The following is a 72,089-nucleotide window of genomic DNA, read 5'->3' on the forward strand; positions in this document are numbered from 1 at the left end:
ATTCGTAATAACATGAACATTATTTTAATAATATTAAGTTAAGAAATGTAATTGATCTAACACAATTATTTCATATTGATTAAATTTGTTTTCAGAAATCGTGCATTGGAATTTTTACCTTTTAATTTTCTTAGTTAGTTTTCTTAGTTAAAATCTAGTTTCATTAAACCATTTTTCAAAACAAAAGATTTTCCTTCACCAAAGTGTTTTTAATTTCATTTCATAAATATTTTTTTACACAATCCCTGTAGGTACGATAACTCAACTTACTTAATTATGCATTTTTAATTGCATTTGTGAAATTGTTAATTTTGCATTTTGGTTTATTTTTCTCTTTAATTTTAACTTAATGAAATTTCTATGATTATTTCAGGTGTTTATGAGTATTGATCGAATTATTGATTTACTCCCTGTAGATTTTGAGATTGAAAGAACTTTTTCACAACAAAGAAGACAAACAACTTAAAGAAAGACTGAAGAGATGAACTTCAAAAACCAGAATCAAGGAAACGAAGCAAATCAAGTTCAAAATCCTATCCTTATTGCTGATGATAGGTATAGAGATCTAAGACAATATGCAGTGCCAGTGTTTTATGAGCTTAATCCACGTATTAGGAGACCTGAAATTGAGGCACAACAATTTGAGTTGATGTCAGTTATGTTTCAAATGCTTCAGATAGTGAGCCAATTTAGTGGAATGCCTACTAAAGATGATCACCTTCACTTAAGACTATTTATGGAAGTGAGTGATTCTTTCAAGCTGGCTGAAGTACCCGAAGATGCATTACGATTAAAGCTGTTCCTGTATTCACAAGGGACGAGCTCGACCCTAGTTGAACTCATTGCCACCAAATGCTATTTCCACATGGCAAGAGTTAGTGTAACGATTCCTTATGAAGTATTTCCCACCTAGCAAGAATGCTAAGTTAAGGAATGAGATCACTATCTTCCAATAGATGGATGATGAGTCCTTGTATAAGGCATGGGAAAGGTTTAAAGAACCATTATGAAGATACCCTCATCATGGAATCCCTCATTGCATCTAATTAGAGACATTCTATAATGGTCTCAATGCTCATACGAGGATGGTAGTGGACGCTTCTGCTAACAACACTCTTCTTTCTAAGTTTTACAATGAGGTTTATGAAATCATCGAGAGGATTTCCCAGTAACAATTATCAATGGCCAACCAATCAAGCAGTGTTAGAAAGATGAGTTGCTGGAGTACATGAAGTGGATGCTCTCACTTCACATGCATCTCAGGTATCTTCAATATCCTCAATGCTTAAAAACTTTACTACTAATGGGTTTAATAATTTTGTAACTTAGCCACCGAATCAATTTGAAAATGTAGCCTATGTTTATTGTGGGAAAGGGCACTTGTTCAAAGAATGACAATCAAACCTAGAATCTGTGTATTACATGGGTAACTAGAACCAAAGCCGAGGAAAGCAAAGACTGCAAACCAATTTCAATAACCCATCTTGGAGAAACCACCCTAATTTTTCTAGGAGTAACCAAAAAGTTGGGTCTAGTAACACTTATACACAACCCAGACTGACCAAGCCATCTGTATTTACCCAACAAGTTTAGAAATAGCCTCAAGTTAAACCATCCAATGGCTTGGAAAACTTGTTAAAGGCATATAGCAAAAAAATGATGCCTTAATCCAAAGCAAGAAGCCACATTAAAAAACCTGGAGAATTAAGTAGATCAACTCATTATTGAACTTAGAAATCGACCATAAGATGCTTGCCTAGTGATACAGAAAATCCAAGAAATCTGGGGAAAAGCATTGTAAAACATTGAAATTGAGGAGTGGAAAGACATTAGAGCCCAATACTGTTGAAGTTGAAGAGGAGCAAGCTAATGTTCGAGATAAAGCGAAAGTTCAACCAAGTTTGGAAATCCTAGCTTGACCATAACCAGAATTTGCAAAACCTGATAAGGTAACTTCTGACCTAGTCAATTATGATAAACTAATAACTTCGTTAGATGCAAAATTGCCAAAAAAGACGAATCGACCAGTTCAAGTAAAGAATCCTCCACCACATTACCCTTAAAGATTTCAAAAGCAGCAGTAGGAAGCTCAATTCAAGAAATTCCTATACTTACTTAAGGAACTTTATATCAACATTCTGTTGGTAGAAGCATTTGAGAAGATGGCAAACTACGTTAAATTCATGAAGGATGTCTTGTCTAAAAAATAGAGACTTGTAGAATTTGAGACAGTAGCCCTGACGAAGGAATGCAGTGCATATGTGCAAGATAAATTACCCCTAAAGACGAAGGGCCCTAGGTGTTTTATCATACCTTGCAACATTGGAGCAACTTGTTGTGGTAAGGTATTATGTGATTTGGGTGTAAGCATCAACTTGATGCCCGTGTCTATTGATAAATCGTAATTTATACATATTTTTATCCCATGCTTAGCACATTTATAGATGATTTCTCCTTACATTTGGTGAATTCGATGCTCCTAATTCTTTAATTTCATGTTTTATACTTAGGTGAGCATAGGAGAGTAAAAAGAGCGAGAAATGGGCCGAAAACGGAGAAAATGGACCCACATGGGAAATCAACACGGCCTGGACTTCCTCATACGGGCGTGTCCATTTGTCAGGATCGAAGCACGACTTAAACTAGTAGACTACACGCCTGTGCCTATTCAACAGCCTTGACCACGGGCTAGAGCAATCGCACACGGGCGTGTCACACGAATGTGTCCCTGCCGAGCCCAAGTCTAGTCCTATTCGGAAAAGGCCACTTTTGAGGGCTCTTAGGCATTCTAAAGTCGATTTAAACACCCGAAGAAGCACTTATAAGAGACATACGGAGTAGGAGGCAAAGAATTACTCAAGGGAAGCCGATTGATCCATCTCAGAAGCCGGATCCATTGTCAAGACTGAAGATCTCCCTTCAATTTCCATTCAGGGGTTTTTGGGTTTTCTTTATGTTTTGTTATCTTTATTCTTTTGAGATGTTTTCTTTCATAATTATGAACTAAACCCCTTAAATACCTAAGGGGAATGAAACCTAGGACAGATCTTGTTATTATTATCTGAATTGTATGATAAATACTTGACTTGTTCTTAATTATGTGTTCTTAATTCTTGTTTTAATATTCCAGGATATTGATTCAAGTTAATGCTCTTATTCAGAGGAGGAAAATACCCTTTCTAAGAGTAAATTTGTCGTAATTAAGTGGAGTTGATTGCACGCCTAGAGATAGGGTGATAAGATTTTGCCGGATTAGGGTGAAACTTAATAAGGGGATCTGTAGATTGAGTTAATGCAACACTAGGGCATTAATTAGAAAGAGATTTCAATTAATCAACCTAGGGTTAGATGTTATTAGTCTTGAGAGAGATAATAGTATAACTTAGGGATTTCTATGGATCAAGTCAAATGAATAAATAGTCTGATTCAGAGTCAAATAACAAGTGAATTCTAGGTGGATTTTTCCTTGGGTATTGTCTTAATCAATCGAGTTTTCTCAAAAGCTTTTCCCCAATTTTCTCTCTGTGAATCCTTAGTTTAGTTAATTAGTTTAGATAAACAAACCCCTTAATTTTTAGGCTAGATAATACAAAGGAAGTAATTACTAGTACTCTTGGGTCCTTTGGGTTCGACAATCCGGTCTTGCTAAAGCTATACTACTGTTCGATAGGTACACTTGCCTTCATCGTGATAATAGTTAGTTTCAAGAACGATTAATTATAAATTTTTAAAACCTGTCACGAATATCACGTATCATCTATATTTAGGAAGTTGGGGATAGGTGAAGTTAGACCTACTATAGTTACACTTCAGTTAGCAGATCGATGCTTAGCACACCTAGAAGGAAAAATCGAGGATGTATTGGTACATGTAGACAAATTTATTTTTCCTGCTAACTTTGTTATTTTAGACTTTGAAGCAAACAAAGAGGTGTCAATCATCCTAGGAATGCCTTTCCTAGCAACTGGGAGGACCCTAATTGATGTCAAAAGGGTGAACTTACCATGCGTGTTGTGGACAATCAGGTAGCATTTAATGTTTTTATATTTATGCAATTTCCTAACATAGTTGATGATTGTTCTACAGTATCCAAGTTAGAGGAATTGGTCATGAAAAAGGAACTCTACTCTGTTAATGACCCATTGGAGCAAATTTTGACATCAAACCCTCCAATTGATGAAGAGGGGGAGGAATACTTAGCTTTGCTAGAAGCTAATCAAAGAGGATTTAATCTATAATCTTGCTTTGGATATTTGGAGTTAGACAGTGGAGATTAAGCCCAACCAAAAAGGTCAATTAAAGAGTTATATAATTAGAATTGAAGGTACTTCCCTCACATTTAAGATATGTTTATTTAGGTAACAGTTCTACCTTGCCTGTGATTGTTTCAACGGAGTTGACTGAAGAGCAAGAAGAGAAACTAATCCTAGTATTGAAACAATTCAAGAAGGCTATTGGATTGACCATAGCCAATATTTGTGGCATTATTCTGTCTGTAGGCATGCACCAGATCATCTTGGAAGATGGCAAGAAAAGTATGATTGATGGACAATAGAGACTGAACACCAACATGATGGACTTGGTAAAAAAAGAAATCATTAAGTGCTTAGGTGCTGGTATAATTTATCCTATCTCAGACAGTTCATGGGCAAGTCTGGTCTAGTGTATGCCAAAGAAAGGAGGTATCACGGTTGTTGAGAATGAGAATGAGAATAATGAGCTAATACCAACCAGAACAGTTACAGGATGGATAATTTCTATTGGTTACCGAAAGTTGAACAAGGCAATCAGGAAAAACCACTTTTCTTTATCATTTTTGGATCAAATACTGGATAGATTTGCGGGACTAGACTTCTACTGTTTCCTTGATGGATACTTAGGGTATAATCAAATCACAGTAGCTCCAGAGGATCAACACAAAACAACATTCACATGTCCATATGTTACATTTGCATTTAGACGCATGCCATTTGGTTTATGTAATGCATCTGATACATTTCAAAGATGCATGATGTCTATTTTTACTGACATGGTTGAAAAATATTTGGAAGTCTTTATGGATGATTTTTTAGTATTCGAAGATACATATGATGATTGCTTAGTCAATCTAGCTAAGGTACTAAGGTGATGCGAAAAAACAAACCTCATACTTATTTGGAAGAAGTGTCATTTCATGGTACGAGAAGGTATTGTTCTAGGGCATCAGATAACTAGACATAGAATCGAGGGAGATAAAGCAAAGGTAGATGTTGTTGAGAAACTCCCACCTCTAACATCTGTAAAGGGTGTTAGGAGCTTTTTGGGCCATGCTGGTTTCTATCAGAGATTTATCAAAGACTTCTCCAAAATTGCTAAACCATTATGTAAATTATTGGAGAAGGACATGATGTTCAAATTTGATGAGAAGTGTTTAAGAGCTTTTAATGGTTTGAAGAGTTAGTTAGTTTCAGCATAATCATCATCACAACAGACTGAGATTTGTCGTTTAAATTGATATGTGACGTAAGTGAATTCGTGATAGGAGTTGTGATGGGCCAACGAAGGAAAAATGCTTTTCATCCCATATATTATGTGAGTCAGAATTTGGCAGGAGCTCAACTGAATTACACAGTAACAGAGAAAGAATTACTTACTATTTTATTTGCTTTTGACAAGTTTTGGTCTTATCTTGTAGGTACCAAAGTGATTGTCTATACAAATCACTCGACAATTAAATACTTACTTGCCAAGAAAGACACTAAGCTGAGATTGATTCGATGGGTACTTCTAGTCCAAGAGTTGGGTCTAAAAATTCAAGATCGAAAGGGAATAGAAAACCAAGTAGCAGATCACTTGTCCAAATTGAAGTCACAAGAAGGGACTTCTCCAATTATACCCATTCAGGAGACATTCCTAGATGAATACATACTTAAGGTAAAGCATGTCTATACTACCCCTTAGTTTGCTATTTTTGCTAACTATTTGGCTTGTGGTTTGATGCCTCTTGATAAGAATTATCAACAAAAGAAAAAGTTTCTTCACGATGTGAAGAACTATTTTTGGGAAGAATCATACTTGTTTAAAAAGTATGCAGATCAAATGATCAGGAGATGCGTGGCAGAAGATGAAGTACATAAGATTTTATATCATTGTCACACAGCTCTGAATGGGGGACACTTCAGAGGTACATGTACTGTAGCCAAAGTATTGCAAGCAGGATTCTTTTGGCCAACTCTATTCAAAGATGTGTATACTTATGTAAAGAGTTGTGATCGATGCTAGAGGGTTGGAAACATCACCAGTAGAAATGAGATGCCCCGAAAAAACATCATTGAGGTAGAACTATTCGATGTTTTGGGTATTGACTTTCTCGGTCCATTTCCCCTGTCTTTTGGTCGCAAGTACATATTAGCAGTAGTGAATTCCATATCAAAGTGGGTTGAAGTTGAGGTATATCCAATGAACGATACCAAGGTTGTAATGGAATTTTTGCAGAAGCATGTGTTCACAAGGTTTGGAACCCCGAAAACTATCATTAGTGATGAAGGGACCTATTTTATGAAAAAATGGTTAAAATGGTTACTCGATAAACATTGAATGAAGCACAAGGTGGCCACAGCTTACCATCTATAGACAAATGGGCAAGCTAAGCTGGCGAACAAAGAAATAAAAGGGATACTCAATAAGGTAGTTTGTCCAAACTGATGAGATTGGGCAAAAGGCTAGACGATGTTTTATGGGCCTATAGGATAGCATACAAAACACCTTTATAGAAGTCACCTTATAGGTTAATTTTTGGGAAAGCATGCCATTTGCCCTTGTAGTTAGAACATAATGCTTACTGGGCTCTCCAACAGCTCAACTTGGATCTTAAGCTTGCTAAAGGGAAATATATGCTTCAACTCAATGAGTTAGAAGAGTTTCGAATGTTCATATATGATAATGCCAAACTATTCAAAGAATGTAAGAGCCCGTTTTCAGTAAAATCGAAAAAATAGTTTCGGGGCCACAAATTTGAAGTTAAAAAATTTATTTTATTATTATTTTATGGTATATAGCATGATAGTATACCTTATAAAAATTTCGTTAAGAAATTTTATTGTTTACATGTTCAATTTGATAAAAAGGACTAAATTGCGTAAAGTGAAATAGTTGAGTTCTATTAGCTAAATGTATTAAATAGCTATAGAACTTTAAAGTAGAGGTCCCTATATGGTAATTAGCCCATTAATAAGTTTTTGGATGATAATGACTTGGCATTTTGTGTAATTATTAAATGTTTTAAAGGTTGATTTTGGAAATTAGTGAATAAAGGTTAATTAAAATAAAACTAAAATTTTCATCATCTTCCATTATCTATTTTGCAACTGAAAATTCAATGGAGGAAGCCATTTTTAATGCTTCATTCGACCATCTCCATTTCTTCATTAGGTATGAAATTTTAAGTCATTTTTGATAATTTCTATGTTTTCAGGATTGTTGTAACTTAATCTAACTAGCCCGGGGACTAATTTGTGAAACTGTTACAGTATTTGAGTATTTCCATTGATTAACATGTTAGGGTTTTAAAGTTTAATGGTATAAAATAAATCGCTGTTGTTAGATAAACAAATTTTGTAAAAGGAATTTTTGATGAAATTATGAATTAGAGATTAAATTGAAAAATGTGATAAATTGTGTAGTAAAATTGTGAATTTGTGAAATATATGGGCTACTATAAATATGTTAATAATTTGGCTAGGCTTGGGTAGGGATAAAATTGAATGAATTTCATTTTCCGAGCCTAGGGACTAAATTACAAAGAATAAAAAGTATAGGAGCAAAATGGTAATTTTGCCAAAAATCTGTGTTGAACTAAATTGAATATGAATTATAGTGAATTGAGTTAAATTTATTTGTTTAGATTTGGTTAGACCTCGTACAGAGTTAGATCAAGGCAAAGAGAAAATTTCAGATTAGTCGCCTCCGTATCTACGAACACTTATTGAGGTAAGTTCGTGTAATTAAATTATGTAATTATATGCTTTAATTGAATTATATGTATGTAATTTGCATTATTGTCATAGATGTATACCGATCGCAAATTCGATGACGTTCGACGATTATCGGGCCCCATTTGAACTTTAGGAAGTTGTAGGATACAAATGACATGTTAGGGTTACCGATTTCATCTCGTATGAGCTTAACGAAACTCAGCTCGTATGAGCTTTCTGTTATTCAGCTTGAGCTCGAAGGAGCTTACCATTTACAGCTTGTAAGAGTGTACGGATTCAAAGCTCATATGAGCATACATGTACAAGAATTGACGGATTACAGTTCAGTACACCTCGTGTGTACTACCCGCGTATCCAACAATATTCTAAATGATTCAACGGGCACAGTTATATTACAAGATTATATGAGTTCGATATGAACTATTACAGGGATTTACATGAAACACATGAAAGTGATGTTATATGGTACATTGATATATGAAATGAATAATACATGTATATAAAATGTGATTACTTGTTGAATTCATCCATGTGTATTAGATTATATATGTGATTTACATGGCTAATATGTTGGTGAACATGTGTTTAGGCTTTTGGACAAATTGGTTGGGATATGCTATGTTTACTTACCCAATTGTGGTTAAATGATAATTTAAATTCTATGTTATACGAACTTACTAAGCTTAAATGCTTACTTTGTGTTATTTTCTGTGTTTTATAGTTATTCGGAAGCTCGTTCGGGTTAGAAGCTTTTTGGAGCTATATCACACTATCCATCGACTCTTTTGGTACTTTTAGTTGGTTACATTTTGGTTATAATGGCATGCATAGGTTATTTGGGCTAATATTGTCCATATGTTTGGTTGTTAGAAATGGCCACTTGATTTGGTTGAGTTTTTGGTATCTTAATGATATAATGGATTATTTTGGTATGTATATAAGTTGCCTTATCTGATAGATGACTTTCTTGATTTGTGATGGAATAATGAAAGGTGAATAAGTAGTATAATTGGTACCAAATGGTATGTTTTGGATGGTAAGTGAATTGGCATGAAATGATCCAAAATGGCTTGGTATATTATTGGCTTATTTGAGTTAATGGTGTATATGATTATACATGTTTGTATATTGTCATTTGAGGTGCCTAAGGGCATATTGGTTGCATGTGAATATACTACATGTTTAAGGCTTAATTTTACTTGTTTTGGATGCTTGATTATAGCTTGTGTATGTGTGCATTTTTTGGTGTAGGTGAATGCAAATTTGAGTGAGAAAAATGGCTTGTAAAATGACCTATTTTTGTCCACACGGGCGTGTGTCTCAACTATATGTGACACATAGTCAGGTGACACAACCATCTGTCCCCTTTAGCTTTGAAGGGGCTGCAAGTTAGGCTGTTACACGGCCTAGCACTCGACCTGGCACATTGGCGTGTAAGGTTTCTTCAAAGGGTACACAGCCTGGCACACGGGCTTTGTAACACCCTTAACCCGGATCTGTCGTTGGAATAGGGATATGGATCATTATCAAACTTATCAATTAAACAATCATACATTTCATATTCATTTCTCATATCCAAACAAAAATCATTCAATTTAACTTATATAGTCCTTGACACGAGCCCTCGAGGCCCAAAATAAGCATTAAAAGTGATTCCAAACTAAACTAAATACTTAAGAAATTTTTATAAAAACATGGAAAAATTATTAAAGTGCAGGGGACACACGCCCATGTGGCCAAGACACACGGCCAAGAGACACGCCCGTGTCTTAGGCCCTGTGGGCATTCAAAATGGGATCACATGGTCGTGTCCTAGTCCGTGTCCTACCCCGTGTAACTCACTGACTTGGGTCACACCGCCAACCACACGCCCGTGTGACTAGCCCGTGTAACTCATTGACTCGCTTCATTAAAAATTACATGGGACACACGGCCGTGCCACCTGACCGTGTGTCACACACGGCTGAGACACACGCTCGTGTGGACAAAATAGGCTATGTTCCAAGCCACATTTCTTACCCAAAATTTTACAACAACCTACACATACCAAAAAACATATAACCATATCATCAATAGGCATTTAGACCAGCGAAAAACCAAGTCTAAGTCATGCAATTTCATTACCAACAATCATAAGCTCTTAAGCATCACAACTAATCATTCAAAATCATACCAATATCACTCCCAAAAGTTACCTAAATGGTCAAATACATATTTACACTTTTTTTCCTAACACACAACCTATATGCCATTTCTCAATCTCAACCATATGATACTCAAAATTTCCAAATCACAATCAAGGCATTCCCATGGCAATCAAAACAACATACAAAATAAGGCTAACCATACATATATACATACCAACATATGCCAAATCAAGCCAAATCAAGTGGCTAGTTACATAACAAAACATATAGACTTCCATTAACCAAATAACCTATACATGCCATATAACCAAAATGCATTAAGTCCAAAAGTACCAAAACAACTGCTGGATAGTGTGATGAGATCTCTGACAACTTCCAATCCGAGCGAGCTTCCGAATCACTATAAAACACGGAAAAGTAAACAAAGTAATCAATTAATGTTAGTAAGTTCATATAGCATAAAAATCAGCTTACCATTTAATCACAACTTAAGAAATTAAACATAGCATAGTGCAACTTAATTTGATCCACAAGCCTAACACATATTCATCCACAAAGTTAGACATGAAATAAAAAATCTCATAGATTCGATTCTCACATGATTCACATACATACTTGTACTAATTCTTATTGAATTCACATACTCTCGTAACATCACTATGCTTATTAAACCATTTGGAATAATATCGGGTACTCAGGTATCTCGCACACTAGGTGCCAAGACATGGTCGAAACCATCTTTATCTCATATCTCATATAAATGCTCACTCTCGAGCTATCTCTGGGTCTGCTCACACAAGTTAATGGTCAAGACGTAGCTACATGGTACTTCTCACACAAGTTGATAAGTAACCGCAACACATGTCGAAAAACTCAGCCACCAGTATAACGTACAAGACCAACACCTATAACTAAGTAACCCCTAATGACATGTCATTTGTATCCTATCTATTCCTAAAGTTAAACCAAGATCCATACCATTGCCGATATCTCGTCAAGAATTTCCTTAGTGTCGTATCATCACAAATATATTAATTAAGCATGTAAACACATAAAATTTAAAGTTTATTAATATACGAACTTACCTCGAACTCGTATGAAGGAAAATGATCGTTTAGTCCAAAACTTTATCTTTTTCCCGATCTAATTCTGTACATTGCTTTTCTTAATCTATATAATAAAATTTAACTATTTTAATTCATATTTTACTTAATTCAATCAAAATTTCATGCTATGTCAAAATTACCATTTTGCCCCTATGCTTTTAACTCCTTTATAATTTAGTCCTACTCTCATAAAAATGCAAATTCATGCAATTTAGTCCACACCCATGATAGCCGAATTCTATATATGTTCATAGCAACCCACACATTTCATTATTCCACACATTTCACCACATAATTTTCACATTTTACAAATAAATCCCTATTTGACATTTTCAACCAAAATCACTTTACAAAACTTATTTATCTAATAACAACCATTCATTTTCTATCATGAAAGATCAAAACACATGTACATTCATCAATGGTAAAACCCTAATACTTTAACAGTTTCACAAATTAGTCCTTGGGCTTGTAACACCTCTTACCCATGCTCGACGCCGGGACAGGATACGAGGTATTATCGAACTTAAACATGAGTAAACATTTAAAACTGAGCCATAAAATTTCGTTCAAATCAAATTCATTCATACATATGCAAATTGTCCTTTATATGGGCTTACGAGGCCCAAAACATAAATCGGGGGTAGTTCAGGACTAAACCAAAAACTTTAGAAAACTTTGGAAAAACTTAGAAAATTTTCATGAAACAGGGTCACACGCCCACACGGCCGTATGGCTTAGGACACGCCCGTGTCCTCAGCCCATGTAACTCTCTGTTTATGACATCACCAACACAATTAGGGTTACACGGCCAAGGCACACGCCCATGTGCTTAGGCCGTGTGGCGAATTAAATTCCAATAATTAAGTGCAGACTTCACACGGCCTGGGCACATACCCATGTCCTGAGGCCCTGCCTTTCACATGGTTGAGACAGATGGCCGTGTCTCTGCCCGTGTGTTTATTACTGGGCATTCTGTTTTACCTAATTAGGGTGCAGGGGACACAAGGCCAGACCACACGCCTATGAGGCAGATCGTGTGTCACACACGGTCTAGACACACGCCTGTGTGCCTACCCATGTGGACAACTTTGAGGCTAATTTCCAAGCCTTTTGTCACCCTCAATAACACATGCACACTTATACATCTCAATGAAATCCTACATGGCATAAATGAGCACTTAAACATTCATAAATATGGCTCATACATAACAACTTCTTATCAATTTATACTTGCTTAAGACTTCATATTTTATTTAGACCAAGATTACCAAATCACATGCAATATGAAACATCAATTTAACTCCATTTCATATATTCATGCCTTAGTTGTTATTATGTCACTTACTCACATTTCCATCATTAAGCATTCATGATCATATCCACAATTCATCCATTCCAAATGAATTTAACCACAAAATGAGTGACCTTAGCATAAACATGCATATATGAACAGGATTACATCCCCATAATTAATGTGAGCCATATCTCATGGCCATATACAAAATGACTCATCAAATTATTATAAGCCAACACATTTGGCTACACAAATATGACATATAACAAAACGACAAAGTCCCTATACATGTCATACTTAAAATACTTAAATTCACTATACCCAAAAGATTAGTTTGATAGTGTGAATCGAACTCTGACGTCCTTCGATCCTCGAGCTAGCTTGGCGATACTATAAGAAAAATGGAAAAGAAAAGGGAGTAAGTATAAAGCTTAGTAAGTTTTCATGTAAATAATTAACAACATTAACCATACATTATTATACACATAACATAATAATATTTATTAGAATGTCATCAAGTATCAGAGGTACATTTCAAGTCGTGGCATTTGCATAATGTACAATAATATTCATGATCATAATTCATTCATTTACATTTTACCGAGGTCTCATCGATTCATAATCTCAATATTTATGAGCTTTGTGTACGTACCTGTACCCTTTCAACATTATCATACCTTGTCATCTATTTGATATAATCTTTGGATTACCCGTTGAACCACTTGGAATTATTAAAGGATACTTGGGAATTCTCATAAACATAGTAAGATGCCAATGCCATATCCCAGATATGATCTTACATGGGATCACAAATCGAAGCTGATAGGCCAGCTATGGTCTTACACGATGTCTCATATCGATGCCAATGCCATATCCCAGATATGGTCTTACATGGGATTACATGTCGATGCCAATGTCATGTCCCAGACATGGTCTTACATGGGATCTCATAACGATGCCAATGCCATGTCCCAGACATGGTCTTACATGGCCTAATGTCATGACATTTGTATCCTAACTATTCCTAAGGTTCAACAGAGGTTTCGAGATATCAAACTTCGTCGAATCGTCATCGAGTCATCATTAATTAAATCCATAAAGCCAATTACACAATTCATGCAATATTAAGGCATTAAAAACATAATAATGTAATGTTGCATTATTTGCACACAAACTTACCTCAGTACTCAAAATATGGCTACTATTCGATTTAGTCCACAACCTTATTCTTTCCTTGGTTTAGGTCCGGACTCCATTTTTCTTGATCTATAATAGCAAATTTCACTTATTTAATTATCACATTGTTCAAAATAGTCCATTAATCACACTTTTGAAAAATTAAAACTTTGCCCCTAAACTTTTACATAATTACAAATTAGCCCTTAGGCTCGTAAAATGAAATGTGTTAATTTTTTTTGCTTCCCAAGCCTAGCCGAACTTATATCATACTTATATTAGCTGACAGTTTCTTCCAAATCAGATTTTTAACCACCTATTTTACAACTTTTTCAAAAATGTCCTTTTTAGGTGTTTTCATGAAAAACCACTTAGTAAAAGAAGTTTATCATGCATCAAACTTTCATATTCCTCTATTAAACGCCAAAATACATGCATGTCACACATAGGTAATTTTTTGAACATGAACCCTAACTCAAAATAATGGTAGAAATAGCTAGTTCATGCTTCAAGGATCTAAAAAATATAAAGAACATTAAAAACGGGGTTAGGGAGTACTTACAATCAAGCTTGAAAGTTGAAGAAAAAACTTAGATATGACTCTTTAACATTTCGGCACACATATGAAGAAGATGAACACAATTTTGACTTATTTTTCCCTTTTTATTCTTTTATTAACCAAATGACAAAAATACCCTTAAGGCCTTTCTTTCAAATTTTTCGTATTCATGCCCATTTTTGTCCATAAAAATAGAAATTGGGAAAATTACTATTTAAGGACCTCTAATTAATAATCCATGGCAATTTCATGCTGAAACCTCCTAGAAGTCGCATTTTGCAACTTTTGCAATTTAGTCCTAAATGTCAAATTGGACACTTTATCAATGGAATTTCTTAATGAAACTTTCACACAAGCATGCAATCATATCATAGACCTCATAAGAATCATTAAATAATTATTTCTATTTTAGATTTATGGTCTTGAAACCACTGTTCCGGCTAGGCCCTAATCTAGGATGTTATAGGGCTAGCTAGATTAAGCTACAACGACTCCAAAAACATAGAAATCATTAAAAACGAGACAAAAATGCACTTACAAGCACTAGGATATGTTGGCTGAATGCTTGGATGGTCTTTAATGGCTTCTTAGTTGCTATTTTTGGTTGAAGAATGAAGAAGAAATATCATACCTTTCTTTTTCTTACTTTAATTTTAATTTATTTTATTAATTACTAAATTAACCTTATCATTAAACCATTAAAATCACTTAATTAATGTCCATATTTGTCCACTCATATTAATAACAATATAATTACCACATAAATCCTTTAAGTATTTAATTTCATAGTCATTTAGTGCCTTTAACTTATAGTACTCTAATTTTGCAACTTTTTTGATTTAGTCATTTTTACTAAATTAAGCATGCAAGCTTCGAAATTTCTTAACAAAATTTTTATACGACCTTGCTAACATACTGTAGAAATTAAAATAATAATAAAATAAATATTTTCACATTGAATTTGTGGTCCTGAAACTACTGTTCAAATTTCACTGAAAATGGCTGTTACAGGCGTGTCGCTTGGCTGTGTGACCTAAGTCAGTGAGTTACACGGGCACGAACAAGGGTTGGGACATAGTCGTGTGTCCCTATTTTGAATGCGCACATGGCCTAAGACACGGGCGTGTCTCTTGGCCGTGTGAGTCACACGGCCTGGCCACATGACTGTGTGACCCCTGCAGTTTTGAAAATTTTATAAGTTCTTGAAAAATTCTCTGAATTTCTGATTTAGTCCTGAATTGTTTCTAAGGCGTATTTTGGGCTTCGAGGGCTCATATTTGGGACAATATGTATGATTATGATTGGTTTCTGACATGAATGTTATATGTTATGAAATGTTTGAATTTTTTGTCCGTCTAAATTGTAAACTTTGATAATACTCTGTAACCCTGTTCTAGCGATGGATTCGGGTTAGGGGTGTTACAAGAAAAGATTTAAAATATGACATGACAAGCACATTCGAGTTCTAGAATTTGAAGCAGGTCAGCAAGTCTTGTTATTCAATTCCAGATTAAGATTCTTTCCAGGTAAGTTAAAATCACGTTGGTCCTGTCCATTTACGACTCACCAAATTTTTCTATATGGAGATGTCAAACTTCAAGATAATGGAGTTAATTTCTGAGTTAATGCTCAACGTTTGAAACATTATTTGGGGAATAAAATTGAGCGGGTAAAGTCTTGTTTATTTTATCAGATACTTAACGTTTTCTCGTTTTCTGTTAATAAAAAAACTTAGGTTATATATATCTATCTATATATATATATTGGTTTAGTATGTGAAAATAAATTCTGTTTAGGAGATTGGAACTTAAGAGAGACTGTTTGTGACCCCTTCAATCTTTCTTGAGAATTGATTTTAACATAATATTCCAAGAAATTATGTCCTAAGTACAAAAATAAATTTTTTTATTTTTCAAATAAAAGGGTCAATTTTGATCCCAGTTTTAATTGCAATTCAATTTTCAAATTTTCTTTAAGTTTAGGGACTTAATTGAATTATTTTAAAAAATTAGTTTTTTGTAAATATCAAAATTAACTGTCTCTTTTGTAAATATTTTAAAATCAGTTAAAATAAATGATTTAATTTTTTAACAAATAAGTATGATAATAATTAATATATAATTATATCTTATAATATATATATTAATTATTATCAACTTTGTTTATTGTTAGAATTGGTTTGAATTTTATCATATTTTAATTAAAATATTTTATTTTAGTAAATAAAGTAATAGTAATTAATATATAAATATAAATTATATTATTTATTAATTGTTATTAACTTATTGTGACATTAGGACTTACAGTAATTTAGTATTATTTTGTTCTTAGAATTTTAGTTGAACTCCTTCTATCTATCACTTTAAATACCATCACATAAATCATCATTCATCAAACCAATTTTCCCATCCACCTTTCCCACCGTTGGCCTTAGCATCCAAACCCACCTAGTGCCTAACCACTACCAGTATCACCGACAACATACCTCCAGCCTAGTGGCGCTCGCACCAGCTCCCGCACGCTGTTGCTGCCACCTGCCCTGCCTGCTGATCCAGCCGACGCACCTGCCTGCTGCATCCGCCCAAGCAGCTGCTTCATTCTGCTGCTCCCTTGCACCGCATGCAAGCCTGGAATCCTGCGCACCAACTAGCAGCCTGCTTCCAAGCACATCCACCAGTTGACATAGCAGCAGCTCACGCTTGGCCCTCACGCACGCACCCGTTTCCACCGCCCAAACAGTTGCGTTAGTTGCTGCCCTTGTGCCGTGCGCACCTCAGCCATAAAAATCAAGGCCCTTCTCACTCTTACACCATATCATCATTAAAATTTGTCGCTACCATTATCACGATCACCTTCTATTTGAAATATTTTGCTCCCAATTTAATTTTTTTTAAGTTCTTATTTTTCTTTACGCAAAGGTGGCAAGAAATTTCTTTCTCTTAAATTTTAATTTAATTATTTACCCTTTCAAATTTCATGAATTGTTAAATTAGTTATATTTTTGAGAAAATATTTGATTCATCTTATTTTCAAGTTGAATTATGCCTCGTAAAAGAACTCGTGCCTCTATTCAAGTTGAAGGATCACAAAACAAATTTCACTGTGAAGAAGCACAAGCGAGATACAATAGCATCTTCAAAAATCAGCAAATGCTCCCAAAAAAAGGCTTTACACTGAAAGAAAACAATTGTATCGATTTCATGGCGTGCATTCGACAAATTGCTAAACCCCTCAATTGGGAGTTGTTTTGTGAGAAAAGACCTTGTGCAGATGAAGAGATAGTTCATGAATTTTATGTGAATTTGACCTCAAGCTAATTAACGGAAGTTGCTGTTTGAGGAATCAAGGTACCAATAAGCTCAAATGCTATTAAGAATTCTTTTAATTACCTGATTTTGAATACAACGGATATTCTTTTTTAATGAGAAATATTGAGGTTGAAAAATTGCAAGAAATTCTTGAGGAACTTACAATTCTAGGTTCTAAGTGGACTGTGTCAAAGTATGGAAATCACACTTGTCGTAGAGAATATTTGACACCATTAGCAAAGGTATGGTTTTATTTCATTCAATTCAGCCTTATGCCTATTTCATATGGACCACAATTTCATTAGAGCGAATGTTCTTGTTATACTCGATTTTAACAGCAAAGACCATTGATATGGGAAAAATCATTCTGAGGGAAATGTGAAATTGTACCGCTAGACCTTCTGGCCCAACATACTTTCCCTCTACGATAGCAATTTTGTGCTTGAAAGCTAAAATTCTTGCAAATGTAAAGAAGATAGGTTATAGCCAGGGCACAATCTCAGATTGGAACCTCCCGAATAGCTAAAGATTTTGTTTTACAGCAATGAGTTGAATTAAGCGAGGATCCCGAAGAAGAAGAAGAAGATCCCGCAGAGATCAAACCAATGCAGTCAGCTAAAATCCCTGATAAGGCAGAGCCAATTGAACCAATAACCGAACCTAACATGGCAACCTCAACATTCAGAACTCAATCGCCTCACCTAGATCTTCGTGATGAATTGTCAAAGTTGATGGACCTAATGCAAAGTATGTAGTGGCAGCAACAAGCTTACTGGATATTTTCAAAAATATGAGATGACTTAATGAGAAGCGCTTTTATGAAAATATTCAATGACCCGTTTATTTTTGTTCTTGAGTTTTTGGATTTTATATTTGAACCATGGAGTCCAATATCGAAGAGGGAACGAAGTAGTTATGCAAAAAAAAAAAAAGACGATGGAGCACAAGATGAGTCGGATTCTAAGGGATCTGTAAATTAATAAAAAGGAGGGACCTTTACTTTATTTTATTTTCTTTCTCAGAATGTTCAATATTTTCAGGATTAGGTTCTATTAGGTTTTTTATTTCTCACATAATAAAATAAGAGGTGGAAATCAAAAATAAAAATGAACAAGTTGCAAAATAAGAAGTGTGGCAATAGATATGTACATGTCTAGGATTGGATCCAGAGAGAGCTTGGTACTTAAGCAGTCAAATTGACTCACATCCTCTTTTCTAGAATCCTACCTGGTGCATAGTATATATTGACTTCTAACAAAGAGGACATTGTTCATCTTAAGTAGGGGGACCGAAAAATTGAAATTATTTCCTCTAAGAATAATTTTTTCTTTTAATTATGGTTAGGTTATATTTTGTTCAAAAATTTGAAATTTTGTTAAGTATGCTAAACTTCAGTAAGAATAAAGTTCTATTATTTCAATAATTGTTATGTTAGCTGAATTATGACATAAATGTATTCTTAATAAAGTATGTAAATCATACCATAAAATTTTTAGTTCCTTAGGAAAGCTAGGCATGCAAGAAAGTTTAAGTCTCTAGAATTGACTTAGTAATTTCTTAAAGTGAAATCCTAGGAAGCATGGAATGTTGAAAATGATTTAGACAAACTTTTTTTTGGACCGTTTGAGCCTTTCAAGCTAACCTTGATGAACTTTTATCCTTTGAAACCCAACTTTGAGACTATATGACCTAATTTTATTTGAACCCTTGCAATATTTAGCCATCACTTCTCTCATAATTATCTTTAAATTGTCCCAAACACTAGACTCAGTCTATTCAGAATATTCTTTGAAAATAAGGTTGGGGGAGTTCAAAAGAAGTATCAAGTGCTAGAAAAAATTGTAGTATATACAATAAAATGCTTGTGTTAAAAAAAAGAAGAAAGATCATATCTACTCGAAAGAAATAGATATACAAAAGAGCATGTAAAAGAAAAATGAGTTGGTGTATTGAAGGTAATTATTCCGAAAGGTTCGATGCAAGCTGAGGCTAGGGTTTTTAGCCTAAATTTATCTATCTTTTACCTACCCCTAGCCCAGCCATGTTATAGCCTATTTAAAAGACCTATTGATTTAAATCTCTGTGCTACCTACATTAGTGGGGAGAAATTGCTATATTCAACATATGAAGACATAAGTTAAACTTAATGATTGCAGCTTAATCTTAAATAAGGGAATAAAATCAAATTGGTAGGGATTTAACATGTCTTTATTGAGAAAGCATTTAGTCTGTTTTTTTCTATCATAATAATAATTGAGATTAATTTGAACGATATGTATACTTAAGTGGCATAAATCTCAAAATTTTTGTTCTTGAGCATAAGTATACTAAATTCATAATTATGGGAAGAATGTTTTCTGAAAGAGTTTTTCAAAGGTGTTTCCAAGAAATTTTTTACAATTTGTGCATTACTCGGGATGAGCAATGAATTAAGTTTGGGAGTATGGAAAGACAAAAATATATAGACTTTTTTAGCACCTTTTGAGCTCTAATTCATGCAGTTTCGTAGTAAATTTTGTCAAAATTCATACTTTAATTATAAAATAATTAATTTTCACTTAAATTATTAACATATTGAATTTTAATTATTTTTATAATAAATTTTTATAAATTTTTCTTATTTTCGATAGTTTTGCACAGAAAGGTGAAAATTGGCTTAGTAGATACCTCAAAAAGCCTAAATCGTTAGAGGAATTTTTGCATTGAGTGAACAAAGGGAAAGATTAAGTATTTTTCCAGCCAAGGTTGGTCCAAATGATGATAATTTATATACATTATATTTAATTTTTATCCAAGTTTAATTGGGTTAAAAACTAATATAAAGCCTGAAGGAGAAATTGGCCTAGTGTGCTAAGCATTGAAGGCTGATCCAATAAAGAAATTTGCAGCCCAAAACTAACCTAATAAGCTAACCCAATCAGCTTATTTAGGTGATTTAATTAATTGCAAAATATCCCTTAGGTTTCTTTAAATATCCATTCAAACCCTCCACTTTTTGTGGTTTTAAAAAATGCCTCAAGCTAAATTTAACAAAGTTTGAAACATTCAAACTTTGCATCAATGTGTGGCCGACCAAGGGGGATATGTGGCTGCTGATTTTTTTCTATTTTTAGCAGCCAATCCCACCTATAAATACTATCATCTCCTATTCATTCAACACACCTCTCATTCACACTACTTTCTCTCTTTTGCTCATTTTCTCCTTTCCAAAACCTCTATTTATTTCCCATTTTTCCCTTCTATTTCCCTTTGTCGATTTCCCTCTTGGGAAAGAGCTTTCAACCACCTTGGGTATTAGTATTCAAGTGATTATAGAAGCCTTGAATCAACAGAACGAGTGGGGAAGGAGAGAAGCAAACTAGTCTGACTTCGGAGAAACACTAGATTTGATTCTAGTTTCCTATCATTTAAATTTTGTTGTTGTTGTTATGAACATGTCTACCAATATTTCTTATGTTTCTATTCTTAATTTAATTAACATGGCTTAAATTTAATTCGTGTTAGGTTGATTGCATTTCGTCTACTTAAATTATTAAAGTCATGTTTGTGTTGTTATAGGTCTTGGTAAATTGTTTGATTAAGTAAAACCATGATTATGTTATACTTGCATTATAATTGTAAGGTAACTAATGATTTAATTATTAATTGTATTGAAATTTTAATTAATTGACACAATACCTAATTAGTGCATGTTTAATCTTTTAAGGTAGTTGAGGTTTAAATTAGCGACGGTATTAAAGGGTACATTAGCCTTGCATAACTTGCAAGATTATTGTGATTAAATTGTTTCAATGTAGGAATATATTGTTACTTCACTTAATGTTTTACTTGCTTATTAAAATTGATTAATTGTTTGAATTGGCATAGTAATATGTTCAAGAGATTAGTTAATTTGGTAAGTTGGTATGTTCTCTAAGTTAACAAATTATCAAGTTGCCGTGAATTTATTCGTAACAACATGAACATTGTTTTAATAATATTAAGTTAAGAAATATAATTGATCTAACAAAATTATGTCATATTGATTAAACTTATTTTTCAGAAATCGTGCATTGGAATTTTTACCTTTTAATTTTCTTAGTTAATTTTCTTAGTTAAAATCTAGTTTTATTAAACCCTTTTCCAAAAAAAAAAAAAGAAAAAGATTTTCCTTCACCAAAGTGTTTTTAATTGCATTTCATAAATATTTTCTTACACAATCCCTGTGGGTACGATACCTTGACATGTACTTGTCACTTTATTACTTGTTGTGATTGTGTACACTTGCACATTTCCATCGTTCCAAGCCCCTTTAGTCTGTTGTTTGGGTTTCACTTCCTGTTAGATGGTTTCCTATTTCCACCATTCTTATAATTTTCATTGTTTCCATTTCCATCACCATTACTCTTTTATTTGGGATTGGAAGACTTAGACTTGTTTTTCCCCAGACCTAGCTTGACAAAAAATTCTAGCTTGGCCATGACTACAGTAAGCTCAGTGATACCTTGTTGACGTAACTCTTGCTTCACCTAAGGCTTCAACCTGTATTCAAACTAGTAGAAAGCTTCTTTATCACTCAAGTTATTGATTTGAAGTATCAACTCATTGAACTTTCGAACATACTCCCGAACAGTGTCTTGTGGCGTAAGCGAACGCAACTTAACCTTAGCCTCCTTTTGGGCATACTATAGGAAAAAATGCTTTTACATCTCTTTCTGAAACTCCTTCAAGTCCCAATTGCAATCCCACCTCGTCTCTCCTCTGTATACCTACAACGCCACCATAAAAGAGTGACATTAGGAAAATAGACAGCAACAATGTTTATCTTACTACATATTCCTTAATGCATATCAAATGGAAGTATTGTTCCATCCATAGGAGAAATTATCCACATCTTTTTCTAACCTCGTCCCTTCGAGCTCTTTCAAATTAGGAGCATCCATTTTATGTTGGTTTGGCCCCGAAGCCAACATCCCATTACCCAGAACAACTTTATATATAATGAGCTCTCCCTTGAGCTACGCCACCTATTCCTTCAAAGCCATTACAATAAATTTGAGAGCATTATTCTTCTCTATTAGCTTCTCGGTCTGATCATCTAATCTGTTATAATTTGGTGTAGTAGATTAAACTAGTTTTCGTATTTGAGGAGCTTGAATATAAGCATTTTTATTATGTTCTAGTTGAGTATTTAGAATTCCATTTACATTTAATAAAAAGTGTAAATTGAGTCTTTTATTAACCTTAGGACCGAATGAGGCATAAGGGTAAGCTAATATATTTTTTGAGTGTGCAGGAGACCATTAGATGGCGTACCAACTCAATACTGGTTGCTGTGTTACAACACGGGGAGTTTGATGTTGCAACATAAGAAGCAGAGTACAAGAATTCTAAGGTTACCTTCAATGTCGCGACATAGCCAAGAGATGTCACGACATAGCCAAGAGATGTCACGACATAGCCAAGAGATGTTACGACACACCCCTCAAGCTACCCTGAATCTGAGAATTCTACCTTCGATGTCGCGACACAGGCACTAGGGTGTTGCAACGTCAGTTATGTATGAGAAATACTTACGAGCTAGAGCCGTTTTGGTTTGCACAATCAACATGTTTAATACGAGAGCAGCAGCTGACCTTGGGTTAGGGGCGACGACAACTCTAAATCTATATATAGGCTCATTTAACACTTGTTATGGACAACTTTTCATAGTTTATAATTTTCTTTGTAATTTCGGTTTCAGTTTTTCCTTAGGCTTTAAGTTATTTTCAGTTTTTCTATTTGCATTTTTTGGGATATTTGATTTGTGGAACTTGATCAACTCTTTGTGTATTTTGTACTTTAATTAATGCAATTCAGGATTATCTTAAACCTTTGTCTCTTGACTTGTTATTAATGTTTATCTTTCATAGCAAGTTTACTATGTTTTTTAGATCCATGAGGAACTAATCCTCTTATGGGGGATTAGCGAGTGGAAGTGTGATTAATTGTTGTTATGTAGGGTTTTCTTAGCGAATCAATGTTTGGGAAATGAAGTACTTAAACCCTAGGCTTGACAACCCTAGAAATTTATCAAGGTGGGAATTAACCCAAAATTGGTATGACCTATCCATGAACACTTTAGCCCTGAAGCAGTCTGGATCGAGGTTGAGAGATAAGTGGTTCTTGTCGACTCATTAATCTAGTGGAAAATTGAGAGATCCTGCTAGGGCAACAACTAGTTTATTGAATAGGGAACCCGAAGCGACAATTAGTTATGATTACCGAAGCGAACTAATTAACCATGCTCAGAGCTGATTCAGTTTCTATATCACATTTCCCAAAGTTTTTTTTCCTTTATATTATTTATTCTTTTTTTATTAAAATACCAAATATCTTTCTTTTTTTTATTCATAATATAATTTATTTAAAGTACTAATTAACTTTATTTTTACTTTGGTTAGGATTAATTCAGTGTTCGCTTCCCTTGGGTACGATCCTCGGAGTACTCACCTAATTTGTTGCAACTATATTACAACCTGACCTGTATGCTTTCGGACACCGCTTATTAATATATTTTGTGTAGGATTCTTACTCTGGACGTTGGTATGCCTGGAGACTGTTAAGTTGTTGGCACTGTTGCCGGGGAGGCAACGCCACTAGTTTGATTGTAATTGTTGCATTATAATAAATTATTAGGATTTTTTTTCAATTATAGATACGATTTTATTATTTTATTGTTGCTAACATCTTTTATTCCTTTTATGGTTTACTATATGACTCATAGTAGGGGAACAGCTATAGAGCTAGCCACTGACCCAGAAAGAATAATTCGTAGGAATCATCAATAGCAACAACGGCAGCAACAACAGATGCAGAACCAATTTACCACTGTGAGACAACCCACTATTCAATGAAATTAACAATAATAACCCAGAACACCTACCTACCACAACCACAGCTACTTGCAAATATACATATGGCACGCAACGAAAGAACTTTAAAAGAATACACGTTACCAAGTTTGGATATGGTTCAAGAAAGTATAACAGGGTTGGCCATCATGACTAACAATTTTGAGATTAAACCAATAATGATCCAATTGGTCTAGAACAATTTGCAGTTTAGAGGCATAATGACGGAGGAACCAAATAAGCATCTAAAATGATTTCTTCAACTTTGTGATACTTTAAATATAATTGGGTCACTGATGACACTATTCATCTTCAACTATTCCCCATCTCCTTAATAGATAACGTTTTTTCTTGGTTAGACTCATAGGCACCAGGATCTATCACAACATGGGATGAACTTGCAGGAAAAATCTTGTAGAAGTTCTTCTTCATAAGCAAATTGGTCCAACTAAGGAAGAAGATCGCAACTTTTAAAAAATTAGAAGGGGAAAGTTTTCATGAAGCTTGGGAGCATTTTAAAACACTAATTTAGAGATGCCCACAACATGGATTACTCGAGTGGCTAAGACTGCAAATGTTCTACAACGGGTTAGATGCAAACTCATGATCGAGACTAGATGGAGCTATAGGAGGAGCTTTAATGAATAAGACATATGAGGACAGTATGAAATGATAGAAAACATGGTGATGAACTCTTACCAGTGGCCAACTGAAAGCTAAACATATGGGCAGAAATTATCTACGATAAAAGTTGTCCAAAAAGATGATAGATACCAACAAATAGTGGATAGACTCAACTGTTTAGAGTCCACGTCTGATGTTTCGTCCATATATAGAGGAGACAAAACAACTCTTCCATTATATCAATTATCACACCAAGGGCATGAACTGTGTCAGGAATAGGGGTGGAAACCCTTATTCAAATACGTATAAGCTAGGATGGAGAGACCATTAGAACCTAAGATGGGGTGAAAACCAGGAAGGAGGTGATAATTCTAGCCAAGTTTAAAATGCTAATTATTAACCTCCTTATTTACAAAAGCCTTAGAAAAGGGCCAACTCGAATAAACATACTGTATTTGGTTAACATTTGGATCGGATTGAAGGGGAAATGCACTTAATGATGACAAATGTGAAACATGTGCAATCTGAGTGCACCAATTCCACGAACGCATTGACTAAACTAGAAGACCTGATGAGCAAATTAATGAGCATGGTGGGAGATATCAAAAGAAAAATTGGTAGGGGAATCCCAAGCAACACAGAAAAGAATCCTCAAAGAGAGGGAAATGAGTATGTGAAGGCAATAGCACTCCATTTAGGTAAAATACTGGGTAGGTAAGAAAAATAAGCTCATGAGTAAAACAAAGAGGATTGTGAAGATTTTCAAAAGAAACCTAAGAATTCGAGAAGGAAACAGAACTGGAAGAAGTAGTTGAGCTGAAGAAAGAGCCAGTTAAGGAACATGTAAGTGCAAAAGTACCATTCCCTTCACGGTTGGACAAAAAAACAAAGACGGGATGAGGATGAATTTGTAAGTTTTCTAAATTTATTCAAAACGTGAAATTTGAACTTGTCTTTAATTGATTTAATTGAGAAGTCCCTAAGTACACAAAATACCTAATAGAAAAATTAAAACAAGAGAGCAAGTTAGCATAAGCGCCTCATGTAGTGCGATTATTTCAAAACACATCCCTCCAAAACTAAATGACCTGGGGAGTTTTACAATACTTATAGAGACAAAACACATCCATTTTAGCAAGGCTCTATGTGATTTAGGAGCCAACATTAATTTAATGTCGTTATATATTTATGAAAAAACTCGAGTTATGGGATTTAAAACATACACAGATCACAATACAAATAGCAGATAGGTTTTCAGTACAACCTATAAGAGTACTTGAAGATGTGTTAGTTAAAGTGAGGAGCTTTATTATCCCGATAGACTTTGTAATATTAGATTTTGAATAGGACCGTGAAATACTTGTTCTATTGGGTAGACGCTTTTTAGCAACATTAAGGTTCACCATTGACATAGAGAAAATGAATTAACCATGAAGATCAAGGGTAAAATAGAAACTTTTCAAAATCGTAACCAACAAAACGAGGTGGACAGGGAAAAGTTAGGAAGGAATTGTTATGAAATATCTATCCAAAAGTCTAACTACCCTAAGCTAGGGAAAGTATTCTCCATGATTAGTTGATCTGCCGTAATTCGGTGTAGCAGATTAAACTAAATTGTGCACTTGAGGAGCTTGAAATCAAGCATTTTCACTAGGAATTAATTATGTTTTTGTAAGTCTTTGTTAAGTCAATAAAATGTGAAAAATGAGTCTTTTATTGACCTTAAGGGCCGAATGAGGCCAAAGGGTGACCTAATGACCTTTGTAAGTGTACAGGAGACCATTAGAAGGCGTAATAAACCAATATCAATCACTATGTTGCAACATGGAATGCTTGATGTTGCAACATAGGGAGTAGAATGGAGAAATCATGAAACTGCCTTCTATGTCGTGACATAACCCTGAAGATATCCCAAAGGAATTACACTGACTGTTATGTCGTGACACAGGACTTGGTGTGTCACAAAATTGACTTTGGACGGGAATTAAACACGATTCAGGGGGAGTTTTGGTTTGCACAATCAAACTTAAAGCTCAGGAACATTAACTAACCTAGGGTTAAAGACAACGGCCACCTCAGATTTATAAATAGGCTCTTTTGTCACATGTAAAAGACACCATTCACTTAGCCTAGAATTAGTCTTTTAATTTCAGTCAATTTTCTCTTTTCTTAGGTTAGATTTATTTTCATTTGTTCTTTCTTTATTTTGAGAGACCTAAATTGTGGAAACAATCAAACCTGGTGATTCACTATCAATCTTAATACAATCAGGCTCTTTCATAAACACTATATTGTTGATTTATGTAACATGTTTTCTCTTCATATCAATTTTATATTGTTGATAGAGGCCATGAGGAACTAATCCCTTTATAGGGGATTAGCGAGCGGAGGTATGATCTATTAACTATTTTGTAGGGATACTCCATGGATCAACTATTTGGGAAAGGAAGAACGTAAAACAAACCCTAAGCCTGACAGCCCGGGTGAGTCATCAAGGTGGGAATTAACCCAAAATTGGTATGGCTAAACCATAAACACCTTCACCCCAAATCGGTCTAGACTGTAAGGTCTGAAGATAAGTAGTCTTTGTCGAATTGTTTTTTGAGTAAAAGATTAGAAGATCCTGTTGGGATAACGACTAGTTGATTGATAAGGAACCCGAAGCGATAATTGATGGAGATTACCAAAGCAAGCTAATCACCCATAATCAGATTCGATTATTTCTATTTTTCAATCTCTTGAATTTTTGTTCTTTATGTTATTTTATTTTTATTATTATAAAACCCCTAAAAACTCCTTTTTATTTTACCTTCGTACTATAACTAAAGTAAAGTACTAACTAGATCTTTCAGTATTTAGGTTAAAATTGATCTAACCCTCACCTCCTTTGGGTACAATCCTCAAAGTACTCACCTACTCCGTTGTAACTATATTACAACTGGACTCACATACTTGCGGATACGACCTTATTTATATATCTTTTATTGCAGTATTCACACTCTGGACTTTAGTATGTCCGGAGGTGGTCAAGTTGTTGGCGCCATTATCGGGAGACAATGTCACTAGTTTAATTTTAATTTTTGCATTCAGAACGAATAATTAGAAATTTTTTAAAGTTTTAGATACTATTTATTTATTTTTAAGTAAAATTATTAACATTATGCAGGTGTTAGGAACTTTGTTTGATATAAACTGTCTACAACCTAGCATTTCCTACCATGTTATTCATAAGTCACATTTTGAACTAAATCCTTCCTTGTTAACATGGATTTCTAAAAATGTTAGGTTTACTGATCATGAAACTGAGGACCCTATAGTGTTTTTACAGAGAGTTGATCATATATGTAGCACTGTTACTTACACAAATGTTTCACCAGATGCTATTAAATTGTTATTAATTCCATTTGCACTGGATGGGAAGGGGAAAATATGGCTAGAAGCACTTCCCCCAGACACCATTGCTACTTGGACTGAGTTTGTACAGTTACTTCTTCACCGAGAAGTACCCATGATAAAGGTACTAAGAACTTATACATAGTTATTTTATTTTAAGTAGTTTATTACTGAAACATTGGGGCAAGCATGGGAATGGTTTAAAATAATTCTTAGATCCATATTAGGTGCATGTATACACTTCGCAGTTCAGATACATCATTTCTATTATGGGCTAGACAGTCAAAATAGACAAAAATTCGATATTATGACAAGAGGAAGTATTTGGATGAGAACTTTGGCATTCACGAATTCTCAGTCTATGGAGACTATTTTCAAGAATATTTGGAAAATCTGAAGAAAGTCCTAGAAAGATACGAAGAGACTAATCTAGTGCTTAATTGGGAAAAATGTCATTTCATGGTAAAAGAAAGATTGGTATTGGGGCATCAGATATAAGGAAAAGGTATGGAAGTAGATAAATAAAATATCGAGGTTATAAAAAATTTTACTAATCCAACAAATGTTAAAAGAGTTTAGATTTTTTTAGGATATGTAGGATTTTACCGGAGGTTTATAAAAGACTTTGCTCACATATCTAAGCCAATGGATCAATTCCTCCAAAAAGAGACACCTTTCATTTTCAACCAAAGCTGCGTCAAGACCTTTGAGATAATAAAATAAAAACTCATATTTGTTCCAATAATCATCACCCTTAACTGGTTAGAACATTTTATTATTATGTGTGATGGTAGGGATTATGCAGTAAGTGCAGTTTTGGGACAAAAGCAGAATAATTTATTTAAAGTTGTTCATTATGCAAGCAAAATATTGAATCTAGCACAATGGAACTACACTACAACTGAAAAAGAGATGCTAGCAATAGTGTTTGCTTGTGAAAAAATTTAGCCCTACTTAATAGCAAATAAAGTATATGTGTATACTGACCATTCTGCATTAAAATATGATATGAAGAAAAAAGAGACAAAAGCCAGGCTAATGAGATGGGTTATACTGCTTCGAAAATTTGATTTATGGATAATGGATAGGAAAGGAACTAATAACCAAATTGTAGATCATTTATCTAGGATTGAGAATAATTCAAAAGTAGAGAACATTGAAGAAATTAAAGTGACTTTCGCAAATGAGAAATTATTTAGAGTAGACATCTGTCAGACCAGGTTTGGCAAGCATCTAAGACCATGGTATTCAAATTATGTCAATTATATTGCAAGATGGGTATTTCTCATAGAGGCATCTTGGCAATAGAAAAATAGGATAGCTTATGAATTAAAAACTTCCATGTGGGAAGAAGTGTATGTGTTTCGACAATGTGTGGATCAATTGGTTCAGAGGTGTGTTGAGAAGGAAAAGATATCTGACATTTGATACGGATGCCATATATATCTATGCGAAGGGTATTTCGGGGGAAAAGAGGACAGCCTATAAAATGCTACAATTAGGATTTTATTGGCCAAATATGAATAGAGATGCTTATGAATTCGTACAAGGGTGTGATAGGTGTCAACGAACTAGGAATATATCAAAAAGGGGAAGAAATGCCACAAATATGGATAATCGAGGTTGAAGTATTTGATGTTTGAGGGATTGATTTCGTGGGACATTTTCCAATTTTTTTTTAGAATTAATACATTCTTTTGGCTATTTATTATGTTTCAAAATGGATTGAAGTTGTCGCTTTACCTACCAATGATACAAAATCAGTTGTAAGGCTCCTAAGAAAAAACATATTCGCTAGGTTTGGTACACCACGAGCATTGGTGAACGATGAAGGATAGCATTTTTGTAGCAAGCAGTTTGAAGCAGTTTTGGCTAAATGAAACATAAGGCATCGAGTGACAATATCCTATCACCTACAAGCTAATGGGCAAGTAGAAGTGTCTAATCATGAAATAAAATAGATTATAGAGAAAATAGTATATCCAAGTCGAAAAGATTGGCCAGCAAAGCTAGACGATGCATTGTGGGCTTATAAAATAGCGTATAAGATTCTTTTAGGTATGTCTTTGTATAAGCTAGTTTACGGTAAGAATTGTCACTTACCAATTGAATTGGAAAAGAAGGTATATTGGGCATTCAAGGAATTAAATCTGGACCCAGAGTTAGCTAAGAAAGAAAGATTATTTCAACTGCAGGAATTAGAATAATTCCATTTTATGGCCTATGAAAATACTAAAATGTATAAGGAGAGGAGTAGACTTTGAAACGATGCAAAGATTAGAAAGCTAGAATTTTTATCTAAACAGAAAGTTCTATTGTTCAATTCAAGATTAAAATTATTCCTTGTAAAACTGAAATGAAGATGGACATGTCCACATACCATACACTAGGTAACTCCTAATGGAATAATAGAGTTGATTGGAAAAAGGGGGACACCTTTTTCTAGTAAATGGCAAAAGAGTAAAACATTATTTTGGATGACCAATCAACACAATTGTTGATGAATGAATCTTGCATTGTAATGTGTTATAGGAATTACAAGGAATCAAGGGGAAATTAACAACATAAATGAGCGATGATGAAGAAGACCAAAATGTTGATTCCAAAAAATATAGGGGAATCTGCCCCGCATGTTACGACAATGGAAAATATTCAGATCATAAAACCTGATCTCAGTGTTACGACATCATTGCATAACAATTTTTTTTGAATTAACAATAACTGCTGACATTTTTCGAGTTTAATTATACTAGGATTCTTATCCTTTAACTTCTTATTTATTAGAAATAAACTATAACTCTTGAATACTTTATTCTGTCCTTTTAATCTATAAATAGGTCACATTGATCCTCTTTTTTATCACCAACAAAAAAAAAATTGCAGGCATAATAGTTTGTGCAGGGAGTTGCAGCAAAAATAGATTATCAAATGGCTAGTTTCAGTGTAAGTGCTTCAAGTCCAGCTGTTGAGTTCCAAGAAAGTGACATGGATAGATATTTGCAACAAATACAGCCGTGTGCCTTTATTCAATAGCAGGGATTAGATCCTTTAATGAGGAATTGAAAAGGAATATGGGAAAGTGCAATCGAAAGAGAATGGACAAAATTTTGTTTACCATTTGAAAAGCCTACAATAATCCCTATGGTGCAAGAATTTTATCTAGCATTAAAGCAAAAAGAAATAACTAGACCATTCTGCAAGATGCGTTCACCTATGAAGGTCAGAGGGGTTAATGTTTCAATGATTAAGATGAGTATTTGCCAATTTTATGATGCGCCATATTATTATCACAATTATCTCTATAAACATATTTGAAAGAATTAAAAAATATAGATACAGAGGAAATATTGCAATTTTTAATAGAAGGGAAAGAGATATGAACATATCAGACAAGAACAATAATACCTAAGACATTTAATCAAGAGCTAATGACACCAAAAGACAAGATGTAGATGAAGCTTGCAAAGAAAAAGAGGGGTACGATGAGATCACCTTTGGCTTGTTTTAGAGTGACGAATCACTGCTAAAAGCAACCTTTCACTTACCTTAAGTTCTTAAGGGACCGAAGGCGTTAGCTTGGGCTCGGTTAGATTTTCTTGAAGGAAAGGGAAGAGACTAGTCATTAAAAAAAAAAGAATCATACTGATGAGTTCCTATTCAAAGCCCTCTGATCTTCCCGGGTTATAAACTTTCATCTCGATTGGGTTCATGTTCGGGAGACGTGGGAAGATCAGTTGCTGCCAAAGCTATAGACTCAGGTCTAACAAGGGGCTATCAAGCTTCTCACTAAAGGTGCTCATCAATACCTATTCTTCTTGGTTGTTCCCGACTAGCTGAACCCGAAGAGTGAGTTAGAAGGACCGCTATCAACTTATTCAAAATTCCTTTTGCCTACATTAGAGATGTCTGAGATTGGCCTAATTCAAGCTATCATAACATACAGGATCCTCCAAAAGAAAAAAAATGTATTGGTACATGGATATACAAGAATATGGTTTATTGTGCAAGGAATTTAGGAAAAGGAATATTTTCCCCTCATTTAGTCACAAAATTGTGTAAAAGAGAAGGAGTCCCTATCGAACGGATGGATAAAACTATGAATCCCCCAATAAAACTACTCGGTGATGACAAATTCAAGCAATTTGTTCTCCTACAAACAAAACAGAAAGAGGAAATGTGGAAAAGGGGGTTTCAAGAAGATGATGAATAATATTTAAAATTAAGATAGTAGGATTTTTATTTTTAGGAGTAGATTAATTTAGGAAAAGTAGATGTGTTTCTTATTAGGAATTTGTATTTTTAATTGTTGAATTAAGTATTTCTTTTATGGTTTGTATTAATACCTTTACAGACGATTTAAATTTATTTTAGAACTAGGAAATTTTTAGTTGTTTTGTATATTGTTCAAATTTTCTATGTAGGAACCCAATGCAAAGAAAAAACAACAATTTGAGCTATTAACGAGCAAAGGAGGAAATACCCACCATTAGTAGTAGAAGTGACAATGATTAGTTAGGTAACTTCTTTCCTTTTCTTTTTATGGGCTGCACATTGAGGACAACATGTCAACCAAAGTGTAGGGCGTAACATAGAAAAATTGTTTTAAATTTTTACGTTTTTCCTTGATCTTTCTTGTAATAACCCGATTTAGGGCCTAGTCGGAACAGTGGTCTCGAGACCACAAATTCAAAGTTATAAAAATAATTTTTATTATAATTATGATATTATAGCATGATTATATTAGTGCATGAAAAATTTAATGAGTTAATTTTAATGTTCTCAAGCCCGATTGCGATAAGAGACTAAATCGCATAAAAGGCAAAAGTTACCTTTTAGTACCCAAATGTGTTAAATAGCTAGAGAATCAAAATTTTGAGTATTTAAAGGGCAATTAGGCCCTTTTTAGAGTGCTTGGCCGGCCATGGGAGACAAATTGGTCAAAAAGTCCAAGTTTGGTTGGGTTTGGTGGCTAATTTGACTAATATAGTAATAAAATAAGAAAAGATGATATCACCTTCTCATCTTCTTCTCTACCACCAAAAATATCAGCTAAAATGGGGGTTTTAAAGCTCAAAATCTGTGGCAACTTAAAGCACTCATAAGTAAGTGATTTTAATGAGTTTTCTTCAAGATTTTTATATTTTTGAGACCCTTGAAGCATGAGCTTTCAAATGAGGGTGATATCTTACAAAATAGTCAAGAGTTTAGGATTTTTCCATGGATGTATTTGTGTTATATGCTGAGTTTTTATGGAAAATATGAGTCCTAGTTGTGCTATAAACAACTTTTGTGAAAGGTGTTAGCATGAAAACACCTAAAGGGGCTAGTTTGCATAAGTTGCAAATTAAGTAATAAGTGTGTGATATATTGAGAATTTGGGATTTCTCTAGTAGTAAAAAGAGTTTAGCTAGGCTAAAAATGTGAAGAAATTAGATAAAAATTGATTTTCGGGCATAGGGGTAAAATGGTCATTTTGCCAAGGCCTAAGGGCAAAATGGTTATTTTATTGAAGTTGTGAATTTACGAATGCTTAATTGTGTTTGGTGACTAAAAGGATGTATACTATTAATATAGATCAAGATTTGCCAAGACCGAGCCTAGATCGAGGTAAAGCCAAGCAATTCGATTAAGCCGTTTAGTCAACCACTTTTTGTAGTCCAAGGTAAGTTGTATGTAAATAGTACAACTACACTGTTAATACTTGTAGTCATATTTTCATTGAATTGATATTGTATGAATTGTTAAGTTATAAACTGAGAATGCCTTGTAATATTCGAGATAGTAGAAATATCCCGTTGAACTTTAGGATATGAATTGGATATTCGTGCTAAGACGTTAGGTGATTTGTACGCTAGTATAAGATCATGTTTGGGACATGACATCAGCATCCAGGCGAGGGCTAGTGTAAGACATGTCTAGGACATGCATTGGCCTCGACAGAGATAGCCAGTGTAAGACGTGTCTGGGACATGCATCGGCTAAGAGTTGTGCTAGTGTAAGACATGTTTAGGACATGCATCGGCACGCATATATGAGAGCCAGTATAAAACCATGTCTGGGACATGGCATCGGTAATTTATCCCATGTCAAAGGTTTATAGAATATCCAGTAGTTTCCCAAAACAGTTCAATGGTGAAAGTTGTAGTTCAATTTTGATAAAGAAAGGATGATCATGTTACGAGTGTTACAGGTACCTATATGATAAGCAGGAGAAATGAGTTTAATTTAGAAATTGAGACTTGAGTAAGTTAAGTTATGTTTACTTTTGAGCTATAAGCATGATGGAAAATGGTGAGAATGTTGTTGTATACTTATTATATGCAACTTACTAAGCTTTATGCTTACTCTCTTTCCTTTCCCTTTTCTTTCAGTGCTGCTAATTTACTGAAGGATCCCTTGAAGTCAGAGATATCGATCACACTATCATCCGTTATACCTGGTATAGTTGGATTCATATTTTTGATTGTGGCATATATAAGGCTAGGCTAGTAAGTTGTATTATTGAGAAATTGTTCATGTGTTTTGGTTTAAGATAAAAGCCCTTCATTTTGTATTAGGCCTAGAATAATGGCTATTATTCATTCTGATGAATGCATATAATGTTCTTTCTTTAAATGAATTGGTGAGTTTTGGGGTGAAAATTGTATATTGACATGATCTTGTGTAGGTTGTACAAAATGGGTGACAATATGGCTTGAAAAATAGCCTAGTTTATCCACACACACGGGCGCGAGTCTAGGCCGTTTGTGACACACGGCTCACACCCATGGGTGTGTGTTATGGCCGTGCGTCCCCTGCACTTAAAACTTTCAAGTCATTTTACTCCACAAGCAGGCCACACGGACGTGTGTCATAAAGTCAGTAGGCATACTTGTAGCACACAGACAAGAGACATGGTCGTGTGTCTCGGCCGTGTGAAGGACAAGGTTATAGAGCACGGGTTTGTGCTTAGGCCATGTAGATTTGGCAGAATGCCCAGGTTTTTAGACATGGGTTCAAGACATGGGCGTGTCCCTAGCACACGGTCGTGCGTTCTACACCCACACAGGCGTGTGGAGCCTTTATGTAAAAAAATTTCTAAGCTTTACATAAGATCCCGATTGGGTTCCGAATCACCCTGGATCTATGTTTTGGGCCTCTTAAGCCCGTATACGAGATAGATTGCTTGTGAAAAGAAAAGTTTTAAATTGATTGAAATTTTTACGGCCCGGTTTTTGTGTGATTGACTGAGTTTAAGTTAGGTAACACCTCAAACCCTGTCTCAGCGTCAGGCATGGGTGAAGGGTGTTACATTTCTCGTCTTTTATGTGCTTGAGCTTGTAGAAATACAAGTGATTGGTTAGGAGCATTTACATAGGTTGCTTGCGTTTGTAAATAAATTTGGCATGATGATAGGTAATTTAAATTTTTTTATTATTAGACTACTAAATTCTATATGTTACACTGTAAATAATGATTAAGCAATCAATTGTACCAAATGATATAGAAAATACAAGGAAACGAGAATGCTAGTATGAATGATAAAAGGTTGAGTTTGAGTTTGTTTGATTAATTAAATTTGTGCATATTGAGATATTAAGGGATGACTTAAGGCATTGTTTGGAACACATCTAGAGATAAAAATATGACCTATTTATATTCAACTTTAGTACCAATTTTTCAGCTTGTTAACACTTTTTGATGAACCTCATTACAAACCTTATGCCGAAAACATCAGTTTGTATTTGCCTTTTGACGTTTGGCCATACATATTGAGGGTTAAGTAAATACATTGCGATAGAGTTTGTAAAAACATAGTGAAATATGAATGATTGGTGTGATATGGGAACTATAGGTTAGCCTGAAAGTTCAAAACAAAAGAAAAATTAAAAAAGAAAAAGTAATACGAGTAGAAAAAGTCCTGAAACAAGAAAAAAAAAATCATGAGTGAGATGCATTGAAAAGTAGAAAAGTGACAGTCATAGGCATAAGAAAAACTTGTTCATTAGTGCACAGAAACTTGTAGGCTAGTCGTAGTTACTATGTTATGCTATGGTTTCCTATATGGAGAGACAAGAAAGATGAGAGAAGGGGAAGTAAGGTGGTGAGTGAGTAAGGGTCACTAAGGCAGAAGAATAATGATCAATACGCTGTGCCAAACTATTTTCGTGTTTGTAACCCTTTTGATGCTTACTGTTTTTGAGTTTCATACTTGTCTTAAGCCTCAGAACATTAAAAGCTGAAAAGTCCAATGTGACCTAAATATCCTTATGCATGAATGGATGTTACATTAAACAATCACATAAATGACTATTTGTATTCTGTTCAGATAATCAAATTACTTGTATGATTTATTGATGGATCCCTACAGGCGAGACTCTTAATATTTGTATATTTTGTAACATACTGAACTTATATATTTGTGTCAAAAGTGGTAGGTCAATTATTCATCATGTCAAAATTGTTTGTGAATATGAAATACCTAGCCATGTGCTCCAAAGTCGATACTTGTATGATATTTGCTCAAGGGATGTCTTTTCTATTTCTTGTTTTTATTTATGTTGCTTGAGGACAAGTAATGAATTAAGTGTGGCGGAGTTTGATCTGTTGTAATTCAGTGTAGCAAAATAAACTAATTTTTGCACTTTAGAAGCTTAAAAGCAAACACTTTCACTAGGTATTAATTATGTTTTGTAAGTTTTCATTAAGTTAATAAAATGTGCAAACTGAGTCTTTTATTGTCCTTAGAGGCTGATTGAGGCCTAAGGGTGAGCCAATGACCTTTGTAAGTGTGTAAGAGACCATTAGAAGGCGTAATAAACTGATATCGGCTGCTAGTCACAACATGGAATACTTGATGTTGAAACATAAGGGGCAAAATGGAGAAATCACGAAACTGCCTTCGATGTCACGACATAGTCTAAGGGCGTCATGACATAGCTCTGAAGATATCCCAAGTGGAGTACATTGACTGCTGTGTCGCGACATCTATTCTGGACGGGAATTAAACACGAGTCATGAGGCTTTTTGGTCTGCACAATCAAACTTAAAGCTCGGGAACATTAACTAACCTAGGGTTAAGGACAATGACCACCTAAGATTTATAAATAGGCTCTTTTGTCACATGTAAAAGACATCATTCACTTAGCCTAGAAGTAGTCTTTTAATTTCAATCAATTTTCTCTTTTCTTAAGTTAAATTTATTTTCATTTGTTCTTGCTCTATTTTGAGATATCTGAATTGTGGAAACAACCAAACTTGGTGGATTTGTAATCAATCTTACTACAATCAGGCTCTTTTTTAAACTCTATATTATCGATTTATTTAGCATGTTTTCACTTTATATCGATTTTATATTGTCGGTAGAGGCCATGAGGAACTAATCCCTCTATGGGGGGATTAATGAGCAGAGGTATGATCTACTAACTGTTTTGTAGGGATACTCAACAGATCAGATGTTTGGGAAAGGGAGAGCGTAAAACTAACCCTAGGCCTGACAAACCTGGGAAGTCATAAAGGTGAGAATTAACCGAAAACTGGTATGGCCCATCCGTGAAAATCTTTGCCCAAACCGGTCTAGGCTGTGAGGTTAGAAGATAAGTAGTCATTGTCGACTCCTTATTTGAGTAGAAGATCAGAAGATCTTACTAGGATAACAACTACTTGATTGACGAGGAGCCCAAAGCGACAGTTGATGGGAATTACCGAAGCGAGTTAATCATGCTTAATCAGATTTGATTATTTCTATTTTTCAATCTCTTGAATTTTTGTTCTTTATGTCATTTTATTTTTATTATTATAAAAACCATAAAAAACTCCTTTTTTATTTTACCATCGTACTTTAACTAAACTAAAGTACTAATTAGATCTTTTAGTGTTTAGGTTAAAATAGATCTAACACTCGTCTCCCTTGGGTTTGATCCTTAGAGTACTCACATTTTCTATTGTAACTATATTAGAACTAGACCTATATTCTTGCGGATACTGCCTCATTTATATATCTTTTACTATAGTATTCACACTCTAGACGTTATTTCATCCCAAGGCCATCATTAGTGTAGGTTGAAAGCAGAAGTTTCGAGAATAGAATAAGACAAAGAAGCTGGAGTGACATGATGGATGCAGGGCGAATACTGATAGAATGAAAGAAGCGTCCATGGATATACTAACAAAATTGACGGATAAAACCAACATCAAAACTTGAAAATTTTAAATTAATTTTTAACTTTATGTATATTATAGTATACTTAACTATCTGATTAGTTTAGATTTTATTAAAATTTTGTTTAAATAGAAACCACTGTGTCATAGCACCGCGTCTAGAAGCAATAAAATTGAGAAATCATCTCGATGTCATGACACAATATCTATAAGTAGTGACAGAGAAGACAATCTACCAGGATTCCAAAATTGCAAAGTGTGTCGTGACATCGAACCCTGTTGTTGCGACAACGGTAAACTGCTAGTGGTGTTACGACATGGAACCCCTGTGTCACAACATCCCTGTAATTTCCTGCAAGGTAGACCCAAACCGATTGCACAACTCAATATCTTAAACCATGTTTTAACCCATTTTTAACACTAATATAGCCTTTATTTTAACCCTAAAACATATTATCAACTTTATCTAAACTCTAAAACCCTCCTTAACCTGCTTGAAACCTCATAAATTTCAAAAAAATCTAAAAGCTTTTCTACTTTTCCTTACTATTCTATCATAAAATCTCTTCTAATCTTATTCAGTGCAGAAGAAAACAGGAGACATTCAAATGAAAAAAAACAACCGTACATTACAAGGAATCCAAAAAGAAGTTATACAAGGTTAAGGGCTCCTAACTAATCTTTCTGTTGTTCCACTGAAAATTTTGCTTGTTAATTATTAATATTAGCCTAGGATACCATTCAATATGCCTATAAGGAAAGTTAAGAGAACTAATGAACTGAAACCATGAATGGTTCCAAACCCCTCTCATTTTCCTAATCAAAATATGGAGAAATATTTTCTAGAACTTCAGGGAAAAACATTTATTCAAGATAGGGGATTTGAATCGTTGATGGTTCTCTGCCAAGAGATTTGGCCTTTGGTCTGATTCCATATATGGGAACGCTTCTATATGATCCCAAAAAACTCCACTATGATCCCTGTAGTTCAAGAATTTTAATCATCTTTGCAGGACTAAGAGTCTAGAAGGACTGAAGGTTCCACTTTGGAAACAGTACAAGTGAGAGGAAAGGAAGAATGAATTACCCCTCGAATTATTTGTGAATTTTATAATGCTCTATTTTCTGAGAAAGCCTTTGTAGAAGAAACAAATTTAGATCACTTTAGAGACATAAATATGGACAATGTTATAAACTATCTAACGGAAAGAAGGGGCAACTTGAAGTGTCGCCCAAGTACGGATATCCCAACTTTGTTTAATCAAGCAATAATGTTTCCTGTAGCAAAAATATGGATTCAAATTTTGTGTACTCGAATTGCTCCTACGTTAAATGTTTTTAGTGTCAATACTTTTTGAGCAGTTTTGCTTTACGCTATTTTATAGAAGAAATATGAATCCAAACATGGATATACCAAAATATGAAAAACATGGATATACCAAAATATGAAACGGTGCGTTAGCGGCTAGAAAGTGGGATTTTTCTTTCCCCACTTAGTGATGGTCTTATGCAAAAGAGCAAGCATTTCAATGGTGTCCACTGAGTAGTCCATGAAGCCATCCCTAAGCATATTTGGAGACACACTGTTACACAGTACACAGAGCTTCGAACAAAACAAATAAAAGACTGGAACAAACGCCAACAAGAGAAGACAGCTACTCCAGCCTTATCTCAAAGGAAAGAAAAATTGACAAATCGACTAGAAATTGGGTAGTGTAGTCATAAAGTTGGATTGGATGATACACTGGATGCAAGAATAGTCTCAATTTTTCAACAATGTGCACAACAAAACAATATTATAGTACCTAATGATACGCCAGATATGTTCAGGCCAACTCATCTTGAGCAGGAAGAAGAGGATCATGAAAGTGAAGAACAAAAAGAAAGCGAAGATGAGAAAGGAGAGGAGGAGGATTGAATTTTTTTTAAAAAGATTGTAATTATTTGGAAAAAAAATTTTAACTTTTATTTGTAGGAGTAGATTGTTATTAGTTTTATTTTTCTATTTTAAGTTTTCTATATAGGAACCCTACGTGGAAGAAGCACAATAATTTAGAACTCACAATGATGAAGGGAGGAAGCACCTACCAATAGCTTACGGAACTACCACGATCAATCAAGTAACTTATTTCCTTATAATTTTAGGGCTACACATTGAAAAGAATGTGTTCTCTAAAGTGTGGAGGGGGTAACATAGAAAATTTGCTTCAATTTTTATGTTTTTCTTTTAACATAGAAAATTTGCTTCAATTTTTATGTTTTTCTTTTAATTTTTATTGTCGATTGTGTACTTGAGATTGTAGAAATACAAGTGATTGGTTAGGAGCATGTATATAGGTTGATTATAATACTATAAGTTTGGCATGATAGTAGAGGATTTTAAATTTTTTATTATTAGATTACTAAGTTCTATATATTACATTGTAAATAGGCATTGAACAATTGAATGTACCGGATGATATAAAGAATACAGGGAAACGAGCATGCTAGTATGTATGATCAATTGTGGAAATTGTGATTTTTTGGATGATTAAATTTGTAAATATTGAAATACCTAGGGATGACCTAAGGCATTGTTTGGTATATACATAGAGCCAAAAAGCTAACCCCTATTTATTCATCCTTAGTACCTATATTCGAGCCAGAAAACACTTCTTGATGAACCTTCATACAAAACCCAAGCAAAAAATTTTAATTTGTATTTACCCTTTTTCTTTTGTCCTAATTTGCACAACTATAGACGTCTAGTCATACGTATTGAGGGTTAAATAGATAGATTATGGTGGAATTTTGTAAAAATAGAGTGAAATAGGAAGAATCAGTGTGAAAGTGATTATAGGTTAGCTAATATGTGTAGCAAAATAAAAATTCAAAAGGAAAATCAAAACGAGTAGAAAAATTTCTTGAAAAGTAAAAGCTTTCGTGAATGAGAAATGTATTGAAAAAGAAGAAAGAAAAGTGACAAAGTCACCAAAAATAGACAGACTCATCCAATAGTGCACAAAAAGTTATGAGCTAGCCGTAGTTACTAAATTATACTGTGATTTCCTATATGGAGAAATAAGGAAGGTGATAGAATGAGAAATAAGGCGGTAAATGGGTAAGGGTCTCTAAGGGGGAAGAATAGGGAACAATACAATGTGCCAAACTATTTTCATGCTTGAAACTATTTGATGCTTAATGTTCTTAAATTCCATACCTATCCTAAACCTCAGAACGTTACAAGTGAAAAAGCCCTATGTGATCAAGGTTGACTTATTTATGAATTAACATCACACTAGATAATTACATTTAGGAATGTTTGTATTCTGCTAGGATAATCAAATTACATGTATAATTTATTGATGGATCCCTACATTTGAAACCCATAATGTTTGTATGCTTTGTAATATATTGAACTTAGGTGTTTGATATCAAAAGTGGTAAGTCAACTATATATCATGCCATGATTATATGTAAATATGACATGCCTAGTTATGTACTCTAAAGATAACATTTGTACCATCATTTCTCAAGGGTCGTCTTTTGATTACTATTTTTTTCCTTACTTAAGGACAAGTAATGACTTAACTGTTGGGGAGTTTGATCTGTCGTAATTCAGTGTAGCAGATTAAACTAGTTTTCGCATTTGAGGAGCTTGAATACAAGCATTTATATTATGTTTTAGTTGGGTTTCTAGAATTTCATTTACATCTAATAAAAAGTTTAAATTGAGTCTTTTATTGACCTCGGGGACCGGATGAGGCCTAAGGGTGAGCTAATATACCTTATGAGTGTGCAGAAGACCATTAGAGGGCATACCAACTCAATACTAGTTGTTGTGTTGCAACACGGGGAGTTTGATGTCGCAACATATAGATTAAAGTACAAGAGTTCCGAGGCTATCTTCGGTGTTGCAATATAGCCAAGAGATGTTGTGGCATACCCCTAAAGCCACCTTAAACCTAACCCTAAAGCCACCTTGAACCTAAGTATACTACCTTCGATGTCACAACACAGGCACTAAGGTGTCGCAATCGGTCCTGTACGAGAAGTACTTACGAGCTAGGGGCATTTTGGTCTACACAATCAAAATGTTTAATACAAGAGCGTCATCTAACCTAGGGTTGGGGACGGCGACAACCCTAAATCTATAAATAGTCTCATTTAACACTTGTTTTCCACAGTTTATAATTTTCTTTGTGATTTTAGTTTCATGTTTTTCTTATTTTTTAGGCTTTAGGTTATTTTCAGTTTTTCTATTTGCATTTGTTAAGAGATCTGATTTGTGGAACTTGATCAAATCTTTGTGGATTTCAAACTTTAATTAATACAATTCAGGATTTTCTTAAACCTTTATCTCTTAACTTGTTATTAATGTTTATCTTTCGTATCAAGTTTACTATGTTTTTAGATGTATGAGGAATTAATCCTCTTTTGGGGGATTAGCGAGTGGAAGTATCATTAATTGATTGTTATGCAAAGTTTTCTTAGCAAATCAATTGTTCAGGAAAGGAAGAAATTAAACCATAGGCTTGACGACCCTAGGAAGTCATTGAGGTGGGAACTAACCCAAAATTGGTATGGCTTATCCATGAACACCTTAGCCCCGAACCAAGCTGGATTGTAAGGTCGAGAGATAAGTAGTTCTTGTCGACTCGTTAATCTAGTGGAAGATCGAGAGATCCTGCTAGGGTAACGACTAGTTGATTGAACAGGACACCTTAAGTGATAGTTAGTTATGATTACAGAAGCGGGATAATTATCCATGCTCAGATTTGATTCAGTTTTTATATAAAATTTCCCAAAGTCTTTTTCCTTTATATTATTAATTCTTTATTCATAAAAATACCAAAAATCTTTCTTTATGTTTTTTTTGTAATATAAATTATTTAAAGTACTAATTAGCTTTATTTTTGTTTAGGTTCAGATTAATTTAGTGCTTGCCTCCTTTAGGTACGATCCTCAGAGTACTCACCTACTTCATTGTAAATATATTACAACCTGACTCGTATACTTGTGGACACTATCTATTAATATATTTTGTGTTGGATCCTTACTTTGGATGTTGGTACGTCTGGAGGCAGTTATCATTCGTGGCAGCATTGAGGGTCTCTCTTATTGTATCTCAACTAGAATTGAGAGCCACCGCCATATAGTCTTTGAGTTGCACTTTCATTATAACAGCCCAGTTTAGACCCTATTCAGAATAGTGGTTTTGGGACCATAAATCCGAGTTATAAAAATATTTTATATTATTTTCTGTGCTTATAATATGTGAATTATTATGTGTGAAAGTTTCGTATAAAAATTTTATTGTTTGCATGTCCGATTTGTGAAAAAAGACTAAATCGCGTAACGTATAAAAGTTGAATTCTATTGAGTGAATGTATTATTTAGAAATGATTTATTAATATGGGAGTACTTGAATGTCAATTAGCTCATTAATGAAATAGTGGAAGTTGTTGGCTTGGTATTTTTGAAGTTATTAAAGTTCATTAACGGTAAAAATGGTAAAATGTTTATTAATGTATGTTAAATAAAACAAAATGAATTTTATTTTCATTCTTTCACCATATTGCTTAAAATACAAAATAAAAGAAAGCTTTTTCATTCAAATAGGGTTCGACTATTATTCATCTTAATTAAGGTATATTTTTATCAATTTTTGATAATTTCTACGTTTTTGTAATCGTTGCTTAGTAATCTATCAAGCCCATGCCCTAATTTCTGACTTTGTTGGTGATTTTGAGTTATGCCATTTTTGATAATGTGAGCTCTATGAAGTTTGATGGTAGTAAATGAAAGATATGTGTTAGATTACTAAGTTTTATCTTTGAATTTTTAATGAATTTAGGTAATTTGGGCTAAATTGTAAAAAGGGGATCTTGAGGGACTAAAATGTGAAAAAAATGAAATACATGGGCTTATATGAAGTGTAGGAATATTTTTCCAAGCATTGATTGAATTGAATTATTCATATTTTGTGATTTTGTGAATTATGGACTACATTGCAAAAAATATGAAATGTTAGGGGCAAAAGTGTAATTAGACTATTTATGTGTTTTTAGATGAATTTGATTGAATATATGATTAAATAAGTTGAATTTGTATTGAATTAGATCAAGAAATGAGAAAATCGGATTTGGATTGGGGAAAGTAAAAAATTGTCGAATAGTTGTTCCGGTCCGTTCGTGTTAGTACGAGGTAAGTTCAGAAGTAAATAAATGTTTTTAAATTGAAATGTATGTGCATTATAGTGCCGAATTGAATTATTAGTTGTGTATATGTATATACCGAATTGAATTAAGCATGGGAGCAATATTTACGAGTTTGAATCGATCGAGTTACGACATCCAAAAGCTCCATACGAACCTTAGGAATAGTTAGGATACATATGTCATGACATAGGATTCCAATATGTATTATCGTGTAAGACCACATCTGGGACGTTGGCATCAATTTGTGATTTACGTGTAAGACCATGTCTAGGATATCAGCATCGTATTTGATTTCGTATAAGACCTTGTCTGGGACAGTGACATCGATATTTGATTACATGTAAGACCTCATCTGGGACGTTGGCATTGTATGAGCTTATATGCTATCCAAGTATCCTTATTGATTCTGAACGGTTCAACGAGCATTCCTAGAAATAAACGAGTATATAAATGTGCATCTGAATCAGGTATGTTGTGATGTATATGAAATTAAGCAAAGAAAGTGAGTATGATTATGATCAGTTGATATATAATCTATGTGAAAATGAGATGTGGATACTAGTAAGTGAACTATGATCAAATAAATTATATGAGAAATGTTGAATTGTAATTGTGTTTTGCTATATATGATTTAGGTGCATGTGATTCGTATATGAAATGTGAGTATGATTTAAATGACGATATGTGAAATATATGACAATGAATAATGTGTTATATATATGATCGTTATATAAAATTGTGGTCCTATGATTTGGACATGAGAATTATGAAAAATGGAACATGGTTTGGATGTGTGATTTGTTATGGTTATTCGGGTTTTGAAACGCATAAAAAGAAATTGATATATTTTTTATGCATGAAATGTAATAAATGACTATGTTTCGGTTGTCTATGTAATAAAATTGTGCAAGCTCAATTTATATGAATAATCTAATGGTTGTTATTTGAAATTGAAAGTATGGTTTACATGTTCATTGATAAATAAGCCTAATGAAGTTACTTAATGTGGTGATGTTGGATTAAATAAGATACGTGATTGAATATGTGTATGAAGTTAACTAAATTTGGCTTATTCAAGTTGAATTATATACATGATCTTGTGAAGATTTATTTGCTTATGGCTTACTAAGCTCTCGAAGCTTATTCTGTGTGTTTTTCCTATGTTTATAGATTTTAGAGATCTGCTCGGGTTGGAAGTCGATGGAGATGTCATCACACTACCCGGTTATCATTTCAGTAAATAATGTTTTGAGGTTTGGTTGTGGCATGTATAGGATAGAAGTTTGTGAATATGTTTGGAGATGTAAATATATGTTTTGTCAAGTTATATAGCTTTATAATGGATGTGAATATGGTTTGGTTTTGTTATGGTTTATGTGATGAGAAAATGGTATGATTTGATACATATGAATGATTAAATGAAATGGTCAATTTGGTATGTGCTTAATTGTTAAATTTGCTATAAGTTTGGCATGAAGATGGATAAGAAATTGATATGATGGTAATGTATGATTGAATGAATTAGGCTTATGATTTTGGTATGTTTTGGTATAGAGAATAAACATGAAATTGGTTGATGATATTTTAGATTAATAGATATATGTTTGGAGTTGCATTTGGCTGAAAATGTTGCATTTATGATGCTTGACTTTGGACTTGTAGGGGAGACCCAAAATGGGTGGCATATTGGCCTTGTAAATGGCCTATTTTTCCCACATAGGTAGGGACACGGGCATGTGTCTCTGCCGTGTTGCTAAAAGGCCATTTCGAAATGAGCATGGGCAGACCACACGGTCGCACACACGTGGACGTGTTCCAGGCCGTGTGGCCAAGTCAGTGTCGACTACAGGCTAGACACATGAGCGTGTCTTGTGGCCGTGTGGATAAGTCAGTATGTATTCCTTGTTTTGCCACTGTCTAGACACACGGGTGTCTCTAATGCCGTGTGAGGTATACGGCCTGTTCACACGTGCGTGTGATTTTTGTAACTTAGAAAATTGTTAAGTTTTCAAAAAAAATTTGTATGTGTTCGGTTTAGTCCCGACCCTTCTTAATTCATGTTTAAGGTATCGTTGACCTAAGAAAGGGACTTTATGTTGATTTTTTATTATGAAATGATGAAGTATGACTTTTGATTGCTAAATATTCTGATATGTCTGGTAATGCCTCTTAACCCTAGTCCGGAGACGGATACGGGTTAGGGGTGTTACACTCATCGAGTCTAACTCATCGTCGTATCCCTCAACTACCTCATGTGTTTCATTCAGACCACCCATGGATTCCTCAAGATTGATCACTCGACCTTCCAAAGCCAACAATATATCCCTCTGTTGAACGTCAATAATGATAATATGGAAAGATCGCAAAGAAAAAGAAAGAAAAATAGAACACACAGATTTTATGTGGAAACCCTTTCGGGAGAAAACCACAGATAGAAGAGAAGAAAATTCACTAATGTCAAATTCGAATTATGCAAGAGGAGTTTCAACTACATCTATTTATAGGTTGAAAAATCCTAATTCTAATCAATGAAAAATATATTATGCTAATAAATGCTAAATATATTATACTACTAAATCTTCTAGAAAGAAAATATATAATTTTTAACTTAACTTGCAAGCAATCTCTTAGAATTTGGGTCATACAACTCAACAATCTCCACCTTGACACGAATGCTCAACAAACAAGTTCTTCACCATGAACTCTCAACGAACAAGTTCTCTACCTCTTCCACGAAACCCTTTAGGGGTATTATTCAATAATGAACATCAACCAAGTCCAAGCAATGGTCGAACTTGGTTATAGGAAGTGACTTAGTCATCATATATGCTGGATTATCATGAGTTCTAAATTTGCACACAATAATATCACCATGAACAATAATATTACACACAAAATGGTATTGAATGTCAATGTGGTTTGTTCTCTCATGAAACATTTGATCTTTCTTAAGGAAGATGGTACTTTGACTATCACAAAATACTATACTAATTTTAAGGTCTTAACTGAGTTCACCAAAGAGTCTCTTTAACCAAATAGCTTATTTATTCTTAAACACCCATTTACAATGAGCAACCTTTTTACCCTTAGAAAGCTTCACTAGATCCCATATTCTGTTCTTATGGAGCGATTCCATCTCTTCCTGCATGGCAAACATCCACTTTCCTAAATCTTCACAGCTAACTACCTCAGAATAAGTAGATGGCTCTTGATTTGCATCTATGTCTTCAGCCATGTTTAAAGCACAAGCAAATAGATCAACCTCGGCGTACCTTTTTTGGAGGTATAATTTCTCTTCTAGGTATGTTCTTGGGTGACGAAGCAACTCTACTTTGAGTTTTTGCACTAACATGAGGAGTAGACTCTGCTATAAATTTTGGATCAATCTGTAGCTTTACCTACTTCACATTTGTGCTTGGACTTTGCTAGTCTTTATTGGAAGAGTCTTTAAGAGATAAGTTAGGCAACATAGCCGTTTCATAAAAAAATAACATCTCTACTAATCATAACTTTTCTATTTTCAGGACACCATAACTTATATCCTTTAACACCAACCTTATAACCAAGAAAAGCACATTTAATGGATCTAGGTTCCAGATTCCCATTATCAATATGAGCATACGTAGGACACCAAAAAATCTTCAAATCAGAATAATTAATAGGATTACTAGACCATACCTCTTGTGGAATCTTTTTTTAATGGCAATGGACAGAGACCGGTTAATAAAAAAACATGTAGTAGAGGCCGTTTTAGCCTAAAATGACTTTGGTAAATAAGCATTCGACAACATACATCAAACCTTTTCCATAATTGGTTTATTCATCCGTTCTGTGACGTCGTTTTGCTGTGGAGTATGACGAACTATTAAGTGTCTCATGATCCCTTCTAACATAATTCATTAAACTCATCATAACAAAATTTCAAGTTATTATCTGTGCAGACATGCTTTATCTATTTTCATGCTTACTTTTCAATCATAGTTTTCCAAGCCTTAAACATGGAAAACACATCACTTTTCTACTTCAAGAAGAATGCCCAAACCTTTTAGGAAAAATCACCAATGATCGTCAATATATAATTAGCACCACCCATTGAAGGCACTCTAAATGGTCCCTAAAGATCAACATGAATATAATCCAGTGTTCCCTTTGTGTTATAGATTCCTCTGGTGAATAAAACTCTCTTTTGTTTCCCAAAAATGCAGTGCTCATAAAAGTTCTGTTTGCTAATGCCTTGTCTATCAAGAAGTCCTCTTTTGCTCAATTCTTCCATTTCGTTCTCACTCGTATGCCCTAGACGCATATGCCAAATTCTAGTAACATTATTATTTGACAATAAAGAGGAAGTGATGGTTGCACCACTTGTTACAATTAAACCTTGCAAAACATATAACTTGGTTGTCTTTCTCTATCCTTTCATCACAATGAAGGAACCCTTGCTAATATTCAAAACCCTACTTTAAGTTGTGCACTTGTGCCCCTTTGAATCAAGAGTACTCAACGAAATCAATTCCTCTTAAATTATGGTACATGTCGTGCGCTACTATGTGTTCTGACGACTCCATCGATCATCTTAATTTTGATCATGACAATACCTGTAATTTTAAATGAAGCATTATTTCATCAAAACAAAACCTTTAGACACCGTTTCATATGTTGTAAACTAATCTCAATTGGGAATCATACAGAAGGTGCAACCAGAAATAAGGATCCACTCCTTGCTCACTTTAGGGTTGTTAGCAAAAGCTGTAACAGCCCGATTATGGGGCTAGTCGGAACAGTGATTTTGGGACCACGAATCCAATGTAGAAAAATCCAAATTTATTATATTTTTATGGTTTACAGTCTTATAGAACTATTCTGTGAAATTCTCGTTCGAAGATTTTGACGTTTGGGCACTCAATTTAGTCAAAAGGACTAAATCATAAAAAAGTGCAAAGGTTGAGTTCTACTTGTGAAAGGTGTCCAATTGCTATCAGATTTTAAACGAGAGGTCCTTAGTTGGTAATTAGACCATTAGATAAATAAGTGGGAAAAAATGGACATTAATAGCTAAATTATCAAAGTTATGAATTAAGGGTATTTTAGTCATTTGGTGAATTAAAGAATAAAAAGGGAAAAGAAAGTTAAAATTGGTGTCCATCTTCTTCACCATAGCATAAATTTCCATTCTCACCATAGCTAAGGTTTCTTCAACTTTCAAGCTTGATTGTAAGTACATCCTAGCCTCGTTTTTAACGCTCTTTACATTTTTGATGTCCTCATAACCCGATTTACCTATTTCTACCATTATTTTAAAGGCGGGTTCATGTTTAAAAATTTATGCATGTGTGACATGCATGTATTTTGATGTTTGATGGATGATGGATGATATTGTATGTTTAAGGTGTGATAAACAACTTTTACTAAGTGATTTTTAATGAAAATGCATAAAAAGGACTTATTTGTAAAAGTTGTGAAAATGGGTAGTAGAAATATGATTTGATGAAAAATGTGGGTTGTTATGAGCATGATTTAGGTCTGGCTAGGCTTGGGTAACAAAGAAAATGGATACATTTCATTTTACGAGCCCAAGGACTAATATGTAAATATGTCAAAGTTTAGGGGAAAAATGTAATTTTGCAATAAGTTTATTTTTGGACAGCATCGAGTAATATGATAATTAAATAAGTTAAATTTGCTATTATAGATCAAGATAAATGAAGTTCGGACCTTGATCGGGGGAAAAACAAGGTTATTGACGATTAGGTCCATTTCCTACTATTTTGTACCGAGGTAAGTTTGTGTGTAAATAAAGAAATGTCATATTAAGTATTTAATGCTTAATATAGCATAAATTGTAAGATTGTTTCTATGTAAATATTCAACGAAGTTTCGACAATGAGAAAATCCCGGTTGAACCTTACGAATAGTTTATGATACAAGTGACATGTCACTAGGATACCTTGTGTTATGTGATCTATGTGAATCCGGGTGCTAGTCATGTACGTCCTACCAGTGGCTGGGTAGTCTGGCATGTGTTGTGGATACCTAAAAGCTTGTGTGAGCAGCCCGTATAGTTACGTCTTAACTGACAGCTTGTGTAAGCAGGCCCGTGATTAGCTCATGTACGAGCCCTATGTGTTATGAAATACGAGGTAGCATTGGCTACATATGTGGCACTTATGTACAAGACCTTCCGTGTATCCGATAGTATTCCAAGTGTTCAACGGGTAATTTGAAGAGTATGTCAAAGATGACAAAGTATGTGTCTATGTTACAAGTTGGTATAGGTATGTATGTAAAACCCATGAGTATGAACTTTGGTAGGAGATGAACCCTTGGTAAGAATGCTAGAGTAAGTTATGCCTAAGATATGTGATGATATTTATATTAACTTATGTTGAGTAGTTATATGATTAATGAATGATTTATGTTGCTTATTATTTGCATGCAAATTTACTAAGCTTTAAAGCTTACTCCCCTTTTCTTTCCTTTCCTTATAGTGTTGCCAAGCTAGCTAGGGGATTTAGGGTTGTCGGAGCTTGATTCACACTATCAAACGATCGTTTTGGGTATACTTGGTTTCAATATTTTGAGTATGGCATATATAGGGACTCGGTCATTTTGTTATGTGTCATATTGGTTTAGCCAAATGTGTTGGCATTGTTATGGTTAATGATTCATTTTGTATATGGCCATTAGAAGTTGGCAAATATTAATTTTATTGGTCATTGGTATGTTTATGTGATAATGCCTATCATGAAGATGAAATTGGCATGAATGGAAAAGAAAGTATGTGATGTTTATGCATGATAGACGTTAGTATGTGTAATTGTTGTATTGATATCTTGTTTGTGGTTGATTCGGTTGTTTGTATATGCTTGGATTGGTGTTGCTTAGTGTTGTGTAGGTTGGTGCAAGTAAGGGTGGCAAAATGGCTTGGTAAATAGCCTTATTTTTTGCCACACGTGCAGAGACACGACCATGTGTCTCAACTATATGACGAACACGGCCTAGGGGTGTGTCCAGGGCATGTGAAGTTTGTACGTATTTTATGAAAACTTTTGAAAATTAAATTCGCCACACGGCCTGGCACACGAGTGTTTGACTTGGCCATGTAACTTCCTTTAGTGCATAATATGATAAACAGAGAGTTACATGGGTTAGGGACACGGGCGTATGTGACCACACGGCCTACCCATATGGACGTGTATTAGGCCACACGGGTGTGTGACCCCTGTTTTGATGAAAAATTTTCTAAGTGTTGTAGAATTTTCTAAACTTCTCGGTTTAGTCCCGAACCACCCCTACCGTATGTTTTGGGCCCTGTAGGCTTATTTTAGGGATGATATGATTATAAATGAAAAGTTTTAAATTTGGATGGAAATTTATGCCTAGGTTTTGTATGTTTGCTAGTGTTTAAGTTCGGTAATGCCTTGTATCCTGTTCCGATATTGGATACGGGTAAGGGATGTTACATTTAGTGGTATCTGAGCTACGATTTAGTCGGTTCTCAAACTAACGTAGCGTGTGTACGAGTCTAGCTATACATGCCATATATAAATTGTGATCGTGTGACGACTCTTGACAATTTGAAACTATGTCTTCATATAGTAATGGATCTCGATCGAGCTGTAGCAGATGATGTAGAAAGTAATGCGCCGGCTCCCGTCCAAGGGATGGTGCCAATTGAGAGTAGACCCATAACTGTGAGTCAGGGAAGAGAGGCTCGGAAAGCCTTCTTTCAAATAATGAATGAATGGTTCTCAGGTTTCGATTGAACAAACTCGGTCGCTCAACAACATCATGCTCCACCCCCTCCTAATCTTCAACCTATCCTCATAGTGCATTAAGGTATGAACTTTATGAGATTGAATAGAACCCTGGTTGATAAGATCAGAAAAAAGGGGCTGAAGAATTTAGAGCAAATGCCAATGATGATCCTCAAAAAGTAGAATTTTAGCTTGTGAATTCTATTAGAGTATTCGATGAGTTATCTTGTTCACCCGATGAATGCTTAAAATGTGTTATATCTTTACTGAAGGACATGACATATCACAGCTGGAAAACACTAGTATCTGTGGTTCCGAAAGAGAGAGTTACATGGAAATTCTTTCAGGAGGTGTTTCGAAAGAAGTATATCAGTGAGCGATTCATCGATCAAAAGCATAAAGAATTTCTTGAGCTGAAACAGAGCCGCATGTCAGTTGCTGAATATGAAAGGGAATTTGTTTGGCTTAGCAAGTATGCTAGAGAGTGTGTCTCCTCCGAAGCTATTATGTGTAAAAGGTTCGAAGACGGCCTTAATGAAGACTCGTGCTCATTGAACAGGCTTTAAAGTAGAGGAATTGACCAAAGAAAAGAGAAAAGCAGAGTTTGAGGCTAGAGATGCAAAAAAGAGGCTGATGAGTAAGTCGTTCCAATCTCAAACTAAGAAATCTATAGAGATGCATTCTCGTTCTCATGCTTTAGTTGGGTTTTCAAATAGAAACCGTGGGAATTAGTATTAGGGTTATAAAGTTCAAACTACTTCTATTGCGAACGTTTGTAATTGACCCAATAGATTTGGATGCCCACATTGTGGAAGATGTCACCCCGGCAAGTGTCGAATGAATGACTGAGCTTGTTTCAAGTGTGGTTCCCAAGATCATTTCATTAAAGATTGCCCTGAGATGATTGAAGAAGAAAAGTTTCAGAGTGTAAGTGTAATACTGCTTCTAGAGGGAGACCTTCGAGAAATACCGAGAATGGAGCTAGTAGCAAAAAGTGATGAACGAGTCAGCAAGGAGATCCGACACCAGAGCACGGGCTAAAGCTTATTCCATTCATGCTCGTGAGGACGTATCTTCTCCCAATGTTATCACCAGTACTTTTTCTCTTTATGATACTACTCTTATTACTTTGATTGACCCAGGATATACCCATTCATATGTATGCATGAATTTGGTAATTAGTAAGGATATGCCTATTGTGCTTGCGAAATTTATGATTAAGGTGTCAAACCCTTTAGGAAAGCATGTATTAATTGATAAAGTATACAAGAAATGTCCTTTGATGATTAGAGGTCACTGTTATTCTATGAGACTTTATATTGATTATCGACAGCTTAATAAAGTAACTATAAAGAACAGGTATCCCTTGCCTAGAATTGATGACTTTTTTCATCATCTAAAAGGGGCAACAGTGTTTTCAAAGATATATATTGAGATCCAAATACTACCAGTTGCGAGTTAAAGAGTTGGATGTGCCAAAGACTGCTTTTAGAATAAGGTATGGGGACTATAATTTCTTGTTATGCCTTTTGGACTAACAAATGCTCCTGTAGTTTTTATGGACTTAATGAACTGAATTTTTCGACCATATTTAGATAAGTTTCTGGTTGTTTTTATTGACGACATACTGATCTATTCTTGAGATGAGACAGAGCATGTAGAGCACTTGAGAACTGTTTTGCAGACCTTGAGAGAAAAATAGTTGTATGCTAAGTTTAGTAAAAGTGATTTTTGGCTTCGAGAAGTCATATTTTTGGGACACATTGTTCCAGGTGATGGTATCCGAGTTGATCCAAACAAGATTTTTGCTATTGTTGAGTGGAAATCACAAAAGAATGTATCTAAGGTTAAAAGCTTTTTGGGACTAGCTGGTTATTACAGACGGTTTGTTAAAGGATTTTCTATGATCGCTACCCCTATGACGAGATTGCTGCAAAAGGATGTTAAGATTGGGTGGTCCGAAAAATGTCAACAAAGTTTTGAGAAATTGAAGGCATATTGACTGAGGCACCAATTTTAGTACAACCTGAATCGGGGAAAGAGTTTGTAATTTATAGTGATGCATCATTGAATGGATTAGGATGTGTGTTGATGCAAGAGGGCAAAATGATAGCTTATGCCTCGAGGCAGTTGAAACTACACGAAAAAACTAAGCGACGCATCATTTAGAGTTGGCTGCCATTGTGTTTGCCTTAAAGATTTGAAGACATCATTTATACAGTGAGAAATGTCATGTCGTTACCGATCATAAAATTTTAAAGTATCTGATGACTCAAAAAGATCTGAGTTTGTGATAACAGAGTTGGCTTGAGTTATTAAAAGACTATGAGCTTGTGATCGATTACCATCTGGGAAAGGCGAATGTAGTTGCCGATGCTTTGAGTAGGAAATCTTTGTTTGCTTTAAGAGCCATGAATACACAGTTGACTTTATCCGATAATGGTTCGATTCTAGCCGAGTTGAGAGCTAGACTGATGTTTCTTCAATAGATTTGTGAGGCTCAAAAGTGTGACAGTGAATTGTAAGCCAAAAGAATTCAGTGTGAATCGGGCGGTGACTCAGAATTTCAGATTAACTCCGATAATTTTTTGAGATTCTGAGGTACGATATGTGTTCTTAAAGGTACAGAGTTGATTCAGAAGATTCTTAATGAGGCACATAGTGGTTGTTTGTCTATTCATTCGGGCAGTACAAAAAAGTATTGTGATTTGAAGAAAATGTATTAATGGTCAAGTATGAAACCAGATATCTCAGAGTTTGCTTCAAAATGTTTGATTTGTCAACAAGTAAAGGCCGAACACCAAGTACTTTCAGGTTTACTTCAACCTATGATGGTTCCCTAGTGGAAATGGGACAGAATTACCATGGATTTTGTAACAGGTTTGCCTTTGACTCCAAAAAAGAAAGATGCCATTTGGGTTGTCGTAGACAGATTGACAAAATCGACTCATTTCATACCAGTACGTACTGATTACTCACTTGATAAACTTGTTGATTTGTACATTGCTAAAATTGTTAGACTTCATGGAGTACTTATTTCTATTATATCGGATAGAGATCCGAGGTTCACTTCACAGTTTTAAAAAAAGTTGCAATAAGCTTTGGGTACGAAATTGTATTTTAGTACAGCTTTCCATCTACAAACTAACAGTCAATCCGAGGGGGTAATTTAAATTTTAGAAGATATGCTCTGATGTTGTGTTCTAGAATTCCAAGGTAGTTGAGAAAAGTATCTGCCGTTGGTTGAATTTGCCTACAACAATAGTTTCTAGTCAATTATAAAGATGGCACCTTATGAGGCATTGTATGGCCAAAAATGCTGAACTCCATTGTACTGGGCAGATCTCAGAAGGAATTAGATTCACGGGGTTGACTTGGTTAGAGAAATCAAAGAAAAAGTAAGGGTGATTTGTGACTGTTTGAAAGCTGTTTCTGATAGACAAAACTCGTACATGAATTTGAAAAGAAAAGAGATTGAATTTTAGATCGGTGATAAGGTATTTTTGAAAGTATCTCCATGAAAGAAAATTCTAAGATTTGGCCGTAAAGGCAAGTTAAGTTCACGATTTATTGGACCGTATAAGATTACCGAAAAAATAGGACTGGTAGCATATCAGTTAGCTTTGCCAACTGAGTTGGAGAGGATCCACATGTGTTTCATGTGTCTATGTCGCGCCGTTATAGATCAGACCCTTTGCATGTAATTTCACCGACAGAAGTTTAGATTCGTCCAGATATGTCTTATGGTAAGGAACGTATCAAGATATTAGCCCGGGAAGTAAAACAGTTGAGAAATAAAAGTATAGATCTTGTGAAAGTGTTTTGGCAAAGACATGGGGTTAAAGAGGCTAGTTGAGAGCCCCAGGAGGCAATGAGAAAGCAGTACCCAAACCTATTTTCTGGTAAGATTTTCGGGGACGAAAATCCCTAAAAAGGAGAGAGTTGTAACAGCCAAATTTTGGGGCTAGTCGGAACAGTGGTTTGGGGACCACAAATCTACATAGAAAAATCCATTTTTATTATAATTTTATGGTATACAATTTTATGAAACTATTCTGTGAAAATCTTGTTTGAAGATTTTGATGTTTGGGCACTCAATACAGTCAAAAGGACTAAATCGTAAAAAAGTACAAAGGTTGAGTTCTACTTGTTGAAGGTGTCCAATTGCTATGAGATTTTAAATTAGAAGTCCTTAATTGGTAATTAGACCATTAGATAAATCAGTGGACAAAAATGGACATGAATAGGAAAATTTTCAAAGTTATGCATTAAGGGCATTTTGGTCCTTTAGTAAATAAAAGAATAAAAAGGGAAAACAAAGCTAAAATTGGTGTCCATCTTCTTCACCATAGCCTAAATTTCCATGCTCACCATAGCTAGGGTTTCTTCAACTTTCAAGCTTGATAGTAAGTACATCCTAGCCCCATTTTTAATGCTCTTTACATTTTTGAAGTCCTCGTAACCCGATTTACCTATTCCTACCATTATTTTGAAGTAAGGTTCATGTTTAAAAATTTACCCATGTGTGACATGTATGTATTTTGATGTTTGATGGAAGATATTGTATGTTTAAGGTGTGATAAACAACTTTTACTAAGTGATTTTTAGTAAAAATGCATAAAAAGGACTTATTTGTAAAAGTTGTGAAAATGGGTAGTAGAAATTTGATTTGATGAAAAATTTTGGCTTTTATAAGCATGATTTAGGTTTGGCTAGGCTTGGGTAACAAAGAAAATAAATACATTTCATTTTATGATCCTAAGGACTAATATGTAAATATGTCAAAGTTTAGGGGCAAAAATGTAATTTTTCTATAAGTTTATTTTTGGACAGCATCGAGTAATGTGATAATTAATTAAGTTAAATTTGCTATTATAGATCAAGAAAAACGAAGTTCAGACCTTGATCGGGGGAAAAAATAAGGTTATTGACGATTAGGACTATTTCCTACTATTTTGTACCGAGGTAAGTTTGTGTGTAAATAACGCAATGCTATATTATGTATTTAATGCTTAATATTGCATAAATTGTACAATTGTTTCTATGGAAATATTCAATGAAGTTTCAATGATGAGAAAATCCCGATTGAACCTTACGAATAGTTTAGGATACAAGTGATATGCACTAGGATACCATGTGTTATGTGATCTATGTGAACCCAGGTGCTGGTCATGTACGTCCTACCAGTGGCTAGGTAGTCCGGCATGTGTTGCAGATACCTGAAAGCTTGTGTGAGCAGCCCGTGTAGTTACGTCTTGACTAACAGCTTGTGTGAGCAGGCCCGTGATTATCTCGTGTGTGAGCCCTATGTGTTATGAAATATGAGGTAGCATTGGCTACATATATGACAATTATGTGCAAGACTTCCGTGTATCCGATAGTATTCCAAGTGTTCAACGGGTAATCCGAAGAGTATGTCAAAGATGACAAAGTATGTGATTATGTTACGAGTTGGTACAAGTATGTAAGTAAAATCCATGAGTATGAACTTTGGTAGGAGATGAACTCTTGGTAAGAATGCTAATGAGTAAGTTATGCCTAAGATACATGATGATATTTATGTTAACTTATGTTGAGTAGTTATATGATTAATGAATGATTTATGTTGCTTATTATTTGCATGCAAACTTACTAAGCTTTAAAGCTTACTCCCCTTTTCTTTCCTTTCCTTATAGTGTCGCCAAGCTAGCTCGGGATCGAGGGTCGTTGGAGCTTGATTCACACTATCAAACCATCGTTTTGGGTATACTTGGTTTCAATATTTTGAGTATGGCATATATAGGGACTCAATCATTCTGTTATGTGTCATATTGGTTTAGCCAAATGCGTTGGCATTGTTATGGTTAATGATTCATTTTGCATATGGCCATTGGAAGTTGGAAAATATTAATTTTATTAGTCATTGGTATGTTTATGTGATGATGCTTATCATGAAGATGAAATTGGCATGAATGGAAAAGAAAGTATGTGATGTTTATGCATGATAGACGTTAGTATCTGTAATTGTTGTATTGATATCTTGTTTGTGGTTGATTTGGTTGTTTGTATGTGCTTGGATTGGTGTTGCTTAGTGTTGTGTAGGTTAGTGTAAGTAAGGGTGGAAAAATGGCTTGGTAAATAGCTTTATTTTTTGCCACACAGGCAGACACGGCCGTGTGTCTCATCCGTGTGGCGGACACGGCCTAGGGACATGGGTGTGTGTCAAGAGCGTGTGAAGTCTGCACCTATTTTATGAAAAATTTTGAAAATTAAATTCGCCACACGACCTAGCACACGGGCATGTGACTTGGCCATATGACTTTCTTTGGTGCATGATGTCATAAACAGAGAGTTAGACAGGTTAGGGACACGGGCGTGTGTAACCACACGGCCTACCCACACGGGCGTGTCCCAAGCCACACGGGCATGTGACCCGTGTTTTGATGAAAAATTTTCTAAGTGTTGTAGAATTTTCTAAAGGTCTCAGTTTAGTCTCGAACCACCTCCAATGTTTATTTTGGGCCTCGTAGGCCCGTTCTAGGGACAATATGATTATAAATGTAAAGTTTCAAATTTGGATGAAAAATTTATGCCTTGGTTTTGTATGTTAGCTTGTGTTTAAGTCCGGTAATGCCTTGTACCCTATTCCGATGTTGGATACGGGTAAGGGGTGTTACAAAAGCAATAGGGAGTTCACCATCGCTGTAGTTTTATACAACGTCAGCTTCATCAAATTGTTCTGGTTGTTTTCCCTTTGATTCGCCATGTAATAGCTCGGTTTTAGCTAAATCAGAATATTGGTTTTGAAACCACAAATACGATGTTGGAAAATTATTTTAATATTATTTTATGTGTTTACAGCATGATAGTATGTATGTGTGAAAATTTTGTGAACTAGTTTTATTGTTTAATTGCTCAATTTGAGAAAAATGACTAAATCGCGTAAACTGTAAAATGTGAGTTCTAATAGCTAAAGGTATTAAAAAGCTATGGAATATTAAATTAGAAGTCCTTATGTTGTAATTAGACCATTATAAGGGTGAGTGGACATATATAGACATATATTAAGGTATTTAAATGGTTTATGAATAAGGATAATTTTGTAATTTAATTAATATATCATAATTAAATGATAAAAATCACATATCATCTTTTTATGTTCTTCATCATCAACCGAATATTGAAAGGGAGGAAGCCATTTTATGCATTTAGGGTTCGGTCACTTTGATATTAAATTGTAAGTCCATTTTTTCTCAGTTTTTGATGATTTTTATGTTTTTGTAATCGTTGCAGCTCAATCTAGCTAGCCCGAACCTTTAATTTTGAAATTTTTAAAGATTATGAGATTTTCCATTTTTGAATGTATGAGTTCTTTGATGTTTGATGATGGATTATTAAAGCTTGATGATAGTTTATGATGGATTATTAAAGCTTGATGATAGTTTTACATGTTTTATTAAGTGATTTTTTATGAAAATGCATAATAGGGATTAAATTGTGAAATATGCAAATTTAGTGGTTGAAATGTGAAATAAATGAAAATTTTGGGCTGTTAGGGACTTATATGCAATTTGACCAAGCTTGGATGTAATGAATTTATGTGAATTTTGTGTATTTGTGAAATAGGGACTAAATTGATTAAATGTGAAAGTTTAGGGGCTAATGTGTAAAAATACCTGAATGAGTAATTTTGGACTAAATTGAATGAGTAGATGAATAAATAAGTTAATTTTGAATTCATACAGATCAAGAAAGAAAGAATTCGGATTTAGATTGGGGGAAAAGCAAGGTTGTCAATTAGTTGATTCGATTCATCATTTCCGAACACGGGGTAAGTTCGTATGTAACGAGCTCCATTATAATTGTGTTTAAATGCTTTGATATTGCATAAATTGTAAATTTTAGACTATGAACTTGTTCGACCATGATTCGAAAATGATTCGACCATGATTTGGTATTGGAAATTCTCGGTTGAACCTTATGAATAGTCTAAGATATAAATGACATGTCATTAGGTTATTGTTTTGGCTTCGAGCCATGATATTAACACTTCGGGTGCGAATTATACCTTGATTTGGCTACGGGCCATGGTATAGGTATTTTGGAGAGGAGTTACCTTGATTTGGCTACGGGCTATGGTATAGGTACTTATCAATTAAGATCCTTGAATATCTGACTTCTATTCCAAATGGTTCAATGGGAAATTGAAAGATGTGGACTAGAATAAGATTGGTACAACTTGGTACAGGTACGTACGTAAAGTTTATAAATATTGATTCCATAAAATGGATGAATTCTTGGTAAGCTAGTGAATGGATTATCAAATGGCTTGAGATTTAATGTATCTGTATCATCTTGAATTTCTATTGTTTGAATTGTGAATGAATGGTGAAGTTGTTCATTATGTTAATACGAACTTACTAAGCTGTGAAGCTTACTTCGTATTATTTCTATATGTTTTATAGAGAATCAAGGCTAGCTCGGATTTGGCAGTCGTTGGGAACATCGTCGCACTATCAGACATCTAATTTGGTACTTTTGAGTTGCATAATTTTGGTATATGGCATGTATAAGCTACTTCGTATTTTGGTTGTGATTTTAGCCATGAGATTTGGCTTGTAAATGATGTTAATATTGATATATGTTGGCTATTATAAATAGCTTGTAAATGTGTATGTTTTGGTATATATATAGTTATGAATAATGGCTTATTTTGGTATGTTTTGGTATGAAAGTTGGTTGTTTATAAAGAAGTTATGTATGTATGAATTATGGTAAATGAACCATAATGTTTGATTTTATATTAGCATGTATTTGGCTAAGTATATGGTAGTGAATTGAGATTTGGAATAGACTAGAGTATGATGGCATGAAATGTGCAGTTGGTTGATGATTTTGGCATATTGGTTGTATGGTGAAATGGTACCATTTGAGTGTTTATAGGTATGTGCAAAATGGGTGGCAAATTGGCTTGACAAATGACCTATTTTTGTCCACACGGGCAGAGACACAGGCGTGTGTCTCAGCCGTGTGCAACACACGGTTATGCTACATGGCGACGTGTCCCTTGGTGTTGAAATTGAATTGAAGTCAGTATGCTCCACACGATCTTACATACGGGCGTGTGACTGGCCGTGTGGTATAAGTCAGTATACCCCTCAAAGGGCACACGGGCTGGACACACGAGCGTGTGGTTGGTTGTGTGACCCAAGTCAGTATACTCTCCAGTTTTCATACGACCTGGCACACGAGCGTGTCCTCGGTCGTGTGATGCAAGTCAATATGTATGCCCTATTTCTACATGGCCTAAGACACGGGCGTGTCTACTAGCCGTGTGAGGCACACAGCCTGTTCACATGGGCGTGTGACCCTTGTATGATTGAAAATTTTCTAGGTTTTTTAAAATTTTCATATGTTATTGGTTTAGTCCCGAACCACTTCTAAAGTATGATTAAGGCCTCGTAGTCCTTTATAAGAGACAAAGTGATTGTGTTGAATGGGTTATGATATTGTATATTTTATATTGTGAATTGATAAGTAATGCCTCGTAACCCTATTCCTACAACAGATACGTGTTAGGGGTGTTACATTTTATTGGTATCAGAGCTACGGTTTAGTCGATTCTAGGACTAACATAGCTTGTAAGAGTCTAGCTATACTCTATGATAGTGTGATGATTCCTGACAGCTTAAATTGTGTTTTCGTATAGTAATGGATCCCGAATGAGCTATAGCTGATGATGTAGAGAGTAATGTGCCAGCTCTCACTCAAGAGACCGCGCCTACTGAATCTAGACCCGTGTTGAGTAGTCACAAAGGTGAGGCTAAAGAAGCCTTTTTCCAAATGATGAACAAATGGTTCACACAATATGTCTGGACAATTCCGACTGTTCAACAACCCCCACCCTCAACTATACCTCAACAAATTCCTGTTGTTCCTCAAGTTGTAGATTCGATACGATTGAACAAACTGCCAGTGGACAAGATATGCAAACATGGGGCTGAAGAGTTCCGAGCTACTGTAGATGATGATGTTGAAAGAGCTGAGTTCTGGCTCAAAAATACAATTCAGGTATTCGATAAATTATCTTGTACTCCTGATGAAGGTATTAAGTGTGCAGTATCCTTGCTGAGAGACACTGCGTATCAATGGTGGAACACGTTGATAACTGTGGTTCCGAGAGAACGAGTGACCTAGGAATTCTTTTAGACAGAATTTCGAAAGAAATATATAAGTCAGCAATTCCTTGATCAAAAGCACAAAGAATTCTTAAAATTAAAATAAGGTCGAATGACTGTCACTGAGTATGAAAGAGAATTCGTATGGTTAAGCAAGTATGCTTGAGAGTATGTGTCTACTGAAGAAATAATGTGCAAGTGATTCATGGACGGGTTAAATGAAGATATAACACTACTTATTGGAATTTTAAAATTGAAAGAATTTGTTGTTCTAGTTGAAAGGGCTTGTAAAGCTGAGGATCTCAGTAAAAAAAGAAAAGAGAAAAGCAGATTTTGAAGCTAGAGACTCGAGAAAAAGATCAATGAGTAAGCAGTAGCAGTCTTCACCAAAGAAATTCTGAGATTCGCATAGCCGATCTAATGCATTAGTGGGATATCAAAATAGAGATCGTGGAAATCTGTATGTGAGTCCTAAAACTTAAGCTACTTCTGTTTCAAGTGTGGGCAGTGTTAGAAATAACAAACCTAATGCCAACATTGTGGGAGACGACATTTCGAAGAATGCTGGAATAAGATTAATAAAGCTTGTTTCAAATGTGGCTCACCGGATCATTTTATTAAAGATTGTCCTGAGATGATGGAGAAAGATAAACCCCAAAATGTGAGATCGAGTAACATGTTGAATAGAGGAAGACCACAAAGAAACGCTGGAAATGTGAGTGGTAGTCGAGGGGTGACAAAGGACTCCGCAGTTAGATCTGAGGCTAGGGCACCTTCTAGAGCCTATGCTACTAACACTCGCGAAGAAGCGTCATCTGAATACTAATGTGATTGCATTGATAGATCTAGGATCAACTCATTCTTATATATGTATAAATTTAGTATTTAGTAAGACTTTTTCTGTAGAGTCTACTAAATTTGTGATTAAAGAATCGAACCCCTTTAGCAAATATGTGTTGGTGGACAAAGTTTGCAAGAATTGTCCATTAATGCGTCAGGATTTTTGTTTTCCAGCTAATTTGATGTTGTTGCCGTTCGATTAATTTGATGTGATTTTGGGTATGGATTGGCTAACGATGTATAATGCTATAATGGATTGTAGAAGAAAGATAATTGAACTGAAATGTCAGAATAATGAGATTATTAGAATTGAACCATATGATCTAAATAGTCTACCAACTGTGATATCGTCTATGTTAGCTCAGAGATTTGTGAGAAAGTGATGTGAAGCTTATCTTGCTTATGTACTTGATACGAAAGTGACAGAAACAAAGATTGAATTAGTACCAGCTGTGTGCGAGTATCCAGATGTATTTCCTGAAGAGTTACCAGTTTACTACCTATCAGAGAGGTTCAGTTTGGTATTGAATTAGTACCGGGTACAACGCTGATATCGATAGCTCCATACAGAATGGCTCTGACAGAGTTAAAAGAATTAAAAGGTCAGTTGCAAGAGTTGACAGATGAGGTTTTACTAGACTGAGTTTCTATCCCTGGGGTGCACCGGTGTTATTTGTGAAAAAGAAAGATGGCACGATGAGAATATATATAGATTATCAACAGCTCAACAAAGTGACAATCAAGAATAAATACCCTTTGCATCGAATAGATGATTTGTTTTATCAGTTAAAAGGGGCAACGGTGTTTTCAAAAATTGATTTGAGATCATTTTATTACCAGTTGCGAGTTAAAGACTCAGATGTGCCAAAGATTGCATTTAGAACAAGGTACAGACACTACAAATTCCTTGTTATGCCTTTCAGACTAACAAATGCACCTTCTGTTTTTATGAATTTGATGAACCAAATTTTCAGTCCATATTTAGACCGATTTGTAGTTGTGTTTATTGATGATATTTTGATTTACTCTCGTGATGAGTCTGAGTATGCCGAGCATTTGAGAATCGTGTTACAAAGTCTGAGAAATAAATAGTTGTTTGCAAAGTTCAGCAAATGTAAATTTTGGCTACAAGAGGTTAGTTTTCTGGGACATATAGTTTCAATTGAGGGTATTCGAGTTGACCCGAGCAAAATCTCTGCGATTATAGATTGGAAGCCTCCGAGAAATGTATCTGAAGCTCGTAGTTTTCTGGGATTAGCAGGTTATTATAGATGGTTTGTGAAAGGTATCTCGATGATTGTGATTCTGATGACACAGTTACTTCAAAAAGAAGTTAAATTTGAGTGGTCAGAAAAGTGTCAATAGAGCTTCGAACAGTTGAAAGCGTTATTGACAGAGGCACCAATGTTAGTTCAGCCTAAGTTAGGCAAAGAATTCGTAGTTTTCAGTGATGCATCATTAAATGGCCTGGGTGTGTTTTAATGCAGGAAGGCAAAGTTGTAGCTTATGCTTCAAGACAGTTAAAGCCGGACGAAAAGAATTATCCGACACACGATTTAGAGTTAGCCGCGATAGTGTTCGCATTGAAAATTTGGTGTCATTACTTGTTTGGTAAGAAATGTCATATTTATACTGATCACAAAAGCTTGAAATACCTGATGACTCGGAAAGATTTGAATTTACAACAGCGGAGAGGGTTAGAATTGCTAAAAGATTATGAATTAGTAATTGATTATCATCCAGGGAAAGTGAACATAATTGCTGATGCTTTGAGCTGAAAGTCTTTATTTGCTTTACGTGCTTTGAACACACAATTAGCTTTGTCTGACGACGGTTCGATGGTAGCCGAGTTGAAAGCTAGACCGTTATTTCTACAGCAAATTTATGAGGCTAAAAAATTTGATAATGAATTGCAAGCAAAACGAGCTCAATGTGAGTCGACTTCTGATACTGAGTTTCGAATAGAGGCTGATGATTGTTTGATGTTTCGTGATAAAATATGTGTACCAAGAAATTTTAAGCTTATTCAGAAAATTCTAGACGAAGCACATAGTAGTTGTTTATCAGTACATCCGGGAAGTACGAAAATGTATAACGATTTGAAACAACTTTATTGGTAGCATGGCATGAAATGAGATATCTCAGAATTTGTTTCAAAATGTTTAATTTGTCAGCAAGTCAAAGTTGAGCATCAAGTACTGTCAGGTTTATTATAGCCTATTATGATTCTTAAATGGAAGTGGGATAGAGTAACAATGGATTTCGTATCGGGTTTGCCCTTATCTCTGAAAAAGAAAGATGCGATCTGGGTTATTGTTGACAGATTGACAAAATCAGCTCATTTCATTCTGGTATGTACAGATTTCTCGCTTGATAAATTAGTTGAGTTGTACATTTCAGAAAGTGTGAGATTACATGGTGTTCCCTTATCTATTTTTTCGGATAGAAATTCAAGATTCACTTCGCGATTTTGGAAGAAATTGCAAGAAACTTTAGGTACAAAGCTGCATTTTAGAATTGCATTTCACCCGCAAACTGATGGTCAATCCGAACGAGTTATTCAAATACTTGAGGATACATTGCATTGTTGCATTCTTGAGTTTGAAGGTAGCAAGGAAAAATATTTACCACTGATTGAATTTGCTTACAATAGTAGCTTCTAATCGAGCATAAAGATGACACCGTATGAAGCTCTATACAGTCTTAAATGTATAACACCACGATTAAGTCCTTGTAAGCCTTTATAAGGGATAAAGTGATTGTGTTGAATGGTTTATGGGATTGTATGTTTTATGTTGTGAATTGATAAATAATGCCTCATAACCCTATTCCTGCAACGGGTACGGGTTAGAAATGTTACACGCCACCTCTCTTTTGATCTTATTTTGCAACTTACAGTACTCAAACTTAATGTGCCCTTTTTTCTTGCAAAAGTTATAGGTTTTGCCTCTATTTGAATATCTCGATCTACCTTTAGATTTTTCGCGAGGATTTCGTTCATGTATCCTCTCACGATTATCATCAGTATTTCGTTCTTGTCTCCTACGAACAATAAGACTCTCTCCCTGAGAGTCGGATCCAGACACAAGATGATTCATTTTTCCATACGATGTTAAAGAGGCCTAGACTCCATCAGCTGTGACAGATTCATGACTATACAAAATCATATCTCTAAAGGTTAAATAAGACGGGGGCAAAAAATAAAGTAGAATTAACCCTAAATCTTCTTTATCATATTGAACCTCTATGGCCTCTAAGTCCGAGAGAATTTCTTTAAACACAGTTAAGTGTTCGTGCATAGACGCACCTTCCTCCAAATGATGAGCATAAAGGCACTGCTTCATATGCAACTTGCTAGTTATGGTTTTCGACATGCATAGCTATTGCAACTTTGCCCATAATGCAGCGACAATCTTCTCCTTGTAGAATTTCATTCGATATATGTAAATGTAATTGCATTAAAGCCTTTCGATCTTTACATTTCTTCTCTTCCTCCGTCAACGTCGAAGGCATCTTATCAAACCCTAGTAGGGTATCCTCCAAATCCATCTGCACAAGAACTGCCTCAATCTTTATCTACCACAATGAGAATTTAGTGTTGTGATCCAACAGTAAAATATCGTTACTTCATTGTTATCGTTACTGTGACCGAAACAAGCAACCCGAAAAAGATCTGATACCAATTTGTTAAAAACTGAACGTCGATAATGGCAATGTAGAAAGATCGCAAAGAAATAGAAAGAAAAATAGAACACACAGATTTTACGTGGAAACCCTTTCAGGAAAAAACCACAGGCAGAGGAGAAGAAAATTCACTAATGTCAAATTCGAATGATACAAGAGGAGTTTCAACTAATTTATAGGTTGAAAAAGCCTAATTTTAATCAATGTAAAATAATTATACTAATAAATGCTAAATATATTATACTACTAAATCTTCTAGAAGGAAAATATATTTTGTTTAACTTAACTTGCAAGCAATCTCTTAGAATTTGTTTAACTTGACTTGCAAGCAATTTCTTAGAATTTGGGTCACAACACTCTAACATTCTCTATTTGCTAATCTTCTTGAACCTCTCACGGGTCTCTATCGAGTCATTCTGCTTGTCTCATTCTTTCTTCATCTCAATTGGGGCCTTCGAACACTGGCTCTGATACAAACTGTCACGAGGCCAAAACTTCAATCTAGCAAACCACGTGGCCTTCGGCAATTTCTTGGGTTCAAATCTTGCCTATGTCAGCCTACTTGTAACAACTTTAAAGTTAATGGTGTCGGAAATAGTGGTTTCAAAATTCTATTTTTCAATGATAAAGTCAATAAATATTATTTATTAATATTTACGAGGGTATTACAATATTAAATTGAAGCTTGGCCTAATAATTTTGGTTATTTGGAAAGTCAGACAAAGTACAAGTCTATCGCTTTTAAAGTCGATGGTTTTGGAAATTGAGGTATCAAGACTTCATTTTCGTAAACCGGACCTGTAAATATTTTTATTAAATATTTACGGAGTTATATTAGAGGTGAATTGAATTTTTGGTTAAGTAATTTTCATAAATTAGGAATTAATTAAGGTAAAGAGACTAAATCACATTAGAGCCAAAAGTTAAATTATAATTAAATTATAAGGTAAAATATAACTAAAGGACTTAAAAGCAAATATACCTTTGTTTTAGTTATTAGTGGACGTCATTTATACTTGAAAGATTAAAATGTTATAACATTTTATTAAAATAAAACATAATTTAAGTTAATAAAATATAAGGAAAAGAAAGATAGCGGAGAATAAAAACAAAACAACACAAAAACATTTTATTCGTCATCTTTTGCATGCCGAATTGGAGAGAAAAGAAAAAGAAGCTTTCGGGAGTTTGATTTGGTTAGTTACATTTACCTTTTTTTTTTTTTTGTAATTTTTATATTTTTGAAATCTCGGTACTTTGATCTAGTTGACCCATGTCTTATTTTCGATACTTTTTAATATTAAAGATGTTACTATTGTTTATTAGTTAAAGTTTTAGGGACTATTTGATAGATTTTTAAGGTTAGATATGAAATAGGATTAAATTATAAAAAATTGAAATTGAGAATTTAATTGAGAGATACGAAGTTCTATAAGGACTCTAGGAAAATTCGGCTAAGCATGGATGGAGTAAATTCATGTTAAATTGGAAGTATCGATTTTTGGGACTAATGTGTATAAAAGTAAAAATTTAGTGTTAATATGTAAAATAGTATTATGACTTGACTATATGAATTACATTGTTAAAAATTTTGGTTGAGATTAATTGAATTGAATAGTTATAATTAGATTGATAAACAAGTAAATCAGTTGATAATCGTAAGAAAGGAAAAGTTGTTGAATAATCATCATCGAATACTAGTAGCTGCTACGAAGGTAAGTTAGTAATCCTTGAACTCGAACTATGTTTATTATTTTTAAATTTTGGCTATTAAGTGCAATTGTAGTTCTTTGAGTTAAGAAACTTATTCATTATTTGATCATTCTTTTGAGGTATCTATTTTTTATTTAAGACTGAACATCTAACGACAGTCCCGAACTCAATGTTGGTGATGTTTTTTTTTTTTTTGTGTGTGTGTGTTTTTTGGCATATACTTAGGATGATAATGTTTTGAGTTATGATCTTTTAGTCTATAGATGAATCTAGTGAAGGTTATTTGTAAGGGATGTTATTATGTAGACTTTTGGAATGATGTTGATCTTAAATGAATGCTTTTATATTAGTGTTTTGTGATGTATATGTAAATGTAATCTATAATTGTGATTTTAGTGAATTGGTAACTTGATGTGAGTATATATATATATATTTGGACATTTTAATTGATGGTTGAATGCAAATGGTTGGTTAAGATCATGTATTTTCTTAATTTTGTTATTTAAATTGAATGGTGTTTGATTGAGGTTCCGTTGAATGGCATATTGGATGGTTGAAATTATGGTATGAAATTGATGATTTGAATGTGATTTTGAACCTAGGATTCATTTAGACATGGTATGACTTGTGGTTCAAGGATTGGGGTATGAAATTGCTTGTTTTAGGGATTAACTATGCCGCACACGGCTTGAGACACGGGTTGTCACATGACCATGTGTCATATTTGTTTTTAATGCAGGTTGGTCAACATGGGCATAAAGAGCTACACGGCCTGACAACACTGCCGTGTGACCTTAAGCTACACAGGTACAGTAAATTACACGGTTTGCGTACACAACCATGTTCTAAGCCACACGGTTTAACCACACGACCGTGTGACCCCTATTTCATTTTTTTTTTAATTTTCTTTAAAGCTTCTTAATTGATTTCAATTTGGTCCCTAAATGTTCCAAACTTATAATTGTGATCTTGTATGCTCGAATTAGTGTTCGTAACTATGTTTTTGCCATGACTATATATTGGATTTTATTGTCATGAATTAAATTGATTGATTGTTTCTATGTTCAACAATTGCTACGATTTGATTAGTAATGTCCTATAATCCCAATTTGGCAATAGTTACGAGTTTAGTGTGTTACACTACTATTGAAAAAATGAGACATCTAGCAAAAATTCTCTATGACACTGAAGCAAAGCGGAAGCAAACTCAAAAGGCAAAAGAAGCTACGAATGAATACGAAACCACATAAAAATAGCTCACACTAAGTGTTTGAGTAAATGTTCTCAAAGTATTTCTATTATTTTAAAGGTTTACAACCGAGTAAATACAAATGAGGATGAATGCTTCTATTTATAGTTGAGCTCTCCCAAAACCAACAATACATATTGAGTTACATCGATGGTCGAAATTTGTACCTATCTACAAGATGAGAGTTCGAAGGAACTTAAATTCTATACATCTTTTATCCCTTACGATTTACATTAAGTACTCTGATAACTCTAGTTTTACTAGACTGTTTCACTAGCTCACGATGGACTTCTCCATAGGTTTTACAAATTGAGCTTGTTCAAATGTCAAATAAATCTCATTTAATAAATTGACCTCTATAGAATGTTTTGTGCACAATGGTCACATGATTTGATCTACAGCCCATGACACAAGAACAATGATGAATGTTAATTTGATTTATTTTCTTATGCACTAGAAACATACATTTCCATCCATCAAAAAATTACTTCAAAATGGTCACCGTTTATCACTTTCCAAAGTTTCAATTAAGTTTCATTTCAGCATTATCTATGAAAATCAATAAAAAAGACTAATGGCCTAAACTTTCCACGAACAAAGGGCATAACAGTAGCCCACCAAGCTTGCAAGTGCTTTCAAAATTACACAGGAAAACACAATCTTATTACATCACAACTTCTAGGAATAAAATCGAAATCCTCTAATCGAAAAGGACAAAATACAAGTACATCAACTTTATAAACAGGGCGTGGATAAGAAAAATGGATACTAGGACGAAGGTTATATTTACAGCTCTACTCCGGCACCTAATGGATCCAAAGGAATGACACTTACGGGGAATTCAGATCTTGGTTTGGCTAGGGAGTAAGTAATACATGAGAAAATGAGCCGGATGCTCAACCACAGCAGCCACTCCAACCTGATTGGTCATAACTTTTTGTCTTGTGGGAATTAGCTTGATATTCCAGCAGCAGATGGATCCAAAGGAATGACACTTTCAGGGAAATCTGTTCTTGGTCCGGCTAGGGAGTAATATGCCAGTATATGAGCCGGATGCTCAATCACAGGATCCTCTCCAACTATTCGGGGAATTAGCTCAATATTCCAAAATGGACGAGCCATAGCTAACAGATCATGACCTGATTCTGATGCTCTATATCCTTGCACCCACAAGTACCTCAAAGAAGTTAATTGCATCACGGAAGCTGCAAGTGCACGTTCACTGAAACAACAACCCCTCATTTCTAGTTTCTGCAAGCTAGGGCATCCCTTGGAGAACTCCAAAAGCCCCGCATCAGATTCCCCAACATATCCCAGAAGCATCCATCTTACTTTCGAACTATATTGTCCAATACAACCAAGTCCCACATCGGTTAAACCACCAGGTCGAAGGTACAGAGCAAATCTTCTAAGCTTTTCACAGCCCCTCAATAGATCACAGACTCCATCGTCAAGAGGCAAATCTGTTATCCTTTCTTCTCGATCAAGCAAAACCAGACGAAAATCACACAGATTTTTCGAGTATGTCCCAATATATTGTAATGATGCATTGGTGATGTCAGATACATAAACAGCCAAGTATTCCAATTCAAGACATCCTTGAGCTAAAGCCATTAATCCTCTTTGAGAAACAACACCTTCTTCATCCTCCATTTCTTGCTCATCAGCACCTCGCTCGATTCTAAGCCTCTTTAGTCTCTTACAACTTCGAGCGAGAACTTCTAATCCTCTATCTCCTATAACATTCCTAGTCTGTTCATCCAGAAAACACTTAATAAGACATAATAAAAGATCAGAATAAAAAGTAACAAAAGTAACAATTTCAAAGACCTTTTTTTACCGTTTAGTCCATTCAACTACTGAAATCTCACTGCCATATAAACTTAGCCCCACACAC

General features: G+C 34.6%; 1 protein-coding gene, 1 long non-coding RNA gene and 2 other non-coding genes across 4 annotated transcripts in view; 1 reads left to right on the forward strand and 3 right to left on the reverse strand.

Annotated features, from left to right (window-relative positions):
* Nucleotides 1–923: 923 nt before the first annotated feature.
* Nucleotides 924–1,030, reverse strand: LOC128292180 (small nucleolar RNA R71). The gene has a single exon (XR_008282165.1). It is a non-coding gene; the product is annotated as a small nucleolar RNA R71 (small nucleolar RNA).
* Nucleotides 1,031–17,476: 16,446 nt separating this feature from the next.
* On the forward strand, nucleotides 17,477–18,393 carry LOC128291723 (uncharacterized). The gene is made up of 2 exons (XR_008281541.1): nucleotides 17,477–17,605; nucleotides 18,109–18,393. It is a non-coding gene; the product is annotated as an uncharacterized LOC128291723 (long non-coding RNA).
* A 6,490-nt stretch (nucleotides 18,394–24,883) lies between these two features.
* On the reverse strand, nucleotides 24,884–24,990 carry LOC128292434 (small nucleolar RNA R71). Its single transcript, XR_008282419.1, has one exon. It is a non-coding gene; the product is annotated as a small nucleolar RNA R71 (small nucleolar RNA).
* A 45,706-nt stretch (nucleotides 24,991–70,696) lies between these two features.
* Nucleotides 70,697–72,089, reverse strand: part of LOC108460555 (coronatine-insensitive protein 1-like) — a 4,354-nt gene continuing 2,961 nt past the window's right edge. Inside the window, exon 3 of the mRNA XM_017760081.2 lies at nucleotides 70,697–71,944. Coding sequence (XP_017615570.1) covers nucleotides 71,144–71,944 — 801 coding nt within the window. The 3' untranslated portion in view covers nucleotides 70,697–71,143. The remainder of the gene's footprint in view (nucleotides 71,945–72,089) is intronic.

This window comes from Gossypium arboreum, chromosome 4 (genome assembly GCF_025698485.1).
Source record: "Gossypium arboreum isolate Shixiya-1 chromosome 4, ASM2569848v2, whole genome shotgun sequence".
Taxonomy (NCBI): domain Eukaryota; kingdom Viridiplantae; phylum Streptophyta; class Magnoliopsida; order Malvales; family Malvaceae; genus Gossypium; species Gossypium arboreum.